Consider the following 69255-nt stretch of genomic DNA (forward strand, 5'->3'; position numbering starts at 1 on the left):
CCGAACACAATGAATGGTGGCTGTGATGTTACATACATAACCATACGTAACCAACGTATAGTTGGCATCATCCTTGAAGGCGGATCCTGATTTATCCATTTGACAAAAATATTTATGGAGCATGTGGTGTGTGTTGGGCACTGTTCTAGGCACTGGACATATAGCAATGAACAAACTAGACACAAATCCCATGAGCTTACATTCTAGAGAGATAGACAATAAACAAGCCAATGAAGTAAAACATATATTATGTTAGATGATAAGTGCTGTGCAGAAAAATACATGAGGGGAGGCAGACGGGAGATTGGCATTCAAGGGGGTGAGAGTAGGGGTTTGGGTTTAAATATAGCGGGCAGGGAAAGCCTCCCCGAGCAGGTGGCATTTGAGCAGAGACCTGAAAGAGGAGGAGGTGAGGGAGCCAGCCATATGGGTCTCTGGGGGAAGAGAGGTCCAGACAGAGGGAAGAGCAGGTGCAAAGGCCCTGAGGCAGGAGTGCACCTGGCATGTTGGAGGAAGAAAGAGCGGAATGGGGGAGGGGAGGGCAGGAGGAATGAGGCCAGTCAGGCAGGAAGCAGACCGTGTGGGGCCTCGAGGGCCACTGTCAAGACTCAGCTTTGACTCTGAATGCGCTGACAACCATGGGAGAGTTTGGAGCAGAGGAAGGACATGAGTTGACTTAGGTTTTACCACAGATCCTTCTTGCTGCTTATAAATTAACGCGGTGTTGGGGGCAGAGGGAGGGGTGGTGGTGGCAGGTAGGAGTGAGGAGCCCAGCGAGGAGGGGTCTGCGACCATCTACGGGAGAGGACTGGTGGCTCGCTGGACCAGGGTGATAGTCATGCAGGTGGGGACACATCACTGGAGTCCTGGGCAAATCATTTCACCTCCTCGGATCCTCAGCTTCTGCATTTACAAATGGGGCTGATAATAAAGCACCCATCCCTCAGGTCTCCTGTCTGGTCTCAGTGTGAGGGAGCGTGGACAGCCCTTGGCAACGTGTGCTCAACAAATACTGCCTGCCGTTGTCACTGATATTGTCCCCCTGGCTCCCAGACCAGAGAAATTCTGCGTCCCGTCCAGTGGGGCTTTGGGAAGGACGATTAAAAAGAAGAGGTTTGACCTTGAATAATGAGTGTGTATTTATCTGATCCTGAGAATATTCGAGTCAGAGAATCTTGGACCAAAAACCACTTACCCCGAGGGGGCCTTTGGGGGTCTATTTATTCCTACCAGGCTCTTTGTAGGATCGAGAAATGGGAGGTCCAGAGAACAGTTTTATCCTGCCCGGGAGCCCACAGTGAGTTGGGGGCCGAGCCAGGGCTAGGATCCATCCTCGTGGCTGGGTCCCAGGCCTGTGTTCCCAGTCCTGGCTGCCTCCCTGGTGATTATGGCAACTGACCCAGACCCCTCCCCCACCCCAGCCTCAACATCTTCCTATGATTTTGACCGCCTCCGGGATACATTCCAAACTCTCCCGTCGCTCAGGCCAAAAACCTTGCATTCGCCCTTGACACCCTCTCTTCCCCTCACACCTACATCCAATCCAGCAGCAATCCTCTTTTGCCGCACCCTTAGATTCTAGATCTGACCCCCCTTGCCCACCACTGTCTGTCAAGATCGCAGAGGTGCAGGCCCCCAAGGGATCCCCAAGCCTCTTCCTGGGCTCCTTGATGTTACTCTTGCCCCCTTTCCACAGTAGCCAGAGCCTTTTTTTTTATTTAAAAAATATTTTAATGTTTATTTTATTTTTGAGAGAGAAAGAGACACAAAGCATGAGTGGGGGAGGGGTAGAGAAAGGGGGAGACACAGAATCCCAAGCAGGCTCCAGGTTCTGAGCTGTCAGCACAGAGCCCCATGCAAGACTTGAATTCATAGACGGTGAGATCATGACCTGAGCTGAAGTCAGACACCTAACTGACTGAGCCACCCAGGTGCCCCGGGGCCAGCCTTTTAAAAGGCAAGTCAGATTATAGACAGTGTGGGATCCAAGAGAAAGAAAAACGGGATTTCCATAAGGACATCGAGAAGCAATATAGATTTCTTGCCTTAGGTTTGTAGAGAGAGAAGGGGCTTTTATGTTCTCTTTCCCAAGGGTGTGGCTTTACAAATGTTAGGGAGAGAAGGGTGCCTGGTTGGCTCAGTCCATAGAGTTTGTGACTCTGGATCTTGGGATCATCAGTTCAAGCCCCGTGTTGGACACTGAAAAAAAAAAAAAAAAGACAGGAAGCAAAGGCTCAGCGAGGTCGAGGCACTTGGGGTTGAGTTGGAACTTGAACCCTGACAGCCTGGCCGCAGCGCTATCCCTCTTATCAACTTTTACCACGCTGTTTCTCCTTCGCACTTGCCCCTCTTCTCTTGACCAAGTTTCTCCAAGGTAGATACACCTCACCCCCCACCCCCCGATTCTCCCCTCCCCAGGAATTTCGATGCTTCCCTACTTTGGAACCACAAGTGCACAAGTGAGCCGATTCTATGCCATTATCTTCAGCTGAATTTAATTTTAGTAATTTCCCCCTTTCATCTGCCTCTCCCTGCCCCCATCCCATAGGGATCCACTGTAGCGTGCTTAATTTTTGGCCTCCAATTCTTCTGTTCTTCTTCTTCTCTCTCTTTAAAAAAAAATGTTTATTTATTTATTTATTTATTTATTTATTTATTTATTTATTTATTTTGAGAGAGAGGCAGAGCATGAGCTGGGAAGGGGCAGAGAGAGACACACACAGAATCCGAAGCAGGCTCCAGGCTCCCAGCTGTCAGCACAGAGCCCAAGGCGGGGCTAGAACTCACTCACCGTGAGATCATGACCTGAGCAGAAGTCGGATACATCACCGACTGAGCTACCCAGGCGTCCCTCTTCTGTTCTTTTATTAAGATTCATGTGTATTGGGGCACCTGGGTGGCTCAGTCGGTTGAGCTACTGGCTTCGGCTTGGGTCATGATCTCACAGTTGGTGGGTTCGAGCCCCGTGTCTGCTGACAGCTCAGAGCCTGGAGCCTGCTTTGGATTCTGTGTCTTTCTCTCTCTACCCCTCCCCAGCTCACACTCTGTCTCTCTCTCTCTCTCTCTCAAAAATAAATAAAACATTAAAAAAAAAAAAGATCCACGTGTATCCTTACACTTAGTTTCTTTGTATGTGTTTTAAATTTACAAAAATGTCAGTGAGCCACAAACCTCATTATCTTTCTTTCCTTGTGCTTTCTGAGAGCTCTCTGTGTGGCTACGTTTATTTCTAGCTCATGAAGAGTGAGTCGTAAGAGGATTCTGAAGAGGCTGCCTGCGTTTAAATCCCTGGTCAGGGCTGCTCACTAGCTGAATGCCCTCGGGCAAGTTTCTTAACCTCTCTGGTCTAAGGCTTCTCTAGGTAGGACGGGGGTGGTTACAAAATGGCAGCTTTCTCATAGGACCATTGCTGGGTGGCATCCGAAAGCACTTAGCACCAGGCATTTACTAAGCACCGTATTGACGTCTGCTTCTCTCTCTTTTATGTTGCTGTGGGGACATCTCCCTGGTTATTCCACATTCCACTTCTCAAGTCCCAGTGACAGACATGAAGCTCCCTCCAACCCTTGGCGTCTACACCACATGCGACCCGCATCCTCACGCAAACCGCATGTACGGACGGGCCTGTTGGAGAGTGGAGAGATTAGGCTGTCAGGCATCCTCGCATTTAATTTCTCAAAGTATTCCAGATCGCTCTCCAGAAAGGATGCACCTATTCATACTCCTGCCGTCGATGCCAGCTGACCCATTCTGTCATATACGTCTCCGGAACTTGGTGTTCTCAGACCACCTAATTTTGGCTAATCTAGTGGCTGTGAAAATATTGCTTTATGTACTTATGTAGATCAGTGTAGCTTCTCTGGGTTTCTTCAGTCTTCATTTCCACCCGGAATTACTACAAACTCTTGCGGCCGTATGCGTGGGTGTGTGAGGCTTTGAATACTAAGACTTTATTTTATTTTTTTAATGTTTATTTATTTTTGAGAGAGGGAGAGAGAGACAGAGCATGAGTAGGGGAGGGGCAGAGAGAGAAGGAGACATAGAATCTGAAGCAGGCTCCGGGCTCTGAGCTGGCAGCACAGAGCCTGATGCGGGGCTCGAACTCATGAACCGTGAGATCGTGATCTGAGCTGAAGTGGGATGCTTAGCCGGCTGAGCCCCCCAGGCGCCCCTTGAATACTAACACTTTAATACTTGAGTTTCTGCCACTTTAAGTAAAAAAGAGATCATCATTGTAACTCTCTCCTCGATTGTTAAGAGGACTCAATGAGGCGAGAATGGCCACGGCTCTTCCGTGTTTCCTTCCATGGCAGGCACTGTGTTAGGTGCGTTCCATGTAATAACCAAGTCACTCCTCACAAAAAACCACTAGGAGGCATATCCGCTGGGTATCATCCCCATTTCGCAGACGAGAAAACCGAGACACAGAGAAGTAGACTTGAAGATGCAGAGCCAGGATTCAAACCCAGGCAGGCGGGCTCAGGAAGCACCTCACTGCCTCTCAGTAAGGCACACAGCAGGAGCACCCATGGCTTCATGACTGCTCTATATTAATCAACTCTAACAACCAGACAGGACAATGCAGGGGGGTTTAGGGTATGTTTGCTGATGGCCTTAGCAAACCTGATCATGGATTTATCTATCTATTATAAGCATAATGGAGAACCTCATGTTAAAAAAAACCATCATGTTAAGGGGCACCTGGGTGGCTCAGTCAGTTGAGAGGTCCATTCTTGATTTTGGCTCAGGTCATGATCCCAGGGTCATGGGATCGACCCCTGAGTTAGGCTCCATGCTGATCGTGGAGCCTGTTTAAGATTCTCTCTCTCTCTCTCTCTCTCTCTCTCTCTCTCTCTTTCTCTCTCAAAATCAATCAATCAACCAATCAATATCATGTTAAGGTGTGGGAAACCTGAAAGGGGCTTGCCTGGGGGCCTCTGTTTCCCCATTGGTATATGGATAGGGTTGGACAAGACCTTGGTCCCACCGTTTCAGAGCCCTCCATTTTCCAAAGCAAAGCACTTCTAGCCATTACAGGGGCCCACCTTTCCAGCACTCACTGGGCACCAGCCTTGATATGAATGAGGTTGGTGGACGATTCTCACTCACCTCTCCGTCTACTCTGCCGGCACCGGCTGAATGGGGCAGGACAAAAACACACACAACGGGGATCACCCGCCTGGGGACCGCCTGGAAGCCTTCCCATGTCCATGCAGTCTCCCACACCCCTGGGAGACTACACACCTTCTCCTCCCCCTTGAACTTCTACCCCCGCCCCACGCCTCTTTCTCACCTTTGACTGGGCTCCAGTCTCAGGGAGAGAAGAGGAGACATTGGAAGGCTCCCAGGACATCTACTTCCTACCTGCACCTGAGACCCTGTTCTCTGCCTTCCCTCCTGTGCACTCGATCCCACCCTCTCCTATCTACTCAAGGACATAAATCAAGTAACTCTCCCCTGTCTGTCCTGCGCTATCCATTCTCCTCTGTCTTCTGGATCATTCTTGTTGGAGAAAAAGTTTTAATACTAATATGCTTTCTAGCTACACCTCCAATGTTCTCTGCTCTTTACAGAGAGAGAGAGAGATCTGTCTCCTACTCGATTCCTTTCCTCAGCCTTTCTTGAATCACCCCAACCAGGGTTCGGCTTCACCACTTGGCCAAACCAACTTTGGAGTTGACTACCAGTGGCCTCTGTGTGGCTCAATCCAATAGTCCAGTGACCTGCCCTCATGTCACCGGAGCCCTCTCACTGACAGTCACCCCCTCTTTCCGGTTTATCTCCTTCCCTTGGCTCTCAAGACTCTCCACACTCAGGATTTCCTTCCTATCTCAGTGGCTGCTCCTTCTCTGTCATTTCTTCCTCGTCTCTGGAGTCCTTGAACATTGGGGCTCTATACTTGTCTTTTCTCTTTTCACCCACTCCTTTGGTGGTGGCCTCCCAAATTTACGTATCTCTCTAGGCTGGACCTCACCCCAGAATTCAGATTCATATATTCATTTATCCCCTCAGCGAACTTCCACTTGGAGGTCTGTTAGGTACCTCGTAGTGTCCAAAACCAAACTCCTGAGCCCTCCTTGCCCCTGCGCCCCACTTGCTTGCTACTCATCAAATCTCAATAAATGGAAACTTCATCTTGGCAGCTTCTCAGGTCAAAAAACCTTGCAATCATTTTGACTCCTTGTTTTGTCTCCCTTCCAACGCCCAACCCGTCAGTGAATTCCGTCAGCTCTACCTTCAGAACATGTGCAGATTCTAACGATGTCTCCCCACCTCCACTGCTCCCACCCTCCTAAAAGCCACCACCGTCTCTCATTTGAATTATTATTTTTTAAAACCTTTTGGTTAAAAGATTAACCATTTTACAGGGCACCAGCCAGACCCATCTGGTACGTTCACAGTGTTGTGAAAGCATCATCTCTACTATTTCCAAAACACTTTCATCATTCCCAAAGGGGACCTCACGCCCATTGAACAGTGACTCTCCATCCCCACCCCTACCCACGCCCCCAAGCCCTGACACCACGAATCAGCTTTCGGTCTCTGCGGATTTGCCTACTCTGGACATTTTGTATGAATGGACTCATGCAATATGTGACCTTCATGTCTGGCTTCGTGCACTCGGCATATTTTCAAGGTTCATCCACGTTGTAGCACGGACCCGGACTCCACTCCTTTTCATGGCTGAATAATGTTCCATTGCATGGATACACCGCCCCTTGCTTGTCCACTCGTCTATGGGTTGAGATTTGGGTTGTTGCCATTATTTGGCTATTATGAATGGTACTGCTATGTACATTCATGTACAGATTAATTTTTTGAACACCAGTTTTTAATGATCTCAGGTAAATACCTAGGAGTAGAATTTCTGGGCTATGGCAACTCTATGTTTAACTTTTTGAGGAATTTCCAAACTGTTTCCCACAGATTGCACCATTTTATTAAATTATTTTAACAGCCTATTCTTTTTTTAATTTTATTTTTAATTTTTTAAATTAAATGTTTTATTTATTATCGAGACAGAGAGAAACAGAGCATGAGCAGGGGAGGATCAGAGAGAGACGGAGACACAGAATCTGAAGCAGGCTCCAGGCTCTGAGCTAGCTGTCAGCACAGAGCCTGATGTGGGGCTTGAACCCACAGACTGCGAGATCATGCTCTGAGCCAAAGTTGGATGCTTAACCGACTGAGCCCCCCAGGTGCCCCTTTAATTTTTTTCTTAAAGTTTATTTTTGAGAGGGAGAGAGACAGAGGGTGAGCAGGGGAGCGGCAGAGAGAGAGAGAGAGAGAGAGAGAGAGAGAGAGAGAGAGAGAATCTGAAGCAGGCTCTTGGCTCTGAGCTGTCAGCAGAGCCTGATCGAGGCTCAAACTCACAAACCATGAGATCATGACCTAAGCTGAAGTCAGATGTTTAACCGACTGAGCCACCCAGGCGTCCCTATTTTTATTTATTTTGAGAGAGAGATAGAGAGCAAGCAGGGGAGGGGCAGAGAGAGAGGGAGACAGAATCCCAAGCAGGCTTTCCACACTATCAGTGCGGAGCCTGATGCGGGGCTCGAACTCATGAACTGTGAGATCACGACCTGAGCCAAAATCAAGAGTTGGACACTTAACCGAGTCACTCAGGCGCCCCTAAACAGCCCACTCTTAACACAGCCATCAGCACGACCACTTAAGACGTGAAAAAATTGTGTCCCTGCTGCCCTCCACTTTCAATGGGTCCCATCTCACTCAGCGCAAAATCCAAAGACCTCACAATGGCTTACAATCCCCTACATGACTTAGCTTCTGACTCCCTCTTAGGTATCTTCTTCTGCCACACTCCTACCCACTCAGTACTGACCTCTTTCCCCTACCTTTGTTTTAAAGGTAATGTCTACATCCAACGTGGGGCCCAAACTCACGACCCTGAGATAGAGTGCTACATGCTCTACCAACTGAGCCAGGTAGCCCCCCTCTGCCCCCCGCTTCTTACTGCATCAGGCAGGCTCCCACCTCTGGGCTTTTGCACTCATTGCTTGCTGTTCCTGGAATGTTCTACCTCTGTATCTGCAAGGCTGCTCCTTCACTTTCTTCAGGTCCCTCTTCTAAGTCACCTTCTCTGAGACACCGTCTCTGACCATCCTGTCACCTTTACTCTGCTTTATTTTCTCCATAGTGCTTATTATAATCTGCCATACCTACTTATATTTACTTTTTTAATTAGTCAATTTATATTTAATCTTTTGTCTTCCTTTCACTAGGCATGGGCTTTTCCTCTTTGTTCACTGATGTACTTACCCCCTCCCCCCAGAAAAGTGCCTGGAGCAGAGCAGGTGCTCAGTAAATGCTTGATGGATGAAGGAACCAATGAATGAATTGAACTCTACTTACAGATGAAGAAAGCAAAGCTCCAGGAAGAGGCATGACTTATGGAAGATTCCACAGTTGTTGAGAGGATGCTTCGGGGTTCCTTCCCCCACCCTCTCCCCCACCCTGCCACTAGTATGCCTTGGATTCTAATCCTGACCTCTCTGACTGCAAAGCCCAAGTTCTTAACTGGACTGTCTTGTGAACTTTATACTGGGCCTCACAACAACCCTAAATGTTAGTCATTTTTTTTAATGTTTATTTATTTGAAAGAGAGAGAGAGACAGCCATGCAAGTGGGGGAGGGGCAGAGAGAGAAGGAGACAGAGGATTCGCAGCAGGCTCTGCCATGTCAAACACAATGCCTGATGCGGGGGCTCAAACCCATGAACTGTGAGATCATGACCTGAGCCGAAGTCGGATGCTTAACTGAGCCATGTAGTCGCTCCAAGTCTTTTAGCAATACTCAATCTGCAAGTGGGAAAACTCATACCTACAGAGAGGGAAGGGAGCCCCATGACCAGAGGGTGGCAATAACAGACTGGCCCTTAAGCTTTAGGGCAGGATTTTGGGCATTAGCCTCGTACACAGTGGACACTCAATAAGTGCACGATGACTGGTGTTCAGGATGGGTTTACGGCCAAGCTCATGCCAGCTTCAGGGCCCGGAATTTGCAAAGATCCTTCTAAGACCCTAGCAATGTGTTCGTAACATTTGCAAAAGGAGGATGTTTAAAATGCAATTGAAGACTACTGTCTTTTTTCAGTTCTTCCTCCTGTTGCGCTTCTCTTTACTGTGGGTGGTGTTGGAGTAGCTTTAGGTACTTATTGGATCTGGCAGAGAGGGAGGTGAATTGAGGATACATTTAGGTTGCATTTCACGAGATATGCTGATGTGGTTTACACCTAATCTCAGATATCCTTAAATCGCCTAACTAGATCTCTTGGTGCAGGAATGGCTTCCAGGAATGCTCCTATTGTCCAACGTGCTAACGCACTAGGTACAATGCCCAAGTCTACCGCGGCATGACCTTATGCTCCAGTGGCCTACTCCACAAGTGCATGTATAATGGAGATGAGTTAATGATTAAAAGAACCAAGCCAGAAGCTAGTCCATGAACACATTTTCCAAAACCTGGCTAATCTGAGTTAAACACTGAGAAAGGTTTCACAAATTTCCAAAGTATTTAGATGACATCACCAATCATGGACTTGTGAAGTTGAAACTTTTTCTAAACTGTAACGACTAAGAAAAAGTTCCATCAAGCATAGGAGAGGAAAAGATAATTTGCTGTTCTCTTCTCTCTGTAGATCAGGATATTATGAAATAAGTACATGCAGCCAAAAAAGTAGGCGACAAACCACAGAGGTGTGTCAGGCAGTGAATTAATAAAAACATTATGTTAGCTTTTGGGATTGTGCAATGTTTGTGGTATTTGTCAGCTCTTTTAAATATGTAACTTGTTATTATTTAATATTCTGAACTTCCATGTTCATACCCAATTTTGTGTTCGTAACTTTGGATTTCTTTTCTTAAGAATGCTCCCCTCCCCCACATCCCCACCAAATTCTATAAGCTCTAAGAGCCCTGTTGATGACTCATTGGCTCAAAATAGGAATCCGTTCTCAAGCTGTGCGATCCCCAGGCAGCGGCTGTACCTCTCTGAGGCTGTTTCCTTAATAGCAAAATGGAGATCATAGTAGCCGCTACACCGCAGGGTTACGTTTAAATAAGTCGAGGCCTTGGCTTGGAACTGCTTAATGCAGTCTTGGAACTCACTGAGCATCGACAAATCCCAACCCGCCTTCACGCTAAGAACTTCGCCGCCGCTTCCGGACCCGCGGCGGCCAAGATCTGACTGTGCGCAGGCGCTCCCGGCTCTCCTCTAGGCCGCCCCTCCGCGTGAGAGCGTCCTATTTCGCTGCAGGGGGTGATGGGCGGAGTCAAGGGGCTACTTCCAGGATTTCCTCCCCCTCCAAGGAACAACCCTCTTTGTGTGACTGGCAGTAGTAATTAGCCAGTAAGAATTGGAGGGAAGACCGACGACCCGGCCCATTTAGGAACCTCTCATCCGAGTTGGCCAATTGCAAGCTTTGGTGGGCAGGTTCTTCTCTGAGGCGGGGCGTGGAGTGACAGGCGTCTATTTTGACCAATAAAAACTTGGCTGGGTGTAAGCCAAGACCAATCAGAAGTGAGAAGGCCGGATCTTGGGGCGGGGCTGGAGCTTCGGCAGTTGAACCGCACGCGAGGAGGGGTGTCTGTGGAGAAGGTGAGAGGCGGCGGGAGTGGCGGGTGCGCGGGCCGGGGTGGCGATCCTGGGGGGAGGGGGATGCTCTGGGGGGGGGTCGGCTGTGGCGGGCGGTGTACGAATCGAGAGGGGGTGACCTTTAATACGATAGGCCCTTCGATGAGTGTGAGGCAGAGGGCAGTGTATGAGTCGGGGGAGATGTTTTTTATTTCTCAGGAGGGTCTTTAATAGGGAACGTGTGTAAAGCAGGAGACAGCAGGTGGTAGAATATAGAAATGCCCTTGTAATATAGCCTTGCTCTTTAATGGGAGGCTTTAAGGCAAGGGGTGATTACAGCGCAGTGTGGAGGAGCGGAGGTCCTAGCGATGAGTTACAAGTTTTGATTCGGGTGGAGGGCAGGTGAGGAACTATATTTATTGAGAGAGGAAATGAGTGAGGACTCCGGGGATGAAGATGTGCTATAATGAGATGTGCAGGCCTGTGATTGATACACGTAGCTTGTGTTAAGGGCTTACTATGTGCCAGGGTTTGAATGAATTAACTCTTAAAGTTCGTAATAACCCTCCCAGTGGTTAAGAATGTGGGGTCTTGAGTCGGGTATCCTGAGTTCAAATGCTGACTCTGCCACTGGCGCTGCCAGACCGTCAGGGTATCTTTGGGCGAGTTGTTTAACCTTCTGCGCCTCAGTTTTATCGCCGTTAGAATGACCTCGTCTCTTACCTGTCTATATCTCTCACATAGTGGCTTCACCCAGCCTCTTGGCTTCACATGCTCCTTATATAATGATTTCTCCAAATGCCTATTTGCAGTCTGGATCTCTCCACTGAACTCCAGACTCATTTGTCCATTGGCCAACTCTTCTCTACTTGGAGGTCCAATTGACATCCATGCTTTAAAAACTTGTCCCAAACCAAACTTGTAGCTTCCCCCCTTTCAACCTTCAAACCCAGCTGATGTCAGTTCCATCCTTTCTGGTACTTTCAGGAATTGTCCTTGACTCTCCCTTTCCCGGTGCCCACATGCCATCTGTCAATCAGCAAATCTCATGGGCCTATCTTGAAAACACTTCCCGAATCCACCCGTATCTCACCACCTTCCTTGCTTGCTACTGCTTTGACCCAAGCCATCACCTGCTCTTACCTGGTCTGTTGCTGTGGCCTCCTTGCTGGGCTTCTTGACTCTGCCCTTGACCCCCTCCTCCAGTTGGGGGTTCCTGTTAAAACAGTAGTCAGATAATGGTGTTCCCTGGGCCATACACCCCCATAGCTCCTACCTCGTGCAGTAGAAGTCCTTGCCAAGCCTGCAGTCCCCACCAGATCCAGCGCCTTCTCCACTTTGCCCTCCACTCCTGCCATTCTCCCTTGTTCAGGTTGCCTCAGCCACCCTGGCCTCCTCATTGTTCCTCAGATGTAGCAAATACATTCCCACGGGGGGACTGTCCTTGCTCTCCCCTCTGTCAGGATCATGTTCCCTCCGGATGTCTGCATGGCTTCTCCCTCACGTCAGGTCTCTGTTCAAATGTCAAATCCATAGACAGACCACCCAAGCTAAAATAGCTCCTGATACTCCCTGGCCCCTCATCATCTGGTTTTGTTTTGCTTCGTAACCCTGACTCCTGCCCAATATATACTAGCAAACATATACTGTCTGTTTATATCCACTGGCTTCTTTTTAAATTTTTTAATATTTTATTTATTTTTGAGAGACAGCGTGAGCAGGGGAGGGTCAGAGAGAGAGGGAGACAGAGAATCTGAAGACAGGTTCTGGGCTCTGAGCTAGCTGTCAGCACCGAGTCTGATGTGGGGCTTGAACCCACAAACTGTGAGATCATGACCTGAGCCGAAGTCGGATGCTCAACCGACTGAGCCACCCAGGCGCTCCTATATCCACTGGCTTCTTAGACTCCCACCCTCCACTAGGGTCTTTGCTCCATAAGGATATAGAACTCAGCGCCTAGAAGTCCACAGATGCTTAAGCCCACAGATGCTTAAAAAGTGTTACTTTTACCCTAGTGTTGTCTCCACCATTTCTGGGTGAGTGGGGGGCTCCCTGTGGTACTGGGAGAGTCCTGGGTGGGGTGGTGGGGGTCAAGATGGGGTAACAAACTGGGAAGACTGTGGTGTCCAGGGGTGCAAGATCTCAGATCTCAGTGCTATGGGAGCCTGTAGGAAAGGCAGATTCCTGGGCCCACCCCCAGAAGTTCTGCTTCTGTAGATTTGGGGGCGTGCCCTGGATTCTGCATTGACACCTTTGTTGATGCAGAAGGTCTGCAGTCCTCCCTTGGAGAAACCAGTTCAGAGCTTGGACTGGAACTGTCTTATCATTAAAACTCCCCTCTGTGGCTGGCCCGCAGCTGGGCTGTGCTGGGGACCGTGGTGGTTGAGACAGCTCCTCACCTAGCCTGGGAGTCAAGGAGGGCTTCCCGCAGGAGTGGACATGGAGCTGGGACCTGGTGACAAGGAGTGAGCTGAGAGGAGAAGACCGTTGGTTGTATGTCCAGTGCCTCCAACCCTGTTTTCCATGGCATCTCGCACACATTCACAAGTAGCCCCTGGTCCATGCCAGGCCCACGGTGCTGAAGATACAAGAATGATCAAAGTCTTGGGCTTCTAGTCTGTCGACTAATCATCAGCTAGTTGCACAGATGGTAAATGGCTGACCGAATGCCAGGCACTGCTTGAAACTCCTTCCATATATTACTTTTTTAAAAAAATGTTTATTTATTTTTGAGACAGAGAGAGATAGAGCATGATCAGGGAAGGGGCAGAGAGGGAGACCCAGAACTCGAAAGGGGCTCCAGGCTCAGAGCTGTCAGCACAGAGCTCGATGTGAGGCTCAAACCCCCCAACTGTGAGATCATGACCTGAGCTGAAGTCGGACGTTTAACCGACTGAGCCATCCAGGTGCCCCATTTTATTACTTTAATCCCCGCAATCATCCTGTGTGAGATGGGAACTCTTATTATCCCCACTTTACTGCTGAGAAAAGGCCCAGAGAGGCTACGTGCCTTGCCCTGGGTCACACTGTGGGCAGGTGGTGGGGTGGGAGCTGAATCCAGGCGTCCCTGTGCGTCACCTTAAGATATGAGGCCACACAGAAGGATTGGTGCTGGGAGGGAAAGCCGGGAGTTCTGGGAGGAAACAGAAGGTGGCTGTGGAAGGGTAGCTGGGTAACGTGTGGGTAGGGGGACTAGTGTGCCAGTCCTGCAGGGTTCTAGGCAAGCCTCAGTTTCCAAGTCCGTAAAATGGGGGATGGTTACAGCACCTGCCAGACAGCAGAATTAAGGACGAGTCCCAGGTTGATAGGTGTGCATCGTCCTTATTTAAGGCAAGAAGCCTTTGAGGGATCGTGTGGGAGGGGATTTGGATACCCCAGGGGGTGGTGGGCTGCAGTGTGCCCTATGGAGGCGTGGATCCTGGGGAGTCCTAAAAGGCTTTGTGTTTATACATTCCAGGGGGACCGTGTGGAAGGCTCTGGTCCATATTCTGGGGGAGTGGAGGGCGAAGGGAGGGCTAAAATGCACCCACGTGATGGTGAGGTGAGCTTAGAATGGGGGCGGGGAGGGGTCACCCAGGTCAGGCCAGTGTGTGTATGTGAGGTGGGGCGGGGGGGGGGTACGCTGCATAGGAGAGGCCAGCTAGGTCATGGCCAGGCTGGAATACGTGGTGGGGGCGGGGGCAGGAGGGCGCTGCAGAGAGTGTGAATAACCGCCCGGGGTCTGCGCTGCCGGAGCTGGTGATTTACCCCTGTCTCGTGTGGGAGATGGTGCTGTGGATTTGTCTTGGGGGAGCCCAGCGTGGAGGATTCTCGGCTCCCAACGAAGGGCGAGCGCTGTGAAATCTGAAATATCCGGGGAGCGCTGTTGGGAGGAGGGGGAGCCAGAGACCTTGACGTAACACTGGAAGCGGAGAGGGGACTCATCTTAGTGAAAGATAAGAGGGAGGGGGCTGGGGTCCGGAAGTTGAGTGCGTGTGTGCTGAAGCCATGATGTCAAGAGGCCCGAGAAATGGGGTCAGATGTGTGGGCCAGAGTGGGGTGCTGGCGCGCAAGGTTGAAGTGCTGACGTCACGGGTTGGGAGGGCGGGGCCTCGAATGCAGGGTCGGGAAGCTGAGGCGGAGAAGAGGAGCTAGGAGAGTCTTGGGACTGGAATGAAACCAGCAACCAGGATGGTACACTGGTCACAGAGCAAGGATGGAGGATGCAGGTAGAAGGACAAGGTGGGGGGTAGTGAGGAGGGAGGGGCTCGGGGCCTGGGGAATCCAGAGGGGGGGTGTCGTGGGCAGAGTGTTCAGGAAAGGCTCTGCAGGGAAGAGAGGTGGAAAATGTGGGGAGGGGAGGGGGGTTTACATAGAATTTGGGAGGGCTCAGAATCCAGGTGAAATATGGGGGAAACGTAAGACAGGCTGAAAAGAGGGTAGACCCCCATTGTGGAGTGGAACGTTGGGCAAATATGCAGGCAGAATCGTGGCGGAATAACAGGAGGGAGCAAAATTCATGTAAAATATGGGGAGGGGGACCCCAGGAGAACATGGGGGCTAGTGAACCGAGAAGGGGAATGTGGCCCACCCTGCCCCCAATCTGGGAAAGCCGCATGGCAGTAGGGATTTGGGGAAGGGAATGGAGAGGGCTGGTTTCGGGAACGTGTTAGGAGGGGTGAGGCCGGAATATGGAGGGAGGGAGGTTCTGCAGCGGGGAGGGGAAGGGAGTCCAGAATCCCCAGATGAGGAGTTGGGGTCTGGAAAGAAAGGAGGAGGTGGCAGGGATGTGGGGTTTATTCCACCAGCAATTGTGGGGCGCTCAAAACAAGCCGAGAGGGGGGAGCGCGCAAAGTTTGCGGGGGTGCCGGAGGCAGATGTGTGTAAGGGGGCAATGGAATTCGGGGAGAATATCCAGGGGCTTAGTATCTGCGGACTGAGCTGGCGGCTAACGACATCACGACAGTTGGATGAGGAAAGGCTCTGTGATTTAGGGAAGGGCTGCTATTCTCTAGAAGAGAATGGGGAGCTTACGTGGGGGGGGGGAGGAGAGCAGGGCTGGGTTGGTAGTGGAGATGGGGTGGGACGGGCCCCTTTACTCCTCTGTCTGCTCCCTGGAGTTTGGTACCGCGAGTGGGGTGGTAAATGAGGCGGTGAAGCTGCACGGCTCTGGCGAGGTTCTGCGGGTACCTCTGTCGCCTTGGTAACAGGAATGGCGCGACCGCTGATTGGTTCGCGGAGTCGGAGGGGCGGGGTCGGAGGGCGGGGTCAGGGCACCCGGCGGGGCAGGGCCTGCGCGGTGGCCCTTGTGCTGAGGACCAGGGGATGCAGGAATAGGATGAAATGTGCCGCTGTTTGTTTGCCCATAGGTCAGGGATTATTAACCCCAAATCTGAACCTCTTGAGAATGTGCAAGTGCCCAATTGTGAGAGTGTGGATTTTCAGGGGGGAGAGGTCTCTCCATGTCATCAGCCAATTCCAAACTCGAGAGACACCCCGTTCCCTAAATAAATTTATGAGGTTGAGTCCAGGGACAGAGGTGCCTGCCAGGATGTCTGGGACTTTGGCGGTTGTCCCTGGGCGTTTGAGAAGGGGATCTGTCGATGGACCTCAGGGTGGTATTCTGGGAGCCCTTGAAATTACTTGCAAAGGGTTATTCATTTATCAGTGGGGAGTCCAGTGATCTCATTAGGCTATCAAAGGCACAAGGATTCTTAAAAAGGTTAAAGACCACTGTCCTAGAGTTTCAGGGCTCATCATTTTCTGGCATCATAATATATTTAACAACATCAGCCTTTAGGAAGACTTCTTGGGGGGAAAGCGTGAGGAGCCAAGGTTGTGGGGGAGAGGAGACCAGGCATTGGAGGGGTCCCCGTGATCTAGGCTGGGGGCAGTCCTGGGTAGCTCTGTCCCTGGGGCAGCTGAGGGTTCGTGCCAAGACTCAGTTTATCCATCTGTAGACTGGGGAGACAATGGACTTGCCTTGCTTCTGTACTGCCTTTCAAGACACAACGACAAAATACTACTGCTGCTAAATGCCCGTGTGTATCGCGTTCCTGCTGTGTGTCAGGCATTGCTCCATTTGTCCGAGGATTTTAACGTGATTCTCTCACTTAATCCTTACACCAATCCAAGGAGATGAGCCCTGTTATCCTCCTATGGGCTTAGCGAGGCCTGCACGAACATCATCTGGTCCGTTACATCTCTCCTCCAATCACGCACCCCCCTCTCCGTCCCTCATGCTTCCCTTGCTGTTCTTCTTCTTCTTTTTTTTAATGTCTTTATTTTGAGAGACCGAGACCGAGAGCGAGCAGGAGAGGGGCAGAGAGAGGAGAGGGAGACACAGAATCTGAAGGAGGCTCCAGGCTCCCAGCTGTCAGCACAGAGTCCCACATGGGCTCAAATGGGGAGATCATGGCCTGAGCCCAGGTTGGACGATTAACTGACAGAACCCGCCCCCCACCCCCCAGGCATCCCCTACCTTTTTTTTTTTTTTTTTTGACATTTTTATACCTCTGACTGTTGTCGCCCCCTTGAGGGTAGGGGCGTAATCTGGTTTCTCTTGGTATCCCCAGCACCCAGGGTAGCATGTGCTGTAAAGATAAGGAATACAGGCCCAAAAGAGACTAAGTAACTTGCGCATGTCCGTGCACAGAGCTGAAGCTAGATATGAATTCACGCAACCTGGGGCTCTCATTCTGCACCACCCCCTAAAATCCAGGCTGGAGGCGGAGCTCTGACCCTGGCTTCCACCGCATAGAACTGAGGGCGAGTAGTAGCCCTTTTGGCTAAGAGAAGGTACTTATGCGTACAACAGACTGATTAATAAAATCAATTATCAACTTATTGTAGATCATATATGGCACTAACTAGTCCCTCTGACTTGGGCCACTTGCCATAGACAGCCATATGGCTTACTCCCTGACTTCCTTCAGTTCTCTGCCCTCAGACCTCAGGGGTCTCCTACCTCCTATTTTTTCTTTAGTTTTTAAAAAAGATTTTATTTTTAAGTAAACTCTACACCCAACAAAGGGCTCGAACTCACAACTCCGACATCGTCCATTGCATGCTCTCTCGACTGCCTCCCAACCCCCAATTTAAAATCTTCCTTGGGGCACCTGGGTGGCTCAACTGGTTAATGCCAGCTCTTGGTTTCGGCTCAGGTCATGATCTAGTGGTTTCAGAGTTCGAGCCCCTCATTGGTCTCTGTGCTGGCAGCAGAGAGCCTGCTTGGGATCCTCTCTCTTTCTCTCTTTGCCCCTCCCCCACTTGCACTGTCTCTCTCTCTCTCTCTCAAAAAATAAATAGACCTTAAAAAATAAAATGAAATAAAATCTACCCTTCTAGAGGCACCTGGGTGGCTCTGTTGATGGAGCATCCGACTCTTGATTTCGGCTCAGGTCATGATCCAAGGCTTGTGGGACTGGGCCTTACTTCAGGCTCTGTGCTGAGCGTGGAGCCTGCTTAAGGTTCTCTCTCTCCCCTCTCTGTCTCTCTCTCCACCCACCTCATCCCTTTCTCCTGCTCGCATTCTCTCTCTCTCTCTCAAAAATAATAAAATAAAAATTTAAAATCTGCCTTGCCTGACCTCAGGACTCTGTCTCCCTTTGTAGCTGGATTTTTCTCCACAGCTGTTTGAATGAATGAATGAAATGATTAATATATAATAAGCATAAGGATTCATAAATTAATGTCAATATCTTAATCCCGATTCACTTGTTGGAAATCGTATATTCTATTAGCCAGCATGCGTGGGGCATGGACACAGTTCTAAGTGTTTTTATCATCATGACAATTTAATCGTCATGACAACTCTCTGAGGTGGATTCCATCATCACACCCATTTTCCAGATGAGGCGACTGAAGCACAGAGAGGCAGTCTCTTTCCTAAGGTGTCCAAGCTGGTGCGTGGTGAAGCCAGGGTATGGATCCTGGCCTTCCGGCCTTGGAGCCCGGCCTCTCAGCCGCCCTGGGTCTCTGTCTCATCCCCTCTCCAGCGACACCGGCCATGGACCAGCCAGCTGGCCTGCAGGTGGACTACGTCTTCCGGGGTGTGGAGCACGCCGTGCGGGTGGCGGTGTCTGGGCAGGTGCTGGAGCTGGAGGTGGAGGACCGGATGACGGCTGACCAGTGGCGGGGCGAGTTCGATGCCAGCTGTGAGTGTGGCCGCCTGGGGTGCTTTCACCTGTCCTTCCCTGGGCTCACCTTCTCCCCGAAGACGAGGCCAACCAGGCACCCACCCGTCTGCCCCTTCTACCTGCCCAGAGGCTCTCGAAAGGTGGGGAGGGGTGGACAGCTCGTCCCTCACGCCAGAGGCGCTGGAGCTGGGGAAAGTTGACAAGCCTGGATGCACTGCTCTTGTGTTGCGTAAGTGGTCAGACTGCAGGAAGGACTTTTCTCTCCACCCAGTCATCGAAGATCTGACTCACAAGACTGGGAACTTCAAACAGTTCAACATCTTCTGCAACATGCTGGAGTCGGCTCTCACACAGGTAGGGGCGGGTTGGGGGCAGGGCAGGTTTCTGATTTCGGGGTCCCTGGGGAGGTAGATGCCCATTTGAAGCAAGGCCTTCTACCTTCTCTTTCCTTAAAGGGACAGGGCTATCTTTTTCTTCTTTCCCAAATGCAAGTGGTTTATTCTGATTCTAGTGATAGTTATTCTAATATAGAAAATTCCCGTCATGGAGAAATGTAAAGGAAAAAGTAAGAATCTCTCTACGCCCAATACTCATTCCTGTTAATATTTTGGTGAAAAATCACTCCAGCCATTTCACCACTTCTCTGATTACTTTTGAAAGTGTGTGTGTGTATTTGCAGATGTGTATGTAGTTGATATATTTCCCACAGCATTTTATAACCTGCTTTAAAATTTTTTTAATGTGTATTTTTGAGATGAAGAGAGAGAGAGAGAGACAGAGGTAAGTAAGAGAAGGGCAGAGAGAGAGGGAGACGCACCTGGGTGGCTCAGTCGGTTAGGCGGCCGACTTCAGCTCACGTCATGGTCTTATGGTTCGTGGGTTCGAGCCCCGCGTCGGGCTCTGTGCTGACAGCTCAGAGCCTGGGGCCTGCTTATGATTCTGTGTCTCCCTCTCTCTCTGATTCTCCCCCACTCACACTCTGTGTGTGTCTCTCTCTCAAAAATAAATAAACGTTAAAAAAAGAAAAAGAATCCGAAACAGGCTGTAGACTCTGAGCTGACACCACAGAGCCCCACGTGGGGCTTAAATTCATGAACCGCAAGATCATGGCCTGAGCTGAAGTCGGATGCTTAACTGACTGAGCCACCCAGGCGCCCCTATAACCTGCTTTTAAAAGATTAAACAATATGGGGCACCTGGGTGGCTCAGTTTGTTAAGCATCCGACTCTTGGTTTGGGCTCAGGTTATGACCTTGTAGTTTTGTGAGTTCGAGCCCGGCATCCGGCTCTGCGCTGAAGGTGTCAAGTCTGCTTGAGATTCTCTCTCTCCCTTTCTGCCCCTCCCCAACTTGCCCTGTCTGTCTCAAAATAAATAAACTTAAAAAGAAAAAATTTTAAAATAAAAGATTAAACAATATTTCATAAAAATTTAGTCCCATCAGTGAGTGTAGCTACTCATTCACTTAATTTACTGAGCATGTACAGTGTGGCAGGCAAGGGGGTAAACACTGGGAGACAGCACTAAACAAAAGAGACAAAATTCCTGTCCTTTATGAAGCTGACATTCTAGTGGGAGAAACAGAAAATTGAAAAAATGTATAATGTCAAATAGTTAAAAGTATTACTAATAGGGGGAAAAGCAGGTCAGAAATTGGCAGAGTGGCAAGGATGCTTATTAGACATTAAAAAAATTGTTTTTTTTAGTGTTTATTTATTTTTGAGAGAGAGGCCTAGCACGAGCAGGGAAGGGGCAGAGAGAGAGGGAGACACAGAATCCGAAGTAGGTTCCAGGCTCTGAGCTGTCAGCACAGAGCTGATGCGGGGCTCGAACCCATGAACCCTGAGATCATGACCTGAGCCAAGGCCGGATGCTTAACTGACTGAGCCCCCCAGGCGCCCCGTATGGTCTTAAAAATTATTGGGGACATCAAAGAGCTTTTGTTTATGCAGGTTTTATCTATCAATATTTGTTTGCCATATTATAAATTAAGTTGTCTTATCAATTAAAACTGAGAATAATTTAAAGATATTTATGAGTTCACTTAAAACAGCCAAAATAAGCCAGTTACATGTTAAATTAAATAACATTTTAATGAAAAAAACATACATTTTCTAAAACAAATGAGTAGGAAATACAGGATGGTTTTAGATTTTTGCAAATCTCCTTAATGTCTTGCTTAATAGAAAACTGTTAGATTCTTTTTTTTTTAGTTTTTTAATAATTTTTATTTATTTTGAGAGGGAGAGAGAGAGAGAGAGAGAGCAAGCACACAAGCAGGGGAAGGGCAGGCTGAGAGAGAAAGACAAAATCCCAAGCAGGCTCCGTCCGCACTGTGAGCGCAGAGCCCAATAGGGGGCTCAAACTCCCAGACTGTGAGATCATAACCTGAGTGGAAGGGTCAGACGCTTAACCAGTCGAGCCCCCCAGGCGCCCTGAAAGCTTGTAGGTTCTTTTTTTAAAATTTTAATGCTTTGTATTTATTTTTGAGAGACAGAGCAAGCAGGGGAGGGTCAGAGAGAGAGGGAGACACAGAATCTGAAGCAGGCTCCAGGCTCTGAGCTAGCTGTCAGCACAGAGCCCGACGCGGGGCTTGAACCCATGAACTGTGAGATCATGACCTGAGCCGAAGCCAGATGCTTAACCACTGAGCCACCCAGGCGCCCCGAAAACTTCTAGATTCTTATATGTGCTTCTGCATTCTATCTCTTGCTATATATTTTTTTAATGTTTATTTTTGAGAGAGTGCAAGTGGGGGAGGGGCAGAGAGAGAGGGAGACAGGATCTGAAGTGCAGGTTCTAGGCTGACAGCAGAGAGCCCCGTGCGGGGCTCGAACTTACCAGCCATGAAATCACAACCTGAGCAGAAGTCCGTTGCTTAACCGACTGAGCCGCCCGGGCGTCCCCGTTGTGATACGTTTTGGTTAAAGTATATACAGAAAAATCTCCCTCACATAGATATGCAGTTGGAAAAGGAGTCCTTTCATCGCTTTTATCGGATAATTGTGTACTTCCTTCTTTGCTCACCTATTAAAATGAGACGGGTGGTCATTTCTTAAAGGTTTGTCACAGTGTGGAGTCTGAGAACATATCCATGAACTTTCTGTACTATATTAAACCCTATTGATGTACCTTGAACTTTGCTTGGATCTTTTACCCAGTTTATAATCTCATGCATTGGTCATTTGGGAAACACGCTCGCTGCATTATGTAGGTCTTCCGAATGCGGACACATCGTTCCACAGTATCAGGAAGTCACATTTGTTAATGTCCTCGCCAATCTCCCCGAGCGAAGCCTTTCAGCATCAGGAAGATGTGAAGTGCACAGCGGCTGATACAGGTTTCCCAGAATTCCAAGTTTTGCTTTGACGTTTGAATTTTCTCATTGGCAACAAATACCGCTGTTTTTCTTGAAGTGACAGGCTGACTTTGTTCATTTTTTGAGAACATGCCTGCCAAACATCCAAGTCTGAATAACTGTAGTTTTGTCTGTCAGTCATTCTTTCAAGTAAAAATAGTGTGCCATGAAAAACGTGGCTAATTTAGCCCCAACCTCGATTACACAAGTGTTCTTCCCGAGACAGCAGTCTGTCGTACTTTGGTATCGGCACAATGTGTATTTCCTGTTTTGTCACAGAGTAGTGAAAAGCTGTGTACTCAAGGGTGGAGATTCGCTAAAAGTCATAATTTTTACTACCTCATCAAGACCTTTCCTGGGTTCGGGGCACCTGCGTGGCTCAGTCCGTTAAGTGCTCGACTCCTGATCTCAGCTCAGGTCCCCATCAGTCAGGGTCGTGTGTTCAAGTCCTGCGTTGGGCGTGAAGCCTACTTTAAAAAACAAAACAAAACCAAACTGAGCATTCCTATTTTTTGTTTCCAGTTTTATGTTTGCTTGCTTCTGCCTTCTTCGCCCCGCCCCGCCCCCCCCATGTAGAGTACAGAGCAACAGAAAATACAGTGACTCCTAGTACATTTTATGCCACTGGCTTGATTTGTGCTAATGGGCAGTACTTTGCACCATCAGTGTAAATGCTAACAGCAAAAAAGAGCGCATGGCAGCTTAGTATGGTTCGGAAAATTGTCCTGACCTCATGAACTCCCCGGAAGGGTCTCGGGAGTCTTTGGACAACACTTGGACAGCACTAAGCTGTCCCCTATGGATGAGCATTTAGGTTCCTCCCAGTTTCCCCCTCTGGTGTCCTTGTGCTAGCCCCGGGGGCGGGGCCATCTTGGGCATCTGTCTCAGGGCAGGAAAGGCCCCACTGGCCCAAGGAATGGATGGGCCGTGGCCTGGCTATGTGGGTTGTGTGCTCTGGGCATGGTCATGTTGGGTCTTATGGCGTTTCCTCCGATCCTCTTCCAACAGAGCAGTGAGTCGGTCACCCTTGACCTGCTGACCTACACAGATCTGGAGTCCCTGCGGAACCGCAAGATGGGGGGCCGCCCGGGCCCCTTGGCCTCGAGATCCGCCCAGCTCAACTCCAAGCGCTATTTGATCCTCATCTACTCTGTGGAGTTTGACAGGTGGGGCTAAGGGACTTGGCTCGGGCTGGTGGGTGGAGGGCGCAGTTAGAACTCAGAAACCCCTGAGGGCAAGGTGGGGGTGTTGCCTTTGGAATCTTCAGTGTTGGGATTTGTATCATTTGGTATTATGTTTGGCTATAAGTAGCAGAATGACTATTCCCAGTGCTTTAAACAATCAATAGTTTATCACACAACAAAATGCCTAGGTAAGTGTCTACCACCCAGTAGCTTCCTTAGGGACTCAGGTTCCTTCGGTTTTGTTTCCTTTTGTCATCCTTGAAGTGTTGGCTTTTGGACCTCATCCTTATCTCCTCATGGTCACAAAATGGCTGCTGGCCCTCCAGGCATTACTTCTATATCAAAACAAGAGAACTGGGCTGTACTTGCTTTTGTTTTTGTTTTAATGGGGGGGGGGTTGTGTTCCTAAAAGATGCCCAACAGATTTCCTTTAATATTTGGCCACAAGTGGTCACATGCAGGGGATGCTGGGAAAATCAGTATCTGGCTCTTTAGCCTGTACAGAGGGAGGCAGCAACGGAGGAGGGAGCTGGGCATGGCTGTTGGGCAGCCAGGGGATGGTGTCCGCCCCATTTCATAACAGCTCCTGAATTTTCTAGCGGGAAGTTGTCAGTCCATGAGCATAGCCTCTGGTGGGGCAGTTAACCAAGGTGCCCTACCTTCCTCTGCTAAGAGGTGGCGCAGATCAGGCCATTTAGAATCTGTCCCTGTGGAATCGGAATTAGGGCTGCTTGGTGGTAACATGATACTGGTGTTCACTGCACCAGCGGCGTATGCTGAGGAGGTCAATTCAGACTGCATCCGGCTGGTCAATGCCAGAGGTTCCAAAATTGCTCTATAAGGGAGTCTTAGGGATGGCCAGCTGGTGCAAGGGGTCGGGGCACAGGAAGGGGGCTGGAAGCTACATTTAGAACCTAAGCCGCTAGGAACTTGAGGTTTTTGGAATTGTGTGTTTCCCTACTCAAAGGCTCTCACGGTGGATTCTTGGCCTCTGAGATACCACGGTTCTAATCCTCCCCAGGATTCACTACCCGCTGCCCCTCCCGTACCAGGGCAAGCCGGACCCTGTGGTTCTGCAGGGAATCATCCGCTCACTGAAGGAGGAGCTGGGCCGCCTTCGAGGGCTGGATGGCCAGGATGCTCGGGACTCACGGGAGACTGAGATCTGGCACCTGAGGGAGCAGTGAGTCCGGGAGGTGAAGGCAGTTGGGGCTGGGGGTGGGGGAGGAGGCGTCCCATCAGTCCCTGCAGGGCCCTGTGCCCCGCACTATCAGGAGGTGATGGTCCCCTGTTCACCAGACGTTTATTCTGAGCCCGTCTTCTGTGCCTGCCTTGGGCTGGTGGTGCTGGGGACACAGCAATCATTGAGCCAGTCCTGGCGCTGCCCTCCTGGGACTCCAGGTCCAGTGGGGGAGATAGCTCTGTCTGCAGACAGTGAAGATACACAGTGGATGGAGTTTGGGAAGCCCAGAGGGGAGACTGGAGCCTGCCGGGTACCGGAGGGGTGTTCTAGGCTCAGGGAACCATGCATGGGAGGTGGGGCTATATTCAGCTCCTCTTTTGTACTGAGCCCCTCCCTGCCCTCCCGTGGTGGCCAGCCCAGGGGGCAGATGGATGATGATCACGTAACCACCTGGGAAGAGCATTGCTAGAGGATATGAGGTCAGGCAGAAAAGGGAGTCTGTGCTCTAGGAGGCTGAGACCTGCCGGGGTCTTGGGGTGGGTCAGGTGAAGCGGGTGGGGAAGAGTGTTCTAAGCAGAGGGAATAGCATGTGCAAAGGCTTTGTTTGGTGGGATGTGGTGAGAACATGGGGTCTGGCGGAGTAAAGTGAAGACAGCAAAGGCTTTTTGGCATATTTACCGAATGCCTACTGTATGCTGTGTGCTATGGGGTGCTGAATCCGGGACACCAACTCCACTGGAGGAGCCCTGTCCATCAGGAAGGGCAAATCAAATTTTTTTGAAGAACAATGATAATTATAACAATAGCTAACATTTAGTGAGGATTTAATTGTGTGTCAAGGAATCTGCTCAGTTCTTTATGACTTAATTTTTAATTATTTTAAAATTATTTTAAATGCTTATTTATTTTGAGAGAGAGAGAGAGAGAGAGAGAGAATCCCAAACAGGCTCCATATTATCAGTGTTGAGCCCAACTCAGGGCTCAATCCCAGGAACTGTGAAATCATGACCTGAGCCAAAATCAAGAGTTGGATGTTCAACCGTCTGAGCCACCCAGGTGACCCTTCATGACTTAATTTTTTTAATCCTTGCAAGGTAGGCATTGCTCTTGCCCCCATTTTGCAGAGGAGGCAGTTGGGGCCCAGAGAAGTTAGAGAACTTGCCCGAGGTCACACAGTGGATAATATGGCCAGGCTAGACTTTGAATCCAGGCAGCCAGCACCAAGCCCCCTTTGTTCCACTAGGCCAGGCCTGAGTGTTCAGGGCTGACAGAGAGGGAGGCCCATGGGACTGGAGAGCCCTGTGGGTCTTCCTGGAAGAGCTTGGCTGTACATTGCTGGAAGCAAGAGAAAGCGTTTTCCTCACTTCATCCTCAAGATCTACCCTCTGGCCTCTCTGGTGTGTGTGGATGTATGCATTTCCCAAGCTAGCCACAGCGTGGCGCCCTCGGCTGCCTTTTAGAGCCAACCAGAGCTAGAGCCGATGGCTTGAGATCCTACAGGTTCATAGGTAGCTTCTTCCTCTTCCCAACTTCCTCTTCCTAACTATAGTTAGGGAGTTTGGGAAGACTCCAAGATTCATCCACCCATCCACCCATCCACCCACCCACCTGTCCACCCACCCACCCGTCCACCTACCCATCTATCCATCCATCCATCCATCCATCTATCCATCTACCCACCCACCCATCCATTCATCCAGTACGTATCCAGTTCATACTGTGTGCCAGCCACACTGCCCGGCCCAAGTTAATGTTTCTTGAGCCCTTACTCCGTCCCAGATATGGTCTAAGTGCTCTTTGTAGAGTCTTACAACTTTCTACGTAGGTGTTATTATTATCGTTCCACTTCCCAGAGATGTGAGGCGAAACTGCCCAAGGTCACCCGGCTCGTAATAAGTGGAGTAGAGTGGGACACAGCCTGACTGCAGAGTTCAGGTTCCCTCCTGGTGACCAGACAGCTGGAGTGAGGATCCAGACAGAAGACAGATAATCACAGATAAATGCCAGCTCTACTCTGGTGCTATAGGAAGGAAATGTACAGAGAGCGTGAGAGCAGAGAACAGAGGGGCATGACCTAGCCTGGCTGGGGGCTGGGGATGCGAGGTTTGAAGGATGAGAGAAAGTGATGCAGGAGGGGGGACTTGCATCTGCAAAGCGAAGCTTGGCTAAAACAGCACAGGAGAGGAAGGTGGGAGGAGAGAGAGGAAGGATCAGCTGGATGGGGCGGAATGGGGAGCTCCTTGGAGAAGGGGGGGCGCTACACATTTTAAGAAGTTTTCTATTAGGAAAAATTCCAAGCCCACACAGTAGACAGTACTTGTGCCCCAGATTCAACGGTTTTCTCCATTCTGCCCATCTTGTTTGATCTACACCCTCCCGTCTCCCTGAGAAGCAACTCCTAGACATCAGATCTCCTCTGTAAACACTCCATTTTATCTCCATGGGTCAGTGTGCCCCCCGCCCCTGCATTTCCTGTGAAGTGGTTGTTAAACCTGTAGCCTGGTCAGATTTAGGTTTCTGGCAAGACACCTTCCTCGGTGGTGCCGTGTGCTTGCCTCCCGTCAGGTGGTGTTGGGGCTGATGAGTTCGGAGGTTGAGACTTGAGTCCTTCTTATGAAGTTCCCATCAGCCCAGCACCTCTTGGTAGTTTTCATTTGCATTTGCTTAATTACCAGTAAGGTTGAGCAGTTTTTCGTGTATTTCAGTAGCCATTTGGATCTCCTCTTTCGTGAGTTGCCTATTCACCTGTTGTGTCTATATTTCTTCTGTCATCTATTTCTTATTGATTTCCAGGAGCTCTTTATATAGTCTGGATATGAGCCCTTTGTTGATGTCATGTATTTCAGAAACCCCCTGGCCTCTATAGTTGGCCTTTTCACTCTCTTTAATAGTGTCTTTTAATAAACAGATGTTCTTAACTGTTTAAAAAATTTTTTTTAACATTTATTTTTTGAGAGAGAGAGAGAGAGACAGAGTATGAGTGGGGTAGGGTCAGAGAGAGAGGGAGACACAGAATCAGAAGCAGGTTCCAGGCTCTGAGCTGTCAGCACAGAGCCTGAAGTGGGGCTTGAACTGTGAGATCATGACCTGAGCCGAAGTCGGCTGCTTAACCGACTGAGCCCCCCAGGTGCCCCCAGATGTTCTTAATTGTTATGTAGACTAATTTATACATTTTTTTCTCTGAAGTTAGTAATTGTTATGTCTTGCCTTAGAATCCTACTCTCCCAGTATCATGAAGATCTTGTCCTATATTGTCTTCTCTAATTCTTTGTCTTTTGCTTTTCACATATATGTCGAAGATCCATCTGAAATTGATTTTGGGGGAGGTAGAGGCCCTTTCATGAAAAGTTTTTTCACATGGCCAATAAGTCTAATGACATTTATTGGAAAGAGTATCCTTTCCCTATTGTATAGTCATTGTCACCTTTATCACAGATAATGTGAGTGTATGTGTGTGTGTATAATATATGGAAGAATTATTGTAGCTTTATAAGTAGGCGGATACTGGCTGGAGCAAGTCTTCTGACTTGTGTTTTTCCATTTTAGGAATTTTTTGGTTATTCTTGGAAATTTGCATTTGTTTATAAATTTTAGAATCACTAGGTTTTTGAGTAAAAAAACAGAAAACTTGTTGGATTCTTTAAAAATAATAGACTTGAGATTTTATTTTTTTATAAAGTAATCTCTATACCCAACATGGGTCTCAAACTCACAACCCTTAGAACAAGAGTCGGATGCCCCACTGACTGAGCCAGCCAGGTGCCCCAAAACTTGTTGGAATTTTTATTTGTATTGCATTGAATCTATAGAACAATTTAAGGAAAGCTGAAATCCACATAGATAGTGAGTGTTCCATGGGGTGCCTGGGTGGCTCACTTGGTTGAGCTTCTGACTCAATCTCAGCTCAGGTCTTGATCTTAGGGTCATGAGTTCAAGTCCCACACTGGGTGTCACACTGGGCATGGAGCTTACTTTAAAAAATATAGTGAATATTCCAATATATAAACAATATACTTGGTATTTATTTAGGTCTTATTTAGTGTCTGAATGATGTTATTCTATCATACTTTTGTTAGGTTTTTTTCCCCCATCTTTGGATGATTTTGTGAATGGTTTCTTTAAATATACATGATATTGATGTTTATATAATTGTATTTAAAAAATTAAGTTTATTTTTATTTATTTTGAGAAAGAGAAAGAACATGCACAGGAAGGGCAGAGAGAGAGAGAGAGAGAGAATTCCAAGCAGGCTCTGCACCATCAGCGCATCTGAGACTGAGCTCCCAGGCATCCCTAAATATACTTACATGTTGATTTTGTATCTAGTAACTTCTACCAGCTTCTTATTTCTGATAATTCGTAGATTCTCTTTATATTTTTATAAACATTTTTATGTATATAATCATTTCATCTGCAAATGCTGTTTTGTTAATTCTTTTTTAATCTTGATCTTTCATTTCCTTTTCTTGCCTTATTGTGTTGGTGAGGATCACCAGTACAATGTTGAGAAGAAGCAGTGATAGGTGGCATCCTTGCCTTGTTCTGGATTGCAAAGGGTAAATTCAGTGTTTTGCCAAAAATGTAGGCATCTATATGCTTTTCAGATCTCTAATTGATTTAAACTTGCAAGGTGACAACAGCTGTTAATATATAGCTTTTTAAAAATTTTAAATGTTTTTTATTTATTTTTGAGAGACAGAGAGAGACAGTGCAAGCAGGGGAGCGCCAGAGAGAGAGGGAGACACAGAATCCAAAGACAGGCTCCAGGCTCTGAACTACCTGTCAGCACAGAGCCTGACGCTGGGCTCGAAGCCACGAACTTCCGAGATCACAACCTGAGCCGAAGTCAGACGCTCAACTGACTGAACCACCCAGGCACCCCTGTTCTGCACTGTGTTTAAACCTCCATCCTTGCCATCACTTGGTGACAGGATATTCCTTTTTCTAGTTGTGTGGTACTCCGTTTAGTGGATGTATCCTAGAAATTCAGCTTACTTTCTGTTGGTATACATTTTGGTTATTTCTACTGTTTTGCTATTCCAGATAGTACTGCGGGGCATGTGGGTGGCTCTGTCAGGTAAGCCTCCAACTCTTGATTTCTGCTCAGGCGAAGATCTCAAGGTTGGTGAGATGGTGTACCCCTTCCCGCTTCACACTGACAGCATGGAAATTGCTTGGGATTCTCTCTCGACCTCTCTATCTGCCCCTCCCCTTCTCTCAGTCAAAATAAATAAATAAACATTAAAAATTAGTGCTGGGGCGCCCGGGTGGCTCAGTCAGTTCAGTGTTACTCTTTCCATTTTGACTCAGGTCTTGATCTCGGGTTTCCTGGGTTCCAACCCTGGGTTCGAGCCCCACCCCCAGCTCCGCCCTGACACTGAGGAGTTCATTTAAGATTCTCTCTCCTTCCCTCTCTGCCCCTACCCTGCTCCCACTGTCTCCGTCTCTCTCCAAAATAAAGAAACTTAGAAGAAATAGTGCTGCAATGAATAGCCTTGTGTGTGCATCTTTTTCTCAAGGAAAGTTTTGAGCACAGTAGTGACCTGATCGGATTTGCATTTTTACAAAGAATCTTCTGGTGAATAGGAGGCAGTGATGGCTGGGAGGCCAGGGGTGTGGGGGGGGGGGGGGATGGGGAATGTAAGGCCAGGACCTCAGGGCTAGGTTTTCAGCGTAGAGAGATGGGCAGATTGATGATGTATTTTGGAATTAGATCTCACAGGGCTGTGTCCTCACCGTGGGATGGATGGGGGTGATGTGGGCACGTTCCTCCTCATTTGGGGGAGATGGAGGAGAGATGATGGGGCCATGGGGGCAGCTGGAGTGGGGGGGGGCTGCATTCCGGTTCCTGGAGCAGGTAAAATGGTTCGTGCCCCCACCCATGGAGAAGTGAGGATGGATAGGATCGTCTGAGCCCTCCTTCCCAACTCCGTTGTCTTCCCTCTCCCCTTTCCCCCCCAGGGTTTCACGCCTGGCATCTGAGAAGCGAGAGCTGGAGGCCCAGCTGGGCCGATCTCGAGAGGAGGCTCTGGCCGGGAGGGCGGCGCGCCAGGAGGCTGAGGCGCTGCGTGGGCTCGTCCGCGGCCTGGAGCTGGAGCTTCGGCAAGAGCGGGGCCTCGGACACCGCGGGGTCGGCCGTCGCAGCCAGGACTGCCGGCGCCTGGCCAAGGAGGTGAGGGGGCGCGGCGGCCGGCGGGGCAGGGGTGGCCGGCGGGGCGTGGACCTCGGCCTCAGTCTGGGCCTTGGCGCCCCTGTTCCCTCCCGGTAGCTGGAGGAGGTGAAGGCGTCGGAGCGGAGCCTGCGCGCCCGGCTTAGAACCGTGAACAGCGAGCTGGCGGTGTACAAGCGGGGGTGAGGGGCGCGGTCTGGGGGGGGGCGGGGTCTTGGAGCTGGGACGGCGACGTGGGGGTGCTTGGACCTGGATGGGTGGAGCCTGGGGAAGAGTGCGGAGGCTGAGTGAGGGGGCGGGGCCCAGGTCGTGTGGGCTGGGCTTGAATACGGGAGGCTGAGAGTGGGCGGGGATGGAAGGGCGGAAGGAATCTAACGGACTGCGCGGGGCTGAGTTAGGCACAGTGGGCGGAGTCTGGAGAGATGGGCAGGGCTCGAAGCGTCAGTCTGGAGGCTGGGCCTGGATTAGGACCCCGGGAAGGGGTGGGACCTGAGGCTTTCGTGTAGAGCGAAAGGGCGTGGCCCAGCTGGCCGGGATCTGACCTGATGTCCGCTGTTATGTATTGAGATCGGCGACAGAATTTTCGGAAGGATTTCTAGAGAGCGGTGGGAGACCTCAGGAAGAAGGGTCCCGGCGAAGGGGGGTGTTAGGATGTAGGGAAGTGACAGAAGGGTTCTTCTGAGGGCGTTCTCTGGGGCTCCGAGAGGGGCGGGAGCCTGGGACCAGGTACCTGGGAGGGTCGCGTGCAAGGGCTAGGAGTTGATGGTGGGATGGACCAGAAGGTTCGGAGTTGGTGTGATCCGAGGAGAGGCTTGAGATAGGAGTTGAGATAGGAGCTGGCCGGCGAGAGACTGACAGTGGGTCGTGCGCTCCCAGGAGACGGACTCCGCCGGTGGTGCCGCCCCGGGTGCGGGAGGATCGGGCTTCGTCGTCGCGGGAGCGCTCCACATCGCGTGGTCGCGGTGCCGCCCGCTCTTCTTCCCGGGAGAGCGGCCGCGGGGGCCAGGGTCGAGGCCGCCCCGCCCGCCCCTCGCCCTCACCTACAGGTCTGTGCCCGCCGAGCCCTGCCCTGCCCTGCCCTGCCCGTGGGAGCAGGGGGAATGGACTGGATCTGGGGAAGCGTGATGCTCTGACCCCAGCCTCTTCTCTGTACACTCTCCCATCCCATCCTAGGTGGTCGCGTGTCCCGTTTTGACCCCACAGCCTTTGTGAAAGCCAAGGAGAAGAAGCAGAGAGAGATCAAGATGAAGTTAGCGCACGTTTCCTCTTGACCTGCCCATACCCCTGGCCCGCTGACCTGTGCCCTCATCCATCCCGGTCTCCCATCTGTCTCCACCACCTGTCACCTGCTCCATCTCTCCCCTTCTTGCTCCTGCTTCTCACCTGAACTCCACCTCCTCTTCTGACCCCCCCCCCCACCTGCCCGCTTCCTTGTCTCCCACCACCACCCGGCCTGCGTGTCTGCACGCTTTTTCGTTACTCAGGCCGTGTGGCCTTAACTGAGTCACTGACCCCGGCTGTGACCCATCGGGGCGCAGCGACGCCCTTCCTAGCGTTATTTGGGCGCTCGGGTGAACGTCGCCTTTTCCGCTCCGCAGGCAGCAGCAGCAGCGGAACCGACTGGGCAGCGGAGGAAGCGGCGACGGGCTGTCCGTCTCCTGGTCTCGCCAGACTCGGCCGCCCGCCGCCGTGACCGGCCGAGGGGACGCGGCTAACCGCTCCCGAAACCGCAGCTCCTCGGGTAACTGGGCTGCGGCGCGGGGAGGGCGGGCGGTTTGGGCGCCCGGGGCGAGCGCGGGAGGCTTACACTCTCCGTCTCCCCCTAGTGGACAGTTTCCGCAGCCGCTGCTCGTCCGCCAGCTCCTGCAGCGAGTTTGAGGATTTCTCTGAATCCTTCCCGAGAGGGTAAAACTTGGGCTGGGGGCAGAGACCGCCTCCAAACGGGTGTCCGGGGAGGCTGGAAAGAGTCCTTTGCAGGGAAATTGGGTGATGGAGGCTGGAGCCTTGAAACCACCTGGGAGGGCGAGGTGGAAGGTGCCAAAAGAGTCCTTAATGACTACTGTCTCCTTGTCAGCCTTTGCCGCGGGAAGCCTCCCAACCCCACAACCTGGAGCGGGTCCCATACAGTGAGTGTCTTTCCCCAGACCCTGGAGAGGGAAGGGGCAGCATGAAGCTACCAGAAAGAAGCCCCTGCCTCTTTACCCCGTGATTCCATTGTGCCGGAATCAGGTGGCAGGGGTGGCTCTGAAATGCTTCCGGTCTGGACTGTTTTGAGACCATTGGACAGGAGGGGAGTGTGGGCGTGGCGTGGGGGCGGATGATGGTGTCCAGGAGCACCAGCCCTGGCCTCAACTTGCCAGGTCTTAAAACCTGCCCCGCCCCCTTCCTATCGCCTGTGTGTCCTCAGCCACAGTCTCTTTATCAGTTAAATGGGGGTGGTAATCATATTCACCTCAGAGAGCTCTTTCTGGTGAAGCTCCTGGGAGGTGATTTTGAATCCAATAAGTGTGGGTGTCAGCCCTTATTTTTTGAGGTCCTCAGCTTCCGAATTTCCAATTGATTTGGGACAGGATTAGAGGGAGAGTACTTAACCCCCTCTTGTGCCCCCTCCAGCAGAAAAAGTCCACCCCTCTGGAGCGTGGCCGCCATCAGAGACGCCTGGCCAATTCGGGGGGCTGGGTCCCTATCAAAGGTGAGCCTGGGACTCCACATCCCCCCTCCCCTGCCCCGCAGTTCCCTACACCCACACCACACCTGCTCTCACAGAGTACAGCTCCGACTACCAGGGAGCGGACATGGCAGAAATAGACGCCCGCCTGAAGGCCTTGCAGGAATACATGAACCGTCTGGACACAAGGTCGTGACCTTGGACGGGGAGTACCGCCCCTCCATCCCCCACCCACTGCTGGATTCGGTGTGGAGGGGCGGGGCTGACGTGTCCTTCCAGCGTGTCTCAGGCTCCTCCCCTGTGGGTGCTCCTGGGGGCTCTCCTGTGTGAAGCCCTCACCCCTCCCTCTCCCCCATGCATTGCATGCTGGAAGGGAGGGTATGTGCATTTTGTAAATAAACATATTTGCCCTTGGGATCCTTCAGGTTATGACTGAAGGGTGGCGTTGGAGTGGGTAGAAACGAGGATTGGGTGAGGGGTGTCACTGGGGACCTGGGTGTATTTCTGGGTGAGTCTGTGACAGGGAGGCACTTGGGGGTTCAGGGGCAGGAAAAACGTCCATGTTCCCTAAAGCAATGAGGGGGAGGGACCTCAGCGACGGTAGTGAGCAGCTCATCCCCAAAACGGTCCAAGTAGAGATACTGCACAGGATGCCTTGGACTGAATGGTAGAGAAGGGGTGTCCTCGAGCATGGGCCGCTGCCCCCACAGGACCCCCCTGAGCTGCCATTGGTGACGGTGACACGTGGGCCACCTTGGTGCTGATTCCTGCGCTCTGACCTGAGACCACTGGGTTCTGAGCTCTGATGTTGCTTCCAAGCTGGGATGTCTGGGGTCTTGGTTCAGGGTTGGGGCCTCTGGGTTCTGAGCACCAGTGAGGAGAGGGCTGGGTGGGAACGGCCGGGGTCTCATGGCTCATAGAGAGGGAGGGGGGGCGGGGGGTGGGGCACAGGCATACAGTTTGAGCTGCATCTTTATTGGAGGGGAGAGGCGGTGGGGTTTCTGGTGTGGGGGAGACAGGGCCTCACTCGTGGTAGTGCGGCCAAGTCCGGATGATTTCATAGAGCTGGTCCCCTGGAGAGAGCGTCCGCTGCACATCCCGGTGTCCTTTGACCTCGTATGTGGGGCTCAGAACTCCCTGAGCCACACCGCAGGCCAGCAGGCTCTGGGCCGCCCTGAGGGCCCGGGGTGGGGGTGACCGCTCTGGGGGAGGCAGAGGCAGGAGTTAGGCTGGGGCTTCATGGGAGGACAGAGGTAGTGTGGGGTAGGGGCTCCAGTTACACGTTGGCCCACTAGGGCCCAGGACGGGGGTCTGCCAGTCCCCTGGCGGAGACTCAACCTTGTTGTGCCTCAGTTTCCTAATCTGTGAACGGAGTGAGTGGTGGTACCTGCCCACAGGGCTGTGGGACAATCAAATAAGTTATTTTGGGTCAAACCCTCCACAGAACGGTGCCTGGCATAGGTTAAGCCCTCCACAAGGGTCAAGATCATAGCTCATTCTGCCCCCTCTACCCTCTGACCTCTGGGTCCTACCCACGATGGTGGCTATTAAGCACTTCTTGGGACCCGGCCTAAGAACTCTCTTGGAGACAACCTAACCCTCGCCCAAACAGTGGTTGAAAAGAAACGGTCATTATCCAAAGGAGGAGGTGAGGCTTGGAAAAGCAGTCACTTGGCCAAGGTCACAGAGCTGGGAGGCAGCGGAGCCTCCCAAGGATTCCTAGCGCGTGGCGCCATCCCCCAGACCCCACGTCGGCCCTCCATCCCCACAGCTGGACACTTACCCATGTAGTTACCCATGAAGGAGATGCCAATGGACATGGGGTTCCAGGTGGTACCCGAGTGGTCGCCCTTGATGTTCCAGCCCCGGCCCTCATACACGAGCCCATCTTCTCCAATCAGGAAGCTGCGTGGGTGGGTGGGCTGGCTGAGTGGGGGAGGGTATCCTGGGTATCCCCCCTCCTCCTCCACTCACCCCGCCCTCTATTACACACAATTTCTCCCAACACCCTCCCTCTTACCGCCCCTCATCTTCTGAAATAATAGCAACGCCTCTACCCCGCGGCCCCCAACGGGCCAAACAGCTCTACAAGCGCCATTTTTCTGACACTTGAGTCAGTACTGTCCCCATTCGGCAGGCAGAGAATCAGAGAGGTGGGGACATCTGCCTACAGTCACTCAGCCAGACAGGGGACAGAGCCTAGATTTACACCCCTGGACCCCTAGGACTCCCACCCACGTGATCCTATTCTGGGCTTTCTCCTGCCTCCTGGGAGGATTTGTTGAGGCGGGTGCTACCGTCCTCCCCACTTTAAGCTAAGGAAGCAGAGACTTAGAAACGGAGGGAACTTGCCAAGTTCATGCCCCAGAGACCCTTGCGTCTCAGAACTCTCCGCTGAGAAGCTCTTCTGCCCTTGGCCCTGCCCGCTTCCTGCTTCCTGTTCCTGCTGGGTTACACCGAGTGACAGGCTCTGGGACCCAATGACTGGCATCACAACCCAATACAGACCCTGGAGCCCCAGCATCTGCCCCTTGGGGGTTTCACAGTCCTGGTGGCAGATCTGTAAGACTCATCTGACCCGTCTTGATTGGGCGAGTCTGATTTGGCACGGTGGAATTAACTAGAAGGTCAGCATTTTGATGTTGCAAATACAGACTCCCTCAGCACCCCCGCTCAGAGGGTTACTTATGACGTACAGAACGTTGGAACTTCAGAATCTTGGGTCCTAAATCTCCCACACGGGGCCAGACTCAGACTGTGGTTCCGACGAGACTAGAAATTCCACAGGGAACCTGGCCTCCAGGACCGGGCTGTTCCAGCCCTGGTACAGGCAATGGGCACCTGCTGCGTTTGTGTGAAACGGATGCATCTCATTTAAATCTGCCCACCTCTAGTGAGGAACCCTTCTTACAGGTAAAGAACCTGAGACTCCGAGAGAGAATGTGATGTGGCAAGGGAGTTCCAGAAGGTTGGATCAGACCCTAAATCCTAAAATCTGAGGCCTCTAGACTTCCAGTGAGGTCCCTGGAGTTCTCACCCCCACCCCAGTCCTATGTGAAATAGTCTCTAAGGACGGAGCCTGGCAACCTGGATTTCCAGTAAGGTGCTTGCTGAGGTCTGACCCTGGAGGGTTCAAAGTTCAAAGGCTGCGGAAGCCCTTGTGTGGGATCCCCGCCTGTTACCCCGTAAAGGGAGCTGGTGGGCCCGGGGCCTTTGTCACCCACCTGCAGTCTTTCTCCCCACAGCCGCCAGAGGGAGCCTCTTGCCCCTCGTGGACTCCCATCCCTCCCGTGGCTCCCGTCTTCCTTCCCATGGCCCACGAGGCCCTGTGCCATGTGGCCCAGCCCGACCCCGCCCTCCTCATTTCACATCGCTCCTCCCAGCTCCCTCCAGCCATCCTGACCTCTGTTCTTCAGTCATGATCTTCTCACTTGGCCTCACAGCCTCACCCCTGCTGGACCCCCAACTTACCACTCTTCCCGCACAGCCCCCAAATCCAGAGCCCCCTCAGCGCCCCTGTTACTTTTCTCCATTGCTTCCATCACCGGCTGAATTCATCCGGTTGTCTTTAAATCCCGTTGGGCCAGATCTGCGCTGTTGATGTGTCCCCGTCCCCACCCCGCACAGAGCCTGGTGCGCAGTCCGTGCCTAAGGGCGAGAGCCCATGAACTCCGGGGCTCCCACTGCGTGGTGTCCTAAGAGCTTTGCATGTATGTCATGGCTGATTCGGTGACCAAGTGGACCACCAAGGAGCTACCTTTGCAGAGGAGGGAGAGGAAGCCAGTGTGCAGAGAGCATTAGCGACCGGGTCTGGGTCTCAGCCGGCACTGAGATGGGTTGGCCCCACGCCGGCATGTCTGCCTCCTAGCAGAGGTGGCAGACTTTCCGGAGGGACTCCCGTGTAGAGGACACCTTCTTTGGTGTCGGCAAAGTCTGTCCCTTCCTCCGGGGAGCGGAGCCTGGACTTCCACCCCCTTCCCCTTTTCCTCGCCCTCCCCCTGCCCCCTTGTGCCATGCGCACATGCGCAGTGCTGTGTGCAGACCCCTGGGGAGAGGCCAAGGCCGTAGAGGGGCCGAGTCAGTTGGCCGGGTGGCTCTAGATCACCCCCCCCCCCCCGTGGCCAGCACTCCTCTCCCCACACCCGTCCTGGCTCAGCACTCACTTGTAGCCCACATCACACCAGTTCAGCGTCTTCGAGTGGTAGCTGTGCACGTTCTGGACCTGCTTCAGGCAGGAGGCCGGGCTGTCACAGTGGCTGCCCGCTGTGTGCGACACCACTACGTAGAGCACTGGGAGTTGTAGCTCCTCCCCGCACTTGGACGCGGGGGCCTTCCATTCTCTCCGCGGCACGATGGCGCAGCAGGAGCCGGGGGCGTCTTCTCGGGGTGCTCCGAGGCCCAGGAGAGCGAGGAGGGCCCAGGCGAGCAGCGCGCAGCAGCCGGACATGGCGGGCGGGGCGCCGAGGGATGGCTAGGAGCCCGCGGCTGGCGCCGCCGCCTTTATCTGCTGGGGCCAGGAGGTCAGGAAGGCCTTGCTTCACATCCCGGCGGGACAGGCGGGTCACCCTGGACCCCAGATTCCGCTTCCTTCTCCGGCAGGGCTGCAACAGGATGTGGTGGAGGCCGGGGCCTCATCCCTCTTCCTCCTGGAGGGGCTGAGGTAACAGGCTCCCCCCTCTCCTTTTGTAATTGCAGTATAATGAGCATACAGTTTGATGCTCGCTTCAGGTGGACAACATACCAATTCCACGATTCTGGGCCTTACTCAGTGCTCGCTGTGATAGGTGTGGCCACCGTGCAACGCTATTGAAGTCTTTTTTTTTTTTTTTACGTTTATTTATTTAGAGAAAAAGCCAGCGCACAAGCAGGGGAGGAGCAGAGAGAGGGAATGAGAGAATGCCAAGCAGGCTCCACATTCTCAGCGCAGAGCCCATCAGGTCATGACCTGAACCAGAATCAAGAATTGGGCGCTTAACCCACTGAGCCACCCGGGCGCCCCTGTTGAAACCGTATTGACTCCGTTCCCTGTGCTGTGCTTTTCACTCTGTGACTTATTTTATAAATAGACGTTTGTACCTCTTAATCCCCTTTATCTATTTCATTACTCCCCCCCCAAACCTCCCCTCTGGCAACCATCAGCTTGATCTCTGTATTTAAGAGTCAAAAGCTCCCATTAAAAAAATTACTTTTAATGTTTATGTATTTTTGAAAGAGACAGAGAGAGAGACAGAGCGCCAGTCGGGGAGGAGTAGAGAAAGGGAGACACAGAATCCCAAGCAGGCTCCGGGCTCCAGGCTCCGAGCTGCCAGCGCAGAGCCCTCCTTGGGGCTCGAACCCATGAACCACGAGATCATGACCTGAGCTGAAGTCAGATGCTCAACCAACTGAGCCACCCAGGTGCCCCCAAAAGCTCCCATTTAAAAACAAGTCTCCCAGGCCCAAGCCTGAGGTCATTTAACCCTTACAGCAAGCTGAAGATGTGGTAGTGGGAAGCCCATTTCACAGTTGAGTAAACTGAGGCCGGGGAGAGGGGAATTCTTCTTGCCGAGACAGAGGACATAGTAGAGCCTGGTGGCTCACAGCCTGCATTCAAAACCAGGCTGCCTGCATTTGAATTCTGGCCACCTTCCAGGCCATGGGCTCCTGGAAGTGACCTTCTGTGCTTCCGTTTTCCCCACCTACAACCTGGGGGTAATCATATAAAGCACCTAACCGATAGGGTCCACATGGAATTGAAAAGGGTCAAGCCCTTGGAAGGTGTCTGGCCCATAGTGCCACATAAGGGCCACTGGGATGGCATGTTTTGCACGAGTGTCACTGGCAGCTCTGTTCTGCACTGGAGGTACCTGAAAGTCGAGAGGAACAGCCATTTATTTGCCCAGGGACATTCAGTGGCTTGAGATCACCTGTTGGGGCGGAAGGCTCTCCTGGAGCCTCCACCCTGGGCTAGTCCCCTTTCCTAATCCTTCCTAGAGCAGTTGGTGAGTTCAGGGCTGACTTCTCTTTTGCTCTTCCTTCTTTTCCTTCCACGTTAGTGGGTTAAAAAGAATTACAAAAATAACACATGTTGGCCATATGGAGTCAACCTGATACCAAATTTTTTTTTAATCTTTAAGTTTTTTTAATCTTTAAATTAAAAAAAATTTTAATGCTTTTTATTTATTTTTGAGAGATATAGAGAGACAGCTCGAGCAGGGGAGGGTCAGAGAGAGAGGGAGACACAGAATCTGAAACAGGCTCCACAGAGCCTGATGCAGGGCTCAAACCCATGAACCGCAAGATCATAACCTGAGCCAAAGCTGGACGCTTAACTGACTGAGCCACCCAGGCGCCCCCAAAATGGTTTTTAAAATAAAGATTTTACTTTCAAATAATCTCTATACCCAACATGGGGCTCGAGTGGTTGGAACTCACAACCCCAAGATCTAGAGTCACACGCTCTATCGACTGAGCCAAACAGGTGCCCCTCCTGGCCGGCTGACCTCAACAGCTCTGTCCCCCTGAGCCCCCAGTGATTCCTCTGTTACGTTGTCTGTGTTCTGTAGATCGTGCCCAGATCCGGGATGGCGAAGGGCACACCAGGCATTGCTATGCCCTTTTGATGAATTCTCTCAGCACATGCTTTCAACAGGTTTGTGAGAGATGACTCTTCACCCCTTTTACAGTCAAGAAAACTGAGGCCCAGAGAGAGAATCACATACAGGGAGAAGATGGTGATGCCAGGGTTTAGCTATAGGCCTCCTGGACTGAATTTTAGGCCAAATTCCAGTACCTACAAACATAAGACTGTGTATACACACACACAGACACACACACACACACACACACACACACACACACACACATATACTTATGGTTTTATATGTGGTCTTATATATACAGATACATGTGTGTGTATATTTCTAAATAACAAGATGAAATCATGCATATCAGTTTGCCTTTTGTTACCTACTATCTCTTGTGCTTTTCTCCAGATCAATACAGCTAATTCTAGTGATCTCGTCATAATAGTACAGTATTTCATGCTGTGGGCTTACCGTTTTGACAAAATCTTTGCTTTTTTTCCAACTTTGCAATTCTTTCCACCCCCGTGCTGCACAAAATATTATCAGACATCCAGCCCTACCTCCTAGAGCATTTATAAATGATAAATATAGACTTTCTAAGTCAAAGACTATCCATCTTTAATAGTTATTACCAGATTGTTTCCCTCCAAAGGCTGTTAAAAATTCATATTTCTACCAGTAATGTATTGGAGTCCCCACCCACCCCAGAAGTGGGCAACAGCTCTTTGTAACTTTAAATGGCATTTTTATAACCATGCAAGAGATTATTTTTCTATGCTGCTCATTTGGATTTGTCTTCTATCAACTGCCTGTTATCTTCCTTCTCTATTTTTTTTAAAATTTTTTGGTAACATTTATTTATTATTGAGAGACAGAGAGAGATAGAGTGTAAGCAGGGGAGGGGCAGAGGGACGGGGAGACATAGAATCGGAAGCAGGCTCCAGGCTCTGAGCTGTCAGCACAGAGCCTGACGTGGGGCTTGAACTCACAAACTGCGAGATCATGACCTGAGTTGATGTTGGATGCTTAACCAACTGAGCCACCCAGGCGCTTCTCCCTTGTCCATTTTTAAAATAAGTTGGGCAGGGGTATGCGACTTGCTCAGTTGGCGAAGCACCCAACTCTTGATCTCAGAGTCATGAGTTCAAGCCCCACATTGGGCATAAAGATTCCTTTGAAATTTTTTTAAAAAATTGGGTTGTTTACCGTTTTGTTACCAATTTACAAAATGAAAAGACTCCCATAACTAGTATTATTGAGTCATTGGGCATGTACACTTTGTGTCTCATTTAAAAGCATTAAGGAATAGCATACATGTAGAAAAATGTACAAATGTACTTTTAAAATATGGTTAATAGAATTAATAGCGTGAAGAGCTGTGTTCCTCTTCACACCATGAATACAGTATGTACCCAGCAGCCAGCTCAGGAAATAGAGCTGCATTAAAATTTTTGATAGATATTGCCAAATACCATCCTACAAAAAGCTTGTATTATTTATTTATTAAAATTTTTAAATGTTTTATTTATTTTTGAGAGAGAGAGATAAAAACAGCGTGAGCAGGGGAGGGGCAGAGAGAGAGGGAGACACAGAATCTGAAGCAGGCTCCAGGCTCTGAGCTGTCAGCACAGTGCCTGACATGGGGCTCAAACCCACGGAACCATGAGATCATGACCTGAGCCCAAGTCAGCCGCTTAACTGAGTGAGCCGCCCAGACACTGCCTAAAAAAAAGTTTTGGTATTTCTTTTCCCCAGGAATGGGAGCAGGTTTAAGATGCTTTATGAGTCTGAGGAAGGACGTCTCATGACTGTTTTATTTGCATTTCTTCAAGCGTCAGGGAGGTGTTTTCTTTATACTTATTTATGGACGTTTGCATCCATCTTTCTGGAACAGCCTGTTCATATCTCTCTGAATCTATTTTCTTATTGGGTTGTTGTATGTGGGGAATATTAACACTGTCTGTCAAGTATGCTGCACACCTTTTCCTCCAGTTTATTAAAAAATCTCTTTCTTTTCAGGTTTCTGTGTATCCTGTTTTGCCTGAAGATCTTAACCTGCCAAGATTGTTAAACTTTTTCTATTGGAAAAAATACTGTTATCTTGTGTTTTTTACTTTTAGACTTTGACCTCAGCTAGAATTTATTCTGTTTACTTATTTGTTGTTTTTAACATTTATTTTTGAGAGACAGAGTGTGAGTGGGGGAGGGGCAGCGAGAGAGGGAGAGGGAGACACAGAATCCGAAGCAGGCTCCAGGCTTCGAGCCATCAGCACAGACCCTGATGCAGGGCTCCAACTCACGAACCATGAGATCATGACCTGGGCTGGAGATGGACGCTTAAACAACTGAGCCACCCAGGCGCCCCTGCTTCAGCTAGAATTTATAATTGCATATGGTGTGAGGTAGGGGTTTAATTTCATTTCTAAATGGCAAGCCATTTGTCCTGATTCTATTTATGAAAGATACCTGGTTTTAAATTTCAGCCCTGCCCCTTATTAGCTGGGTGACCTTGGGTAATTAGGCAGGACTTGACATAATTGACCACATCCTTCTTGAAATGTTTACTTTCCTCAGCTTCTGTGTCATAAGACTGTCTTGATTTTCCTTCTGCTTCTCTAGCTGGTTTTGTTTCCTCTCCCTTTTAGACTTGTTCTTCCTTCCTTGACCATTATACTATTCTTTTTCTGCTGGGTGATTTCATCCAGATAATGGCTTCAGCAGACGCAAGTGACTTCTAGATGTTTATGTCCAGCCTGGAGTTGTTAGATGGATTCGGGAGCTGTATATCAAGCTGTCTAGTTCACATCTGCACTTAGATGTCCCACAGGGACCTCAAATGCCAGATTCCCAAAATGGTTCATGATTTTTTTCCTCCAAAAGCAGCCCTCCTCCAGGAGCTCCCGCCTAAAGGAACGACATGATTGTCTTCCAAGTACAGAAGCCACACATCAAGCACCGTCCTTGACCTTAACTCGACTGCGTCCTTCGTGTGTCCAGTACCCCCAAACCACACCCAGCAGGCACTGAATATGTCCCGAATGACTGGTAAGTACCCAGCTCACAGCCCCTTGTCATGTTGCTGTGACCTCCCAAATGTCATGAATCAGACCGCCCCGGGCTATTTCCATGCTCCCCACTTGGGTCCAGTCACCGGCTTGTTGCACTTGGATTTTTTCCCACCTCCTCCGTGACTTTCCAGCTCGTACTTGGCTCCTGTGAGGAGCTCAGGTCTGATTCAAGCGACTCTCAAAAGGGAGGCACAGTTTTCTGTGGCTTCGCGTGACTTCTAGAATGAGTCCCAAGCACTTCACCATGACCTGCCTTCAACCTGGTCTCACCTGACTCACTCCTGGGACCCTCTTTCCCTAGGTTCCCCGTGCTTCTCGCTGCCCTGGAGGAGGCTGTGACTGCCCGGTCCCCAGGGGACTTTCTACACACGATGTACACATTTTATTTATTTATTTATTCATTTATTTATATTTTTAGAGAGAGAGAGTGAGAGTAGGGGAGGGAGCAGGGGGAGAGACAGAACCTTAAGCAGGCTCCACACTCAGTATGGAGCCTGATGCGGGGCTCAATCCCACGACCCTGGGATCGTGACCTGAGCCAAAATCAAGAGGCAGACACTCAACCGACTGAGCCACCCAGGAGCCCCTGTGCAAGTTTTAAATAGGGGCACCTGAAGAAATTCGGGAACTTTGTGCCTTACTTTTACGATGACAAAGCGCGAGTGTGCCTTCTGTAGAAAGGCAGGAATGCGTACACATCGGGTCGCTTGCTGATGGTAAGAATATAATCACTAGCCAGGTAGTGTGCCGTATTCCTGTGTTAGAATTTTATTTATTCTGTATCTTGTCAGCCTAAGATTGAGACCCGTCCCTTGTGAGCATTTACAAGATCTTCAGTGGGTAATTGTTTATTACTCCTAAACCTGAGACTGCATTACTGGTGTATCTTTTTAAATAGGAAGTTAGATCTATTCCCTGTATCTTTTAGGAAGTCGAATTTTTAAATATTTAATTCATCAACCGCCTTGATTTGATCTTGTTGTAATTAATTCAGCCATTATAAAAACTCCTCACATTCTCTGGGGGTTAACAAAAAACCCACTCGTCTTCACTGTTGTATCAATAATGAAAGAAGCCAAATTAAATGCTGATTAGAGCAAAGACAAGGTTAAAACAAATGTCAGGGTGCCTGGGTGACTCAGTCGGTTAAGCGTCTGACTTCGGCTCAGGTCATGATCTCACGGTTCGTGGGTTCGAGCCCCGCGTCAGGCTCTGTGCTGACAGCTCGGAGCCTGGAGCTTGCTTCGGATTCTGTGTCTCCCTCTCTCTCTGCCCCTGCCCACTCATGCTCTGTCTCAAAAATAAATAGTAACATTAAAAAATAAAAATAAATAAATAAAACAAATGTCAGAATCTCCATTTTTTCCCCTTGACATTCCCAAGCCTGGAATGCCCCCCACCCTCAGTCACCCCATCCTGACCTTGCTTCTGTCTTGGCTCCTCAGGGGTAATCAATTCCCCTATATGCTTTCCCCGCATCACTTCTTCTCCATATTTATCACAAATGTAGTTATTAACTTACCCGTGCAATTCTTGGGTTAGTTTCTGTCTCTCCTACTATACAGTGAAGTCTGTAAGTATTGTCCAAGCCACGACACCCAAGAGAGAAAGAGGGAGCTATTGATAATTCAGTAGGCACCCATGGACTGTCCCAAACAATCCAGGATGTACATTCACCCCGTTCAAAGATAAGGAAAGAACTATTTTCTCCCTCTCACATACTGTTATATCTCTGATTCCCTGCACATAGTTGGTGATCAGATCACATACTAAGCCAGCCTTGGTTTCTTCATCTGTGAAATGTATCTTTTTAATGTTTATTTATTTTGAGGGAGACAAAGAATTCAAAGCAGGCTTCAGGCTCCGAGCTGTCAGCACAGAGCCCAACACGGGGATCGAACTCACAAATTGTGAGATTGTGACCTGAGCCGAAATCGAATGTTTAACCGACTGAGCCACCCAGGCGTCCCCGTGAAACGTATTTAATGACAGTCCCATCCTCATTGGGCTCTTGTAAGAATCAGGCTGCCCCTCGGATTCACGTACAGATAGAAGCCTACGTACCTTATTGCTAAATATTTAGAAGTTATACATTAAGCTAACAGTCGCTGAACAAAATATGGTCTACCCTCTTCATAAAAACACCTTCAAGAAGACAACGTAGAAGGATATGTGCGAAGCAACAGTCCTTGCCAAACGACTGTGAAGTTTCAAAATGAATTTTTTTTCCTGCCAGAGACCATGGTTCGCTTTGGGCCATTGGAGGTGCAGGGGAGCAGGGAGAGGGGGCAGCTTTCTCTCACATTTATTGACTCTGTCCCTCTTTCAGTAAGTTGGGAAGATCACTTGATAATATCTTTTGGTTGTTCCTCTTTTTTTGAGTTTACTTATTTATTTTCAGAGAGAGAGAAAGAGAGAGAGAGAATCCCAAGCGGGCCCCATGCTGTCAGCAAAGAACTGCATGCGGGGCTTGAACTCATGAACCGTGAGATCACTGGCTGAAATCAAGAATCAGATGCTTAACTGACTGAGCCACCCAGGTGCCCCTGTTGTTGTCCCTCTTTACGGGGAGGGGACTGGTTTAGTCTGCCCGCAAACCCCACCCAAGACTTCCTACAGGTGCCCCCTTCCCTACCTGGGCTCATTCAGGCAACCTCTGCTCACAAGGAGATCTCACCCCCCTCCCCTGCCACCAACACCCTTGTAATTTCGAATTTTCGCACATCTCATAATTCTGCCAGGAACACAGAGGCTTCCGGAGAGCAGGCCTCTGGCTCCCAAGTTGTAGCCTCCCCCTCCTCCCATTAAACTGCTCCTCCCCTTCCTCCCATTCAGGGCTCCTGTGCTCCATTGCCCACCCCAGCGCACTCCACAGCTTCCGAGACGGAGCCCCTTGGCTCTAGAGGTGCACACCCCATCCCCTTGCAACACTGACCCAGGGAGGAGCCCCAGGCAGGATTTGGAAGGAGACCAGGGGCTGCCTGTTCAGGGAATTCTGGGGTCCCAGGGTTCCATAAAATGTCCGGGAGCCGGGACACATCTTGCTCCCGGCGATTCCTTGCCCTGTGGGAGAGACTCAGGCCTGTATCTAAGGGTAGTTTTCATGCTAATTCCATTCCACAATCTTTACTGAGAACCTAGCTTGTGCCCCACCTACCTGTTGTAGGTGGGATTCAGCGGATATAAAACAGAAGTTCCAGCACACACTTTCTAGTGGGGAAGTCACACAGTAAATAAAGAAACTAATAAATATTTAAAATAATTCCAGATACACTATATTTCACGTGGGTGGCGCGACTGCCATTAGCTCTGACCTTGCGCTTGGTTTTTGGCGCTGGGGAAAAGACGCGGCTCCCTTCTCGGCAGTTCCCTCCTCCCACCGCCAGAGGGCGCGCCGCCCCCGTTTGTCCTCACTCTCCTCCGCACGCTTTTCCCTAATCTTAACGGTAACCGGGCAGCTTCTTAGCCTCGCGCGGGTCAGCTTCTGTGATTTTCCTGGGGGCCTGCCTGTCCCAAGGAGTGCTTTGCTCCTAATAGCAGCAATAGCAACCCATGCCGTGAAGAACTAAGAACCAAGAGTTACAGAGTTTGGGGAGCAGGGGAGGGAATGGAAGAAAGCAGACACTCTCTCTCTCTCTCTTTTTTTTTTACCGTATTAATTTATTAGGGGGGGGAGGGGCAGAGGGAAGAGAGAGGGAGAGAGTCCCAGGCAGGCTCCGCACTGACAGCGCCGAGCCCAATGCGAGTCTCTAACTCACGAACCATGAGCGAAAGTCAGACAGTTAACCTACTGAGCCACCCAAGCGGGCCGATTAACAGGCACCCTTGGAGATCTGTATCTATACCCATGGAGACTTCTGGAAGCCAGTTTTCAACCATGAGGGAAGCCACAATTAGTGTGGTCAACTCTTGAAAGGCAGAGAAGATGCGGAGAGTCGGTGATCATATTGCCTAGTCTCTGGATCTAGCCTCACCGGTTATCAGCCGTCTTATGAAATTCTTCTGCCCTTTTGACACGAGAGAAATTAGATCGATTTTTACTAATTTCTTGTTTCGACATCTCAGTTGATTAGGGCTGTTGTATTTACTGTCTCTGAAAGGTTGTGTGAGATGATGGCTGTCACAGGTGGAGAAATGACATCCACATCCTGGGAGGCTCCTGGGGGGTTCAGCCAGCTGAGTGTCTGACTTCAGCTCAGGTCATGATCTTGCAGTTTGTTGGTTTCAGCCCTGTATCAGGTCACTGCTGTCAGCGCAGAGCCTGCTTGGGATCCTCTGTCTCTCTCTCTCTGCCCCTCCTCCACTCTATCTCACTCTCAAAAATAAATAAACTTAAAAAAAAAGAAGCTATGTCCTAATTGCAGGAACTTACAAGTGTTACTTTACATGGCAAAACAGCAACTCCCAAAAGGTCTTTGCAGGTGTGATTATGGATCTTGAGATAATCTTGAGATTGTCCTGAGTTATCCGGGTAGGCTCCAAGTACAATGACACATAACCTTATAGAAGGGAAGCAGAGGGTGCTCGTCTAGAAACAGAAGAGAAGGCCATGCAGAGACAGAGGCAGAGATTGGATCAGTGCAGCCACAGCCACAGGGTGCCAGCCTCCACCAGAAACTGGAAGAGGCATGGGACGAATTCTCGCCTGGAGACTCCAGACAGAGGTGATTCATGATAGGAACTGAGCAGCCCTGTGTCGCTGGGCGTGACAGGAGTCCTAGCCCTGACTGCTGTCTGTCTAGGCCGTTCTTAGGCTCCTGTTACAGCAAGCCATCCTGAAGGGTAAGGACCATTTCCTCCCAGATAAAGAGAAGGCTTGCTTACTGCTCTTGGAGAAGTGGCGGATTCCTGAAGAACAGCGTTCTATAGTTATGATGTAAGTCTGTGCAAATACAGCAACCTCCGACTCTCTACACGCCCTTGGGAGGGACCAATACAGATATGCTAATGCTCATCCTTTGCATGTGCTCTGAATGCCAAAGTCCTTTGTCTCTGTCCCGGGCGTTTTGTGTCTTCTGCCAACATGTATGAAACCATTACAGAATCATTTGTGAGCTGGCAAGTAGTGAAAAATCCCAGACCCTGACAGCTCTATTGGTGGATTCTGATGTGGGAAACAAAAACAAAGGGAAAAATTAACGTTCCTTAGAACTTACATACAGCCCATTGACAAGCCCTTGAGACAGGCAGGGTGACTGCCGTCTAGGAGCTCAGCTGCCTTGATGATGGCTCTTTGCTAAGAGCAGAAGGCAATCTTGGGTTAATGTTATCCTGACATCCTGACCCCTCTCCCCCCTTCCTTAGCACCCCCCCCATCCTGTGAGTCTACTTTAACACGTAAAATTCCTTTGGAAACTTCTTTTATCTCTACCCCCTCCCCTAAGATACATGTTGGCAATCATACTCCAAGCTTATGGCCCCTGATATACAGCTGAAGGGTCTCACCACTGAGCTTTACTAGACAGGAATAAATGCCCTTTTCCTAACAGCAGCTAGCCCCTCCAGGTCCTGGAACCCTTGCTTCCAAAATACCTTAGAGATTTACTCGATGCCTAAGCCCCTTCCACGCTGAAGGTGTATATGATCAGTCACTTGTCACAGCCTCAGTGCGGCTCCTTCTGTGCACGGGTCTTGTCCCCCCGTGCTTTAAAAACGTTTTTTAAAATGTTTATTTATTCTTGCGAGAGAGAGAGAGAGAGAGAGAGAGAGAGAGAGAGCGAGAGAGCACGAGCAGGGGAGGGGCAAAGAAAGAGAGAGAGACACACAGAATCCGAAGCAGGCTCCAGGCTCTGAGCTCTCAGCACAGAGCCCGACTCGGGACTTGAACTCACAGACCAGAAGATTATGACCTGAGCCGAAGTTGGACGCTTAACCGACGAAGCCACCCAGGTGCCCCCAGATGCAAAAACCCTTAACAAATTATGAACGAACAGGACCCAACAATATGTAACGAGATCAAATAAGGTTTAGCCCGGGGTGCGCTTACCGTTCAAAGCCCAGTCAGCGGAGCAGGAGTGCTCCTGTCTCGTGTCTGGAACAGCCGGCGGCAGCTTGGAGGGTGGGGGGCAGGCTGTGGTCTCCACCATGGCTGTCAAGGATCCAATGACTTAACATGTGCACCTGCCTTGTGACAGTATCTTCTGGTTCCTAAGGGGATTTGCATGCAGATCTGGCGGAGGATGGAAAAGAAGCGGCCATCAAATAACTTTGCGACTATGATTGACTTTTCATCGGCTCCTGAGCAGACAGATGTGGAAGAAGGGATTGGTTGAGAGGAAGATGGACCCACAGGGGGAAAGACCAAAGGAGGGGCGGGGATGTGGCCACCCACAACTGGGACCCGACTATTTTAAGGAGGAGATGCCAACTTTAAGGAAAACTTAGAAAGTCATTATTTAGAAGAGTGGTCTTGGGGGATCCATGGGGAAAACGGGTGAGGGGCAGGAAGGGGGGCACTTTATGGGAGGAGCACTGAGTGTTGTAGGTAAGAGATGAATCACTGCATTCCACTCCTGAAGGCAAGACTACATTGAGAATTAAAAGAAAAATCTACATTATGCAAAAGTAATTAAAAAATCTATGTTATACAAAAGTGGGGGGGAAAAAGCAGCTGACATTGGCATATATTTCCTCTAATTGGAACTGATATTGTTGGTGTTTGATACGACACTGAGGAATTCGATGATTTGGGTTTCTAAGAAAGTAACATTAATGGCCGCTTGGAGGAGAGGGCGGATTCTTGTCCAAAGGCCTATGCCCAGGTTCCTGCCCTGGCCCTGAGATATTTAAAGGGGTTCAATCCAATCAGTTAAGGGTGCACAGTGTTCTGTGACATTTCTTGCTTAGGCACAAAGTCAAGGATGCCAGCCACTTGGTTATCTCAGTGCTCAGACATTGTGCAAGAAGGGCGTTGACCTCGGCGTCTGGGGTTTGGGTGGGTTGTATAGATCATTCCTTAGTCTCCGGGGTTGTGCAAGGGTACTGTGCCCTGTCCTTTCTGCACAGGAAAGGGAGGCCTACAGATGCATAAAGGGAGGTCAGTAAAAAGATTGCTGAGCGAATCAGAAATTTAACGGGGCTTCAAAAAGACTTGCTGACCTCTGTGGCCCGAGAAAGTCCTGGTCCCTTATGGCCCAAGGTCAATAGTCTGCAAATCTCAAAGAAAGCAAATTAGTTCTGTTAATAGATCAAGGGCCTTAAGTCAACAGTCAAGGAGTGTGTTAACTGGAAGCAAGTTAATCCTTAAAGGGGCCAGGCTGGAGGGCTGTTACAGCCTGATGCATGCATATAAATTAGTCCTTCTCCCTTAATTTGGCAGGAGTCTATGTGGGTTGGTATTTGCTTTTTCTGTTTTCTGTTTAAACATTTTTTTTAATGTTTATTCATTTTTGAGAGAGGACACAGAGTGAGTGGGAGGGGCAGAGAGAGAGGGAAACACAGAATCTGAAGCAGGCTCCAGGCTCTGAGCTATCAGTACAGACCCTGATGCAGGGATTCTAACCCATGGACCATGAGATCATGACCTGAGCTGAAGTCAGATGCTTAACTGACTGAGTTACCCAAGTGCCCCTGTGTTTTCTGTTTTTTATATTTTTTAAATGTTTATTTACTTGAGAGAGAGAGAGAGAAAGGGAGGGAGAGGCAGAGAGAGAGGGAGACACAGAATCTGAAACAGGCTCCAGGCTCTGAGGGCTCAGCACAGAGCTCGAATCCACAAACCATGAGATCATGACCTGGGCCAAAGTCAGATGCTAAACTGACTGAACTACCCAGGTGTCCCATCTTTTTCTTCTTTGTTTTGTTTGTTTGTTTGTTTGTTTTAACAAGGAACGCTTCATGAATGTGCGTGTTTTCCTAATGCAGGGCTCTGCTGATCTCTGTACCGTACTAATTTTAGGATATGTGCTGCCCGGGCAAGCACTGTGCGGGTTGGTGTCTGCACATGCAGGTTTCCGCAACGCCTCCTGGTCCCCGTGCTGCCCCAGGACAAGACCCATCTATGAGGACACACCTCACACAGAACAGCTGATTGGGAACACAGACACGGAAGAACTCCAATCCTGTGAAGTAGCTGGGTCCTTCATTCATAATTCTGAGTCTACAAGCAAGGAATTCCTGGCCCCATGAAAGAGAATGTTCTAGATAAACAGTACAGCTGACTGGAAAGCCAAATCATAAAAGTGAGCGGGAGAATGAATCTCTGTATAATTAAATTATCTTCATAGAAATCCCATGAAACCTAATGTCAAGCAAGAGGTAAGGCTGATAGATTCAGCCGGTAAAACAAAACAAAACAAAACACCCCAAAACCAGTAAGCGGGGGCACCTGGCTAATTCAGTCAGAAGAGCATAGGACTCTTGATCTGAGGGTCATGAGTTCGAGCCTGCATTGGGTATAGAGATTACTTTAAAAAAAAATCTTTAAAAGAATCTAAAAAATAGAATCCAAGTTCTTATGTCTTGAAATATTTCTTTTTTTTTTATTATGTTTATTTTTGAGAGAGAGAGACAGAGCATGAGTGGGGGGCGGGGAGACACAGAATCCGAAGCCGGCTCCGGGCTTTGAGCTGTCAGCACAGAGCTGGACGTGGGGCTTGGGCTCAAGGACAGTGAGATCATGACCTGAACCAAAGTCTCAGCTACTTAACCAACTGAACCACCCAGGTGGCCCTGTCCTGAAACATTTCTATCTAAAATGTTTCCAAGGGGACCTGGATGGCTCAGATGCTCAAGTGTCCTCCTTCAGCTCAGGTCATGATCTCATGATTCGTGAGTTTGAGCCCCATATGGGACTCCGTGTGGTCAGCACAGAGCTTGCTTCGGATCCTCTGTCTTCCTCTCTCTGCCCCTCCCACACTCGTGTTTTCTCTCTCTCTCTCAAAAGCAAATAAACATTTAAAAACAAAACAAAAAGTGAAATGTTTCCAGAGATGGACTCAGTTTGGATCATAAGGAATATGCAGGAGCCCCCAGTCCCCATGGCGTTTACTCTATTGTGTCCTTATAAGCATCACAGGAGTCTGCTGTGTCGTCCTGTATGGAGCCCCCTGAAGTTCTAAGACGCTAAGTCATCTGACAAAACAGTCCCAGAGTTGGGCCCCTAAGCCAATCGGAGGGAATTATAAGCATATTATTTAAAACTATGAAGGGACTGATATCAGAACCTGGTAAAGCATCAAACTCAGCAGTGCAGATGGGGATGAAGGTCCAAAGGAAGGGAGCAAGATTTTTGTTTGTTTCTTATTTATTTAAAAATATTTCTGGGGCACCTGGGTGGCTCAGTCGGTTAAGTGTCCGACTTCGGCTCAGGTCATGATCTCACAGTTCGTGGGTTTGAGCCCTGCGTCGGGCTCTGTGCTGACAGCTCGGAGCCTGGAGCCTGCTGCAGATTCTGTGTCTCCCTCTCTCTCTGACCCTCCCCTGCTCACGCTGTCTCTCTCTGTCTCTCAAAAATAAATTAAAAAAACATAAAAAATTAAAAAAATATTTTTAATGTTTATTTTTGAGAGGGAGAGACAGGGTCTGAGTAGGGGAGGGGCAGAGAAGGAGGGAGACACTGAATATGAAGCAGGCTCCAGGCTCTGAGCTGTCAGCACAGAGCCTGACGCAGGACACGAACCCACAAAGTCTGAGCTGACGTCGGACGCCCAACCAGCTGAGCCACCCAGGTGCCCCTCCATTTCTAAAATAAGGAAGGATTATACATATCTCTTCAAAATCCCAAAAGCACGTGGGTATTTTTCACAGCTACCTAGATTTCCATCTTACCAATAAATTTTCATTTATTTCATTTGTCTCATTTTGAAGGGCACCTAAGTTTTCCCAGTTTTACCCTAAAAATGAGACAATAGATATTCTTTTTTAAATGTTTACATATTCTTTTTTTTTTTTTTTGAGAGACAGAGAGAGACAGCTGGAGCAGGGGAGGGTCAGAGAGAGAGGGAGACACAGAATCCGAAACAGGCTCCAGGCTCTGAGCTAGCTGTCAGCACAGAGCCCGACGCGGGGCTCGAACCCACGAACCGTGAGATCTGACCTGAGCCGAAGCCGGATGCTTAACCGACTGAGCCACCCAGGCGCCCCTACATATTCTTTTTGAGAGAGAGAGATAGCGAGGGGTAGAGAGAGAGCAAAACAGAGGATCTGAAGCAAGTTCCTCGCAGACAACAGGCAGCCCGATGGGGGGCTTGAACAGACAAACTGTGAGATCATGTCCTGGGTCAATGTCAGACGCTTAACCGACTGACCCAACCAGGCACTCTGAGACAATAATTATTCTTATACTTAAGTCTTTGTGCACATAGCAGAGTGTCTTGCCAGTAACAACACTGGACATTCTGAAGCAAATTGTATGTGATGCACTGAGTCATATGCAAAAGGAACGCTGAAACCCTATACCAATTGATTATGTCCTACATAATCAAGAAATAGGAAGTAGGATGGGCCCAGGTTTTAGTTCCAAGTGTTTAAACACATTCTGGACAGCCTCCGATCTGCAATTTGCACGGATTCCAAGCCCTCGAAACATGCCTTCCATGGGCATTGGTGACGTCTGGGTGAGGCCTTAGAGTCTGTAGCACTCAGCCGATGAGGAACTCGGGGAGGGACTTGTATGCCAGGAGATAAATCGTCTCCTTTAACTGCCCCTAGTGCGCATGTCCCTCAGGCACCTGCTCTTGCAAGAACGTAGACTGAAGCCTCCTCCCTTCACTGTGCCCCAAGTCTCCACACCCCTCCTCCGATTCGGTCAGTGGGCTTCGTTCTTCCTTCCTTCCTTTTAAATTTTTAATGTTTATTTATTTTTGAGAGAGAGAGTGTGTGAGCAGGGAAGTGGCAGAGAGAGAGGGAGACACAGAATCTGAAGCAGGCTCCAGGCTCTGAGCTAGCTGTCAGCACAGAGCCCAACGTGGGGCTCGAACCCACAGATGGTGAGATCATGACCTGAGCCAAAGTCGGAGGCTTAACCAGCTGAGCCCCCCAGACGCCCCTCGGTGGGCTTATTTCTAACACAACGTGTCTTCTTTTTTTTATTCATGGTTTAAAAAACAGCAAGCACTTCTTTTCTTCACCAATATACAATTTGGGGTAGGCACGTTTCTCCTTCACGCAGCGTTAGCTGAGTTGGCATGCTTGAGTCTGCAGAATTTGCTTCCAGGACGTCTCAGTCAGTCGTGTGCCTGGGAAGCTGGTTCTGGGTGTTACTAGGAGCTCAGTCTGGGAATGCGGGTGGGGACCTCTGACTCTGCCGAACGAGCCTGGCCACATGGCTCCTGAGAGCCCCTCACGGGCTGCCAGCTGCGCTTCATGAGCAAGGGTCCAAGGATGCTGGACAGTAGCCACAAGGCTTTGTTATGATCTTCTCTTAGGATTGTTTCTTCGGAACCACCCAGGGTTAAGATAAATGTGGGGTGTCACCTGTATGGGGTTTTGGAGTGATGAGGGGTCAGAGCTGATGGCCAAGAAAGAACTCTTGAGGCATCTTTGATGCGAAAGGGTGACTTTATGAAAGCACGGGGACAGGACTGATGGGCAGAAAGAACTACATTGGGGTCGGGCAGAGTGGCTGCCTATATAGCGGGAGTTGGGGGAGGTAGAGTCAAGAGGAAGTTTTTTAAAGGGATTTCCATGTGCTGAAGGACAGTCACAGGTTACTGGAGGCCTAACTATTGTCAAGCTAAGACTGTTTTTCCCTCCAGCAAAGCATTAGCACTAAGACACTAGGGAGCTCCTGGAGATTAGGCTGTTGAAAACACTGTCTTTTTCTCATAATTTACTAAGATATTTGTAAACTGATGGAGATTCATGTCCTACATGACTGTGACCTCTATCAGTTAACCATTAGCTTTCTTTCCCTTTCCTTTGACCTTGGGCAGCCAGGAGTGGCTGATGTATCACACATACCCCACCTGGTGGGGGTGGGGCGTGGGGAATCAGCTTGCCTTATGCACCCTCCTCACCTGTGTTACCACGCAACATTGTTTGTCAGTGAAAAGTGCCCTGACCTGACTACTTGGACTGTGAGTGGACCTAGAGGGCCTACATCGCCTGGACTATTCTTTAAAAAGTGGTTTAAGGGGGCACCTGGGTGGCTCAGTAGGTTGAGCGTCCCACTCCTGATTTCAGCTCAGGTCATGATCTCACAGTTTATGAGTTCAAGCCCTGCAGGGGCTCTGCGCTGACAGTGTGAAGTCTGCTTGGGATTCTCTCTCTTTCTCTCTCTCTCTCCTCTCTCTCTCTCTCTCTCTCTCTCTCTCTCTCTCTCTCTCCTCTCTCTCTCTCTCTCTCCTCTCTCTCTCTCTCTCCTCTCTCTCTCTCTCTCTCAAAAATAAATAAAATTTTTAAAAGGTTTAAGGGGTGCCTGGGTGGCCCAGTCAGTTGAATGTCCGACTTCGGCTCAGGTCATGATCTCACAGTCCGTGGGTTAGAGCCCCATGTCGGGCTCTGTGCTGACCGCTCAGAGCCTAGAGCCTGCTTCAGAGTCTGTGTCTCCCTCTTTCTCTGCCCCTCCCATGCTGTCTTTCTCTCTCAAAATAAAAGACATTAAAAAATTTTTTTAAAAAGGTTTAAGAAGTAAGTTTTTGTCTTCCTGGGTGAAATTTATTTTTTCTGAACATGACACTGTGTCCTCATGAACTGATACAAGCTAATGGTTCTTGTCCCGCATGAGGATCTGCAGGTGAAATGGTCTGCATCTCCAACCATGTGACTTACCTTTTGCCTGAGCTGCCGATTTTGGAGGCCAGAAAGTACCACCGAGGTAGTGACAAGGCATCGCAATAAAGCTGTGTCTAATGCGGTCATGGTGGCATGTTGCGGTTCCCGCCTTTGTCCTCTCTGCTCTGGGAGCTGAAGCCTACTGTGACTTGTGCGTGTGAACGGAAGAAATCAGCTGTCTGTCATACATAGTGGTTGTGAATAGAAAACCGAGAAGGAACAGAGAAACTCAGTGTAGCTTTGAAGACACACAAGTGTTGGGTTCAGAAACAAGAAACTCCACCCAGGAGAACCAAGACCTGCCTCTTAAATTGCTCTTTGTAGTCTCCAGGTTATGCAGGCGCTCTGGATCTCTTTGTCCATTTGCTACCTGAAACTGGGTTCACGTCTCGGCCTCTTGGTAGTGTTGAACCAAAAGACACAACCAAGCCAAAGAATAGGGAAAGAAAGGGTTTTATGTGCAACAAGTAAAGGAAAGTACGGTGGATCTTTTCCAAAGTAGTGTCTCTCTGAACAAAACTGAGGAAATTTTAAGCTAAAGGTGCATTCACACTCATGAAGGGGCTTGTGCAATAGGGAATACAACATGGAATTTGGGCAAAAATCGTCTTTTCTTTTCAGAGAAAGAGTGAGTGGGATAAGGGGCAGAAGGAAAGAATTTTTTTTTAAGTTTTTAATCTTTATGTAATTTATTTAAATTTCTTTTTCAATGTTTATTCAGTTTTGAAAGACAAAGCATGAATGGGAAAGGGGTAGAGAGAGATGGAGACACAGAATCTGAAGCAGCCTCCAGGCTCTGAGCTGTCAGCACAGATAGAGCCTGATGTGGAGCTTGAACCCATGAACCATGAGATCATGACCTGAGCTGAAGTCAGGAGCTTAACCGACTGAGCCACCCATGTGCCCCTATTTTTGACAGACAGAGAGAGAGAGAGAGAGAGAGAGAGAGAGAGAGAGAGAGAAACACAGATCATGAATTCAGGAGGGGCAGAGAGAGGGAGGGAGACACAGAATCTGAAGCAGGCTCCAGGCTCCAAGCTGTGGGCTGGAACTTACCAACAGTGAGTTCATGACCTGAGCCAAAGTCAATCGCTTAACCAACTGAGGTACACAGGTGCCCCAAGAAAGAGAGACTCATAAGCAGCTTCCCTGTTTGTGTGACCACAGGATCATGACCTGAACTGAAATCAAGTCTGACCCTCAACCAAGCCACGCAGGTGCCCCAGGCCGGGGGTGGGGAGTCATCTTAACGTGACTGAGTCCACATCAAAGTCACTAGGTTTGGCAAGGGTCAGCATTACCAATTCTCTGGCTCCTTGAGGTCTAGTATCTGAGTGCTCAGAAGGGCTTAGATCCTACAAAGATTACTCATTAGTGTGCACAAGGCTGTGTTCACTTATGAATGAGCCCGGGGAGTTTTAACTCTGAGGTGTCCTGATAGGATTAGTCAGCCTCCTGGCTGTTTACTCGTACATTCATTCATAAGATGGCCCAGGGGCCTAAAACGACTTTCCTTGTGTCAAGAAAGCTATGTCTTCCTTTTCCAGGGATCTCTAACTCTTCCCGGTCACCTTTCACAGTTCCTTCAGGCGTTCTCTTAATGATAAACAGTGTTGCCTGATCACACAGCTGACACACCTTTATCTTAAATCACGATGGTTTCAAAGAAACAGTGTCTAGAGAAGACGCCTGAGGTCAACTTCCCAAGGAGAAGGGGGTAAAATTTATCCTGAACCTCTTTTCACTCACTCCTGTCCCAACCATGAACTTGGATGACCAAATTTAACACAGACCACGAGGACCTTAGTATCGAAAGAGGCACCAATGAAGTCATCACCCCTTGGATTGGTCTCTTTTTTTTTCGGGTCACTTACTTTTTATAGGGGTTCTGACAGCATCCAATCGGGGGCTCAAGGGCCGGCTTAAAATGTAACAAATACAGCACCACTTACCATTTACACTGTTACCACTTACGGGCCATCCTCTCCTGGGATTTCCCAGCCCGGCACCCCCAACAAGCCCCTCAGCCTGGAGGGAGGACACCGAACTTCCCGTGCGGCGCAGCCCCGCAGTGCGCAGGCGCCTCCAGCAAAGGTCTCGCTCATGCGCACTGCTGCGGCGGAGGGGGCGCCATGTTTCCGTCGAAGTCTTCACGTTAAGCTCACGGTGCGGTGGCTCTTGCTGTCTCGGGGGCTCCCTGGACCCTGGGGCGCTGCTGAGTCAGTGGCTGCGACTGCCCTCGCACGGGGCTGTGATGCCCCATAATGGTTTCCGTTGGTGGCCCGTCGGGTCTCCGCCGCCTGCAGGATTGGAGTCCGGAGAGTCGTGCCCTACGACGTGCACCTGTTTTTGCCTCCCGGGCGCGTTATACTTGGTGCAGCCACCGCGGGGCTGGAGCCTGCGTGCATCTCTTTATCCAGACAGGTCCCAAGTAACACACGTGAGGTTCGGGCCCTCATGCCCTCGTCTCTGCCCGCTGCAGGCGTCCCCAGGGCAGTAGCCCTCGCTTTGCATCAGCTCACACCTCCGTGGCCGGCAGTGGCCCACCTACTGTGGCTGCAGGGACATCGGCCTGACGCCCGCCAGCCCAGCCGCCGCTGGATTTTGGCCGCTGACTTTTCAAGGTTGCTAAGGAACATAAATGCACCAGCGTAAATACACCAGCGGAAGTGAGGCGCTTGCCCCCATCCAAGGAAGGTCAGGTGAGAGATGCGTGTCTGTGTGGAAGCCAAAATGCAGCCAGAAGGGGAAGAAGCAGCTTTATTTGCAGAGCTCGGGGAGTGCCCGTGCTGGGTCACCATGATGGTCCTGATGGAGGAGCAACGTCTCTACCGTTGTGGGAGCGATGCCAGTGAAGCTCAGGGGGTTCCCAGCTCCTCCAGTGGTAGGTTCGGAAACCAAGTCAGCACAGTGGGAGAAGATTCTTAGACATGCGTGGTGGAGAGAAAAGGAAAAGGCACCCACGTTCCTTCCTTGTGTGCAGGCGTCCACTTTTGCTGAGGACCAGAGCTAGGAGGGGGGCATGACATGTAAGCTTAAATCAAACCGGTTGCCTTCGCTTTTACCTACTTCTGGGCGTTTTTCAATTGCTCAGAAGAGGCTATGAATTAAATACAAGAGCCCAGAACATTTTATGGCATTTGACCTTTTATCCAGGGACAGGGGAAGAATGAGCACTACAGAAAAAAAAAATGGAAAAGGAAAGAGGTGTGAAAACAAAAGCTGCTTTGTAATTACATTTCACGGCGTGCTTTGTTCATTGAAACGATCCTATTTAAGTGGGGTGTTTTTTTTCCCAGCGCTATTGGGGGATAATTGACAAACATAATTGTATCTGTTTAAAGTGCACCACGTGATGATTTGATGTACAATATGCACTGTGGAATATTGCCAAGATCAAGGTGGTTAACACATTCATCACTTCACAAAGTTAACCTTTTTGGTGGTGTTAGCCTTAGAAATAGACACACTGTCAGTTACTTTACCAGCAAAAGGTGAGTTCACTGGAGGAATGAAAGAGAATTGTAACCCAGATGAACAAGCTATGGCAAAACCACAGGCAAGTCCAGGGAGCAAAGGAGAGGCACATATTTTTTTTTAAGTTTATTTCATTTATTTTGAGAGAGAGACAGGCAGAGGGCGAGGGAGAGAGAACCATAAGCAGGATCTACACCGTCAGTGCAGAGCCTGACACCGGGCTCGAACTCACAAACCATGAGATCATGACCTGAGCCGAAACCAAGAGTCGGTCACTTAACCAATGGAGCCCGAAGGCACACTTTTTTAAGGAGAGAAGGGGCAACTCAAGAAGGGAAGGCTCTTAGGAACTAAAAGTTCTTTGGAGGAAACTGGGAGTTCCAAGTGTGGTGGCTTTTCGTGAGTGGAACTGGGGCCTGGGGGTGCTGAGGAAAGCAGCTTCCTTGGGCCAGAGTAGTGGAGTAATAGCCACGTGCAGGGTCAAGTCCATCTCTTCCTCTAGGGTGTGTAGTTGACCATGAGTGCCAGGGCATGAGAGACCCCCCTCCCCCAAATCTCCCAACTCCATTTTAATGAGGTTTGCCATTACTAATTTTCACAATATACATTTATATTGGGGAATGAGGACTAAGATAAAAATAATTAACACATTTGTCACCTCATGTAGTATACCTGGGTGGGTGTGTGTTTTGAGACTGCTAACGATCTGTCCCTAGCAACTCTCAAGTACACATTACCATATATATTATTAACCATCATCCCCATATTGGTCATGAGGTCCACAGAACTTACTCTTTTTAAAAACTCTGTTTATTTTTAGAGAGACAGAGACAACACCAGTGGGCGAGGGGCAGAGAGAGGGGAGACAGAGAATCCCAAGCAGGCTCCAGGCTGCCGGCACAGAGCCCAACATGGGGCTCGAACTCACAAAACCGTGAGATTGTGACCTGAGCCAAAACCTAGAGTCAGATGCTTAACCAACTGAGCCACTCAGGCGCCCCCACAGAACTTATTTTTATAAACCTCGCTCTTCATTTCTCCCCACTCCCAGCCTATGGCGCCCACCATTTTGTCTGTGCTCTTTTCCTGTGAAATCAGCTTTTTGTTGCTGTGTATTCTACATATAGGTGATCTTATACAGTATTTGTCTTTCTCGGTTTGGATTCTTTCACTTAGCATAATGCCTTCCTGGTTCATCGATATTGTCACAAGTGGCAGAACAATATTCCACTGTACTTACAATGTGTGCACATTTCCCTGATTTGTTTATCTCTCAGTGAGCATTTGAGTTGTTGGATGCGGGTATCTTGGCTGTTGTGAGTAATGCCGTGGCAACACGTATGTGTCTCTTCTGAGATAGTGATTTCATCTCATTTGCATATGTAATATTGACGCGAGAAACAGAAGGCCTAGTTATTTTACCAGACCCCCCCTTTTTTTTCAGGAGTAGCAGAGAATTGGAATTCGACGCACACAAGCCATGGCAAAACCACAGGCAAGTCTAGAAGACTAAACCGAGACCGTTGCGGAGAGAAAAGCAGGGAGGTGGGAGGGGCTTGTTAAAAGGAAAAGCTCATTGGAGAAAACTGAGACTTCTGAGTGTACTGGCTTCTCATTGGCTGGGCTGTTGTCAGGGCCCAATCTTCCTCTTGCTGAGGTGGGCTTGTTCCAGTTGGTTCTTTGAAGGATTCTGTGAGGTATAGCATGAAGGTTTACCCCTCTCCCCAAATCTGGGCTCCTGACGTATGTATAATTATTTATTTTGAGAGAGAGAGAGGAAGTGCCCTCGCGTGAGCTTGGGAAGGGCAGAGAGAGAGAGAGAGAGAGAGGGATGGAGAGAGAGTCCCAAACAGACTCCGTGCCGTCAGCAGAGAACCCGATGCAGGGCTGGAACTCATGGACTCTGAGACCATGACCTGAGTCGAAGACGGACACTTAACCGACTGAGCCACCGAGGCGCCCCCGACACTTCATTTTAAATGAGGTTTCCTTTATTGAATTTCAGAGGAGACTAAAAAATAAGAAAATGAGAAGTTTCAGTTTTATAAATGTATGCATTGTTGAGCCATCCGATATTCTAATTTTTTTTCTTTTTTTTTTAAATTTATTTTTGAGAGACAGAGACAGCACGAGCAGGGAAGGGTCAGAGAGAGAGGGAGACAGAATCTGAAGCAGGTTCCAGGCTCTGAGCTGTCAGCACAGAACCCGACGTAGGGCTCCAACCCACGAACCCACTAACCGTGAGATCATGACCTGAGCTGTATCCGGATAATTAACCCACTGAACCACTGGGGCGCCCCAAGCCATCCAACATTCTAGAAGAAGCTTTCTAAATTACACGGGTTTTTGGTTAATTTACAACATAAAGCTCAAGGAGATTGATGTAGTTGGGTTTTATAGATGAAGGACTAAGACACAAGGAGTTGAAGGTCGTGGGGGAGTCTCTGAATGTTTGGAGATTGGCAGCCCAGGGCCCAGCACACGGATCCGGCTTGGCTTCTCTGTTTCCTTGCCAACCCCGCAGGGGGCTGTGGAGCCGGGTGGGGTGGGGGAAGCAGGTGACGTAGGTGGGTCCGTGCTGGCAAACGGCACACATCCCATTTTCATAAGCAGCTCATCTAGAAAGGTTACCTTCAGCAGCAGAGAAAGAAAAAGTAGGAAATTATGAGACAGAGATAAGGAAAAGAATGGGAAGATTCCAGAAATGGCCGGAGAGGAAACAACCGGAAGGGGGATTCCCCCTAGGACCCCCTGCGTCCCTCATCCCTGCTTCCTTCCCTCAGCCGCGAGCAGTTCGGGCCTTTACCTGGAGCAGGTCCTGGAGGTGGGCAATGAAGAGCACCGGGCCTGGGTACCCGGGACCTTCAACCTCACGACAAACCTCTGGTGGCCGAAGGACTCGGGACAGCAGAGCTCCAGGCAGGGCCAGAAGGTGCAGGAGCCACACTTGCGTGTCTGGTTCAGGAGCAGGATGGCGTCGTCATGACAGCAGTGCTGCAAAGGGTCGTAGAGGTGGTCCCCACACCGGGGGGCGGGGTGGCACAGCCACGGCGCTGAGCCCATGGGCGCGTCTGGCGGCGGAGACAAGGATGGTGGGGGTCGGAGGAGGGACAGATGCCCAGGGCGGCCTCTCCCTCCCCATTCGTCTCCCTCCTGGGTCTTACCTGCGGCTACCTTTGAACCCTGGAGGAAGAAGATTGTTATGCAGACAGGAACTCCTGCAGGAGCAAGAAAGTGGGCTCTTTTCCAGTCCCAATTCTGTCCACACCCCACCAGCCCTTCTCAGGTACCAGCCCGTGTCTGAGAATCCGACGGGTTCCACACTCTCTACCCAGAGACGGCGTCAGCTCCTAACAGGTTAAGGGCCCAGTCCCGCAAGACTGCCCCCCGCCCCCACCACAGACACTAGTCACAGGCCCACCCGGGCTGTCGCCTGTGCTTCTGACCCGCCGGCTACAGATTGGTGCCGGCACCTCCTTAGGTTTTCCTCTCGCTACGGCAGCTCACAAAACTCAGGGGGCACTCGCTTTTGTTTATTAGTTTATTGAAGGCTCCGATATGAATCATCAGCCCGAGGAAGAGGTCCTGTAGCAGGTTCTCCTAGGGATGCTCACCAGTTAATGAACGACTCTAGGAAAGGGTATGAGTCAGCAGCGACACGAAGAGATGCCAAAGCCAGGTCTGGGGAGGGTTCCGAGATCCCCGGCTCCCCAGCCTCCACCTGCTCACCGACACGGAAACCCTCCAAGCCCAGTCCTGTTGGGTTTTTATGGGGGCTCCACTGCCTAATCATGATTGGTTAAGCCATTGGCCGGTTCCACCTCTAGCCCCTCTCCCCTCCCAGGAGGTGGGGAAGGTGGGAGTGAATGTTCCACTCCATCCGCCTGCTCGGTCTTCCTGGCCACCAGCTCCCATTCTTGCTTGTGTGGGGTTCAAAAGGTGCCTTCCTTACTAGCAAGATCCCCATTTCTCCTCTATGGCCCTGAATCATCTTCAGGAATTTGCAAAGGCCAAATGTACCTCAGAAATAGGCTTTGGTTATCTGAAGAGCCAAATAAGGATTTCTTATGAGTCATTCATTATACCTCAAGGAGGAAAGTGGGCTGGGGAAAGTGGCCACGGGCTCCTCAGGGAAGCACATGAGTAGCAGAGAAGGCCAGGTTAGGGTGGTTTAAAGGTACAGATTTGGAGGGGGGGGCGGTGCCTGCTTGGCTCAATCATTTAAGCGATCAATTCTTGATTTCAGCTCAGATCCTGATCTCAGTGGTTCATGGGTTCGAGCCCCATGTCGGGCTCATTGCTGACAGCATGGATCCTGCTTGGGATTCTCTCTCTCCCTCTCTGTCTCTCTGCCCGTCTCCCCTCAAATAGATAGACATTAAAAAAATAATAGCAATAAAAGGGCGAGGTTTGGTTTGGGGCCATCCCTGCCAGGGAACTAGCTCGAGCAGACCCTGAGGAGCCGAGGCTTTCCAGGGGACAAGTGCGCAGGGAAGACTGAGTTCTCAGCCTGGGCTCCCAGACAGACAGGAGGTTAATGGAGCTCTTTGTCAGAGATGCTTCTGAAGCGGCCAGGGGTGGGGAGGAGGCTGGGGTGACTTCGGGGCTCGGGGACTGCATAGGGGATGGGGTGAGATGTGGGCTCTCCTTACCTAAGATGCACCTTCGTGGTGTCATGGCTTCTGAAGAGGCTGCAGGACAATGAAGGAGACCGATCACGACTGGAACTTTATGCCACTTGCTGGCCCAGCCTCACCAGAGACTGGGCGGTTCAGATCAGGCCACTCCTACGCTCCGGCAGATTGTTTGAGAATCACCGGCAAACACATAGTTTCCATAGGAGGGGATTAACTGGCGGGTCTGCCCTTAGGGGTGTGCTTCGGAAGACTGAGTCATTCATAGCTCGCTTCCTGGGCCACTCCAGATTTCGGTGGGTGGTGGGCGGCAGCAGGGCCCTACCCCACCTTGAACTGCTCAGCGATTTCCATCCTGGGCTGTGAGGGGAGTGGAGACTCCCTCAGAGTGACACCTGTTACACATCCCCCAGCCAAGCTCCACCCACAGCCCTGCATCAGTTTCCAGAATTCGGTGCCATGCCTCTCAGGAATCAGAATTCCCTGATTCAGTGCCATGCCTCTCTTGGTTCCCACTCCAAACCTAACCCTTTAAATTTTTTTTTAAGTTGATTTATTTCTTATTTAGTATTCTCTGCACCCAATGTGGGTCTCGAACCCACAACCCTGAGATCGAGAGACTCAAACTACTCGGTTCGGAGTCAGCCGGGAACCCTCGAATCCTTCAAATATTAATGTTGGTCAGATGCATAACGCAACACGTGTCTGCTCAGCGCCCTTTATAGCCTGACTTCATTTGAGCCGCCTGCTCTGAAGAATCCTCTTGGTGTTCCTCTTACCTAAGAACTACACACATTCCTGAAAACACTAAACCCGTCTCTCCCAAGAGTCCTGCCTGCATCCCCTCTCCAGCTACAGACCTATATCCCAGGGCACCTGAACACTGGGGGCTTGAGTTCATCCTGGGTCTGGCTTAACCTTTCCCTGGGCCTCAGTGCAGAGGCCCCCCCCCCCTCCACCAGCAGCCTTCCCTGCCTCAGGCTGGGCTCCCCGGTGGGCCTGGGGCTGCCCCGTAGACCCCCACCTCCACTCTCTTTTCTCCCACTGGCTCCCGTTTGTTTTCTGGGCCCTCCCCTGAGTCTGCCCACATGGAGCTCCAGGCGAGTCCGGAAAGGACCAGGAAACTTGGCGTTGGGTGTGGCTCCCAGAGGACCCCAGGCTGGGACCCACGTGCCCTGCTGCTTGGGCCACACCCGCTCTGTCTCCTCAGTGTCCCTGACGGGCGCTCGCCTAGTGTTGTGCCAGTCACACGTGAGACGTGGGGGCGAGTCCGACTCCGTGCAGCGCTGTGTGAACTTCATCCGCGGTCTGCCCCAGCCTTAGGCTCCCAGAATTACTTCATGGTTAAGGTGAAGGTCCCTTGCTGTCCCCTGCTCCAGTGGTGGGGTTTGTCACAGATGAGCATCCCTACTTGACGTCTGTTTAGGGGGGAAATGGGGAAGGATTCTTGGGAGGTCAGGGCCTGTGTCTCTTTTGAGTGGAGACACCCTCCTCGGTCTGGATCTGCCCCAGGGAGGGGCAGCTCGGCGGGATGCTGCTTAGGTATGCAGAGTAGACAGGGCCACCAAATCCCTCTGGCTTCCCCATGACCAGGGTCCCGGAGGCACAATCTCTAGCTGATCTGCGGATGCCTCCCTCTAAAAAGGCAGTGGGTGGTCTTCATCTCCTCCGTTGTTCTCAGATTTGTTTCTCTGCTGGGTATAGGCTAGAGGCTAATACTGTCACTATGGGTGTGCTGAGAAGGTATGTAAAGGGAGATCTGGCTCCCATATTCTAGAGACATGGACGAGTGTGTGTGTGTGTGTGTGTGTGTGTGTGTGTGTGTGTGCGTGCGCGCACACGTACACCTACGTACACGTGTGCATTTTCGGCATGGGCACTTCACAGATGATGTGGGAGAGGGACACATCCCCTACCGTGAGAGGCTCCAGCCAGGGGTGAGCCCAAGTCACAGGTAGTGGGTCTGGACTGGGAGAGTGGGACCAGAACGCCCCTGGGCATTCTGGCGGGCGTGGGGTGAGGCCTGGGCTGCTGTGAGCGCCGACCAGGGAGGACCAGGGAGGAGCAGCTCAGGTCAGAGAAACTGACTAGGATCTGGGTCCTGATCATAAACGTTAGGCCCATTCATAAAAACAAGCCGCGCCTAGGGCACCTGGCTGGCTCTGTGGGTTGAGCGTTAGACTCCAGCTCAGGTCAGGAGCTTACTGTTCGAGAATTGGAGCCCCGCCCGCATCAGCTGACTGCTGTCAGTGCAGAGACTGCTTCACTTCTGTCCTCCTCTCTCCCTCTGCCCCCCTCAAAAATAAATAAATAAATGAACATTTAAATAAGAAAATAATAAATTGCTCTCATTTATCATGGCCAGCCTTGACCTCATCTTAGTGTCCTCCTACGGGTCCTCATTCAGCATTTCCCAGGACATGACTGGAATTGCTACCATCCACCCCGTGTCTGGAAGCTGGAAATTTCTGAGAGAAGACCAGCAACAAATGTAAGATTAATTTCATTAAGAGAATATTAAGTTCCAACAAGGAAAGGGAAAAAGGAAAGACAGAGAAAAAAAACCCAACAACAGGAAACAAGATAACCCGGAGCTTTCAGAATCCGGCCTAGAACGAGACTGGCCCGGAGCATCTTTCAGGAGCAGGCGAGCTCAGGCGGGGGCCTAGGGGCCGGGAGAGAACCGGAGGGGCGGGGGAGATGCTGGCTCCCCCAGTCCGGGCTGTGATCATCCGCTCCTCCCCGCTCCTCCCCGCTCCTGTCGGGACGCCTGGGAAGCCCTGTCCCCCGTGTGCTCAGAGAGCTCTCTGCTGATTTGGCATGGTGCATTGGTCCGTGTGTGTAAATAAACCGGAACAGGTGTTTGAAAATCCGAGACGGAAAAAAACCCCGTGATGAGCCAGAAATTCAAGACATGCACGCAAATAGATGGTAGCTGATGCTGGATTATGACAAGGACAAGTGTTGTGCAGAGACTCCGAGAGAAATGTCATACCAGGGGAAACGTTCATCCGGGCTTATTCTCCTCTACGTGCGGGAGCCAAGTGGCAAGTGAAACAGGCCGACTCAGCGCCAGCACGTAGCCTAAGGAGCAAACCTCTGCCCAAAAGATACAACTAGTCCACTAACATTTATAGAAGACTTAAAAAAAAGAAAGATCTCACTGAATAAGAATTGGTTTTCCAAACTGATTTTTAAAATTTATGTATTTATTTATTTAGAAAGAGAACCCCATGAGGGGCAGAGAGAGAAGCAGGGCTCAGTGGGGCCGGTGTTTTACCCAGTGCCGGCCCGGAGCTCACCCCACGTGGGACTCAAAATCCCCAACTGTGAGATCATGACCTGAGCTGAAGTCAGATGCTTGACTGAGTCCCCACCCCCATGAGCCCAGACTGACTTTAATAAGCTAAACTAGCTGAAGGTGTGGGGCATTGTATTGCCTTGCTGGGTGAAAAGAAATAGAAAACAAAGGTGGGGGGGACTGTCATAAATGCCATTACTCCTAAAAAAAATTACAAATAGCTTCTAAAAATGAGAAGGAAGAAGGGAGCCTTACAGACAAACCATGAAACAGAGGTATGTCATTTGCAACACGTAAAACCAGGAAAAGTTAATGTTGGCCTTTGAGGGGCACCCCTGGAGCGGATGCTGGAGGTGAGGGGTTGGACGCTTAATTGTATTTCTTACAATTTGGTTCATCTTGGTATTCTACTAACCTCGCACATTCCTGCTGTATCACAGAGTTGTTGTGGGCTTTACAAGTCGCTGTAAGTCTTCGGGAAGTTAGGATGGGAGGCCAGGTCCCTGCGCGTCTTGCCTTTGGACTCCATGCACAGCCACCTTTCAGTTGTGTGAATTAGGAAACTTATAGTCAGCGGCGCTGGGCTGGCTCAGTCCGTGGAGCCTGCGACTCTTGCTCTCGGGGTTGTGGGTTTGAGCCCACGTTGGGTGTAGAGATTACTTAAAAACAAAATCTTAAGAGGCGTCTCGGTGGCTCAGTTGGATAGGCGTCCGGCTTCAGCTCAGGTCATCATCTCACGGTTCGTGGGTTCGAGCCCTGAGTCAGGCTCTGTGCTGACAGCTCAGAGCCTGGAGCCTGCTTCGGATTCTGTGTCTCCCTCTCTCTCTGCCCCTCCCCTGCTCATGCTATGACTCTCTCTCTCTCTTTCAAAAATAAACATTAAAATAATAAAATAAAATAAAATCTTAACAAAACGAAGAAAGAAACCTATAGGCAGAATATCTAGTGGGGAGCAATCCTTGAAGCTGCAACTTGACCCCAGTTCATCATGGTGCCCAATACCAATGGGTTACAGAACATCAGTGTGTTGATCATAGATGTTCACAATCAGAATAATGAAACATTGGGATAAATTAAAATAGTAAATATAACTGCAAAGTTTTCCAATTCTAAAGCTTGATACTGGGGTTTGAGATTATGGGTACGGGTTGGGAACGAGGTATAGTTACTGTTCCATTTTATATTGATGGAGAAAGGGAGAACGGTACTTATTGCCTTTGTGAAGTACTTGTTTATAGACACCCATGGAATAAGAAAACAGTACGTTTCCAAGTAACATAGTGGAGAAAAAAGGTAAAAGACACACACTTGGTCTATTCAAGAAAAGTAAATACATTAAAAAAAAAACAAGAAAAATCATGCTATGTGAAAAAAAAGTTAAATGCCTTAAATAAGACTGGACACATTGGTTATCACAATGTGTGAATAAAATAAATTCTTGTGTGAAATATCTCTGGTTGTTAAAACAAAAAGAGACAAAGAAACCTGAATACCTAGGTATAAATACAGATGCCTGGGGTAATTGGTCTGTAAGCTGAACAAGGAAAAGCACATTAATAGTTAATGAAGTATAACCTGTAATTTTCTTTTTTTTTAACACTTTAAAGATGTTTTAAAAGTTCATTTATTTGTTTTGAGAGAGACAGAGACGGTGTGGGCAGGGGAGGGGCAGAGGGAGAGGGTGAGAAGGAGAATCTCAAGCCGGCACTGCGCTGCCAGCACAGAGCCTGACGTGGGGCTCGAACTCACGAAACCCTGAGATCAAGACCTGAGCCAAAACCAAGAGTCGGAGGCTTAAGTGACTGAGCCACCCAGATGCCCCAAAGCTATAATTTTCAAATGGGTAAAGGAAGCTCTTCATATTACTGAGTGTAATTCCTGAATAAGATCTACCAATACTAACAAGTCCCTAATCTGACAGTATTTATAAATGCAAAAGTTTGACAAGACTTTTAAAAAACTCTGGGGCCCCTGGGAGTCTCAGTCGGTTGAACGCCCCACTCTTGATTTTGGCTCAGGGGTTGTGGACTTGAGCTCTGTGTCAGGCTCATGGCTCACTGGGGAGCCTGCTTAGGATTCTCTCTCTCTCTCTCTCTCTCTCTCTCTCTAAGAAAAAGAGAAAGAGAGCGAGCTTGGATTAAGGGGTTTTGGAATCTTACTCCCTACTCACCTCTTTCTTAGTCCATTCAAGTTCTGACACGTGGGAAAAGAGAGGAAAAATCTAAT

At 50.0% G+C, this 69255-nt stretch overlaps 3 protein-coding genes and 1 non-coding gene across 7 annotated transcripts; 1 reads left to right on the forward strand and 3 right to left on the reverse strand.

Moving 5' to 3' along the window:
* Positions 1 to 10570: 10570 nt before the first annotated feature.
* Positions 10571 to 33686, forward strand: CCDC61 (coiled-coil domain containing 61). 4 transcript variants are annotated; one of them, XM_029925813.1, is made up of 14 exons: positions 10571 to 10617; positions 18570 to 18728; positions 18982 to 19064; positions 23074 to 23231; positions 24271 to 24432; positions 30394 to 30604; positions 30701 to 30783; positions 31478 to 31647; positions 31775 to 31850; positions 32200 to 32342; positions 32428 to 32506; positions 32676 to 32727; positions 33215 to 33293; positions 33368 to 33686. In XM_029925813.1, the coding sequence occupies exons 2-14, from the start codon at positions 18581 to 18583 to the stop codon at positions 33463 to 33465; spliced, it is 1542 nt and encodes a 513-aa protein (XP_029781673.1). In that variant the 5' UTR covers positions 10571 to 10617; positions 18570 to 18580; the 3' UTR covers positions 33466 to 33686. The 4 variants fall into 4 exon arrangements, with proteins under 4 accessions (XP_029781673.1, XP_029781671.1, XP_029781672.1 ...); XM_029925811.1 differs by lacking the exon at positions 10571 to 10617 and adding an exon at positions 14703 to 14801; XM_029925812.1 differs by lacking the exon at positions 10571 to 10617 and adding an exon at positions 14703 to 14801 and having other exon boundaries at positions 33218 to 33293.
* A 537-nt stretch (positions 33687 to 34223) lies between these two features.
* Positions 34224 to 37823, reverse strand: PGLYRP1 (peptidoglycan recognition protein 1). Its single transcript, XM_029926289.1, has 3 exons — positions 37433 to 37823; positions 35053 to 35174; positions 34224 to 34471 (listed from the first exon to the last, which is right to left on the reverse strand). The coding sequence occupies exons 1-3, from the start codon at positions 37714 to 37716 to the stop codon at positions 34293 to 34295; spliced, it is 585 nt and encodes a 194-aa protein (XP_029782149.1). The 5' UTR covers positions 37717 to 37823; the 3' UTR covers positions 34224 to 34292.
* Positions 37824 to 50721: 12898 nt separating this feature from the next.
* Positions 50722 to 50824, reverse strand: LOC115281312. The gene has a single exon (XR_003904225.1). It is a non-coding gene; the product is annotated as a U6 spliceosomal RNA (small nuclear RNA).
* A 10639-nt stretch (positions 50825 to 61463) lies between these two features.
* IGFL3 (IGF like family member 3) lies at positions 61464 to 63812 on the reverse strand. The gene is made up of 4 exons (XM_029925838.1): positions 63747 to 63812; positions 62259 to 62312; positions 61901 to 62165; positions 61464 to 61725 (listed from the first exon to the last, which is right to left on the reverse strand). Exons 1-4 carry the CDS (start codon positions 63769 to 63771, stop codon positions 61722 to 61724), a joined length of 348 nt encoding a protein of 115 aa, XP_029781698.1. The 5' UTR covers positions 63772 to 63812; the 3' UTR covers positions 61464 to 61721.
* Between the last annotated feature and the right edge of the window lie 5443 nt (positions 63813 to 69255).

This window comes from Suricata suricatta, chromosome 16 (assembly GCF_006229205.1).
Source record: "Suricata suricatta isolate VVHF042 chromosome 16, meerkat_22Aug2017_6uvM2_HiC, whole genome shotgun sequence".
In the NCBI taxonomy this organism is placed as follows: domain Eukaryota; kingdom Metazoa; phylum Chordata; class Mammalia; order Carnivora; family Herpestidae; genus Suricata; species Suricata suricatta.

Bases quoted from the DNA above. Each gene is read 5' to 3' on its own strand.
- CCDC61 (XM_029925811.1), top strand. The intron at 24,433-30,393 runs GTGAGTCCGGGA...TTTCCCCCCCAG, and splicing joins ATCTGGCACCTGAGGGAGCA to GGTTTCACGCCTGGCATCTG. The intron at 30,605-30,700 runs GTGAGGGGGCGC...CCCTCCCGGTAG, and splicing joins GCCGGCGCCTGGCCAAGGAG to CTGGAGGAGGTGAAGGCGTC.
- PGLYRP1 (XM_029926289.1), bottom strand. From the start codon at position 37,716: ATGTCCGGCTGCTGCGCGCTGCTCGCCTGGGCCCTCCTCGCTCTCCTG. The intron at 35,175-37,432 runs GTGAGTGCTGAG...CCACCCACGCAG, and splicing joins TGGTGTGATGTGGGCTACAA to CTTCCTGATTGGAGAAGATG. The intron at 34,472-35,052 runs GTAAGTGTCCAG...TGCCTCCCCCAG, and splicing joins CTTCATGGGTAACTACATGG to AGCGGTCACCCCCACCCCGG.
- IGFL3 (XM_029925838.1), bottom strand. From the start codon at position 63,771: ATGACACCACGAAGGTGCATCTTAG. The intron at 62,313-63,746 runs GTAAGGAGAGCC...TTGCTCCTGCAG, and splicing joins ACCACGAAGGTGCATCTTAG to GAGTTCCTGTCTGCATAACA. The intron at 62,166-62,258 runs GTAAGACCCAGG...CTCCGCCGCCAG, and splicing joins GGGTTCAAAGGTAGCCGCAG to ACGCGCCCATGGGCTCAGCG.